The following is a 62254-nucleotide window of genomic DNA, read 5'->3' on the forward strand; positions in this document are numbered from 1 at the left end:
GATGGGCTTGACAGTGAGCTCTGGGTGACTCCATTATTAAAAATAAAACAAAACTATTTACATTACACATCCCTAGGCAAGTAGTTCCACAAGATGCTACAACTACCACCTCAAGCCAAGTTGCCAGACGCAACCAAAGGCCTGCCAGCCCAGCAATACGCTAAGGCTGGAGGGATGGAGGGACAAACTTAACTGACTAAAGCTAAACTAACTATTTAAAATACACATCTCTAGGCGAGTAGTTCCGCAAGATGCTAAAACTACCACCTCAAGCCAAGGCGCTATAGGGAACCAAGGCTAAGGGAAGGGAAGAGCCACTCGTGTCGGCCCGCCAGACGCAAGGCTGACCCTCTTCTCCATGACTTTTACAGGGGACCTGAAACAGAATTTGAAATTGTGGAAATTAGACAAACATATACTGTATTTCATAAGATACAAAAATCTGTGCAGTGAATGAGGATTGACTAATATGATCATTGCAGCAGGTTTTGAATGGTAAAGCCAGGAAGCTGATGTCCACATTTAGAGCATCAAACCAAACCAAAAAAACCCCACCCAAATGCCAATATATCTTCAAAATAATTTGGCTTGTCTTGTACTAAGTACCTTGAACCACTCATGGAACAGCATCTCCTCTAGATGAAGACTCTGCTCTGGGTCGCTCTTCAGGCAACCCCGAATAAAACAGCAGAATTCTGTGCAGAAAGATGGGAGAGATGTCTGATTAGTATTGCCTTCAACTTCACACCTGCTCTCCAAGTGTAAAACTGTGAAAGATTCCTGCATTATCCATAATGCCATCTTTTATAAAACTTTGTATGATTAAGAATTGCAATTGTCCTTTTGAAGTCCTAATGAAGTCCTCACCATCTGAGAAGCCTGGCTGGAACCATACATCAGCGTCCATCAAACTGATATTGCTGCTGTCAGAGAAAAGGCTGGTGATCATAGCAAACAGCAGCAGTTTATGACAAAAACTCATCTGAAAGCGCTTTAGGCCCCGATCAGACAGAATGGAGGTGCACTGCACTGCCTTTTTTTGGTTGACTTTGTTGCTAGGCAACCACCAAAACAGCTGTCCTGTCAGTCTAATCAAGGATTATAGCGCGAGCGCTCTAGAATCTTTGGTTTGCTGTTAAGGAAACTGTCATATTAGCAGAAACGTTAAAAAATATGACCTTGATCGAGGGTGAGAGGTGCCCAAACACGCAGAAGACAGGGAAACAGAGATCCGTGTGGGTACATGAGACCCTCAGAAAGAGAAGACACCGCAGGGAGTACCACCACTTGATCCAGGAGCTTCGACTTGATGATGGTCGGTTCAAGGCTTATTTTAGGATGAGTCGGTGCCAGTTTGACAACCTGCTGTCAATCGTCAGGCCTAGCATCACAAAAATGACCACCAACTACAGGAGTCCATCGGTACTGCCGAGCGGCTGAGCATTTGTTTACGGTAGGTAATGTTGTTGGTTGTAAAGATGTAACATTAGTTCATTTTAATTACTAGTCTAAATCCTGCTGGGTAAATCCTGTGATAGTACAGCATAATTTATTAGTTAATATTTAGTCATATATTTTGTATCAGTACTCAAAATCTGAAAAGTAACTAATTAAAAGTATCAGACAAATGTAGTAAAAGTAAAAAGCAGAGTATTTATCTCTGAAATTATGCATAGACACACCTAGACCTCAAAATAAACCGATACCTGGAAATTTTGAAAATGAAGTGTAGGCTCTTGCGCTACCCACTGTAACTCCCTTTTATATTACAGATTTGTAGCTACTGGAGATTCGTACAGAACAATTGCATTCAGCTACAGGGTTTGATTCTCTACCGTGGTGGGCATTGTAAAAGAGGTGTGTGAGGCAATCTGGTCATGTATGGTTGGAGAATACATGCCATTTTCTGGAACGGAGGAGTGGAAGGTCATTGCGGAGGACTTCCAGAAATTGTGGAATTTTCCAAATTGTGTTGGAGCAATTGACGGGAAACGCGTCACAATCCAAGCCCCAGCAAATAGTGGCTCCCAGTTCCACAACTACAAAGGCTCCTTCTCCATTGTGATCCTCGCTGCGGTGGATGCCAGAAATCGCTTCAGGATGATTGATGTGGGAGCATATGGCGAGAGCAGCGATGGAGGTACGCTTTCCTCATCAGTCTTTGGCCAAGCACTCCGTCATGACTCTTTCGACCTCCCACCAGATGCACCTCTTGCTGAAGTCGTGGTGAAGGCAATATGCATTTTGCACAACTTCATTCGCTGGCATTCTGCTGATGAAGAGGACCTAAGCAGCACAGCCTTGTGCACTGAGCCATCAGCTGGGATGCAGGGTATCACCCAGGTTGGCAACAATCACACCTCCAGAGATGCGCTGGCTGTGAGAGAGAAGTTTGCCACTTATTTCTCTTCCTCTGCTGGTGAAGTGTCCTGGCAGCAGGTAGCTGTGTCTTAATTCACCATCTGCCATCTGAAGACAATCATTTTGATGATTCTCACAATTTTTACTCTAACCACATCACCCTAGACTCCCCAAACTTAACACCTACCTCGACACCATAGGGAGTAGAAGAGATTCAACAGTACAATCCTGACTGTCTGTAGGCCTATTAAAATAACAATTGGAAGTCCACGAACTGTTGCTACTGCTGTTAATGTTAGTACATTTTAAATTAATGAAAGCAACTTACCTGACATCTCTATTGCCACACTAACTTGCCTCCAGGCCTGCTGCCTTTTGTTAACATTGTGGAAGTTGCGATTCATTGAGTCATACAGCTCTGGGTAACCCGCAATAGCCACCACAAGTTTAAAAGAAAAAAAATGTTCACTGCAAAAAGCGCATTCTGTCTGATTGGAGCCTTAGTGTGTCATGATGCAACGTTTAAGAGATAATACATGCCAGAGTAGGTGTTGTAGGAAGAGCTTTTCAGGAGGTCCACACACCTGAAATCGATTTGACCAGGGTCTCCATATTAACTAGGATATTCGGCATCTTGATGCCCCGATGGAACAGCACACGGCAACGGTGTCGATCACCTGCCACATGAAATGACTTGCTAACTCCTTACTGAAAAGGTCACCATGATACTGCCAAAAGCAGTGCATGTCCACACAGGGTAAGGGACGCTCTAACCATTATGTACAGCTCTGGATTGTCCTGCATGTCCAGCAACTCTATGATGTGGCGACAGCTGGGGCCTTGATTGGCCATGACTGTCAGGGACACTTCAAGAGGAATCTTTCTGTGATGGTCAGGCTTGAAGAAAGATTTTATGATGGTTAGATGAAAGCAGTTTCTCAAATAAGGATTTAGGCCAGTCTGTTGCTCTATTGAAACATTTGTACTCTGTCATTTACATCAATCTAAGACAGTGACTGAGACGAGATGACACAGAGAACACAGTCTACTTACAAGACTGATGTATGGCACATTCTCCGTCTTCGGTGCGAATTTCACAGCCACCTGAAGGCTGTCCTCGTGACGGGTCCCCTCAAAGACTGAGCCGAATCCTCCTTCCCCCATCTTATTTTTGATGGCATATATTTCCAGCAAATGTGGTCTATTAATACATAATTATAGTTATTGATTATTTAAACTGTAAAAAACTCTAGATCCTTGTGATATCTGCACAGTCTAGCTGTCTCAGCGGATGTGACTCAGACTGACTGGACTTTCCTGATCTTGAGGTTTAACATCCTCCACTTTCTTGTACCAGTTCTTCATTTAGGGGTACTTTTTACATTAAACTAAAGATTTATCATGTCACGGAATAAAGTCACCATTTTTTTTTTTATAATGTTTGATGGTGTTGTGTTTTTTTTAAATATTGTGAGTAAATAATTAAGATACTTTTTTGATGTACACAGCTCAAGTCATGAAAACATAATTTATAGTGCTGTGAATCGATTAAAATATTTTTACTAGATTAATCACATTTTCTGTGATTAATCGCGATTAAAAACACTTAGGCTAAGTGTTTTATAAATTTTTAATATATTTTATAATGTAATAATTTCACAGAACAAAGGGATAGTTTACCCAAAAATGAAAATTGCCCCATGATTTACTCCCTGAAGCCATCCTAGGTGTATATGACATTCTTATTTCAGACGAATACAATCGGGAAATCCTGGCTCTTCCAAGCCTGATAATGGGAGTGATTGGCTTTTTGACTTTAGAAGTCCATTAAAGCACATCTATTCATGATTAAAGTGCTCGACACGGCTCTGCGGGGGTTAATAAAGTTCTTTTGAAGTGAAGCGATGCGTTCATGTAAGAAAAATATACATATTTAAACCTTTATCGACTAAAAACGTTTTACATCAATTAATGTTTAGATCTCTTTTTAAGTAATGCCCTCTTTCTTTCTTCTTTTCCCCATTGTTTATTTCACTGTCTAACTGTTTTTTGTGCTATGATGTTGTTGAAGTGTTTTCTTTCACTATTCTTTATATTTTTGATATTCTTAATAATTAAAAAAACTGAATGTTCAAATAAAGCATTTAAAATACACACACACAACGGCAGTTAGATCAAAGGATCAGTTGGATACTGCTTCCCAGTTAGTTGAGCCAGAAGATTAAAAAATGTGTTATATAATATATTTGTTTAATATAATTATATCTATTTTTTCAGTACGAATGCATAAAGACAGATGTTTCATTTTGGTGCAGTAGCCCCCAAAATATCAGGCCACATTTAAACCTAATTATACATCTATGCTTGCTCTGCTAGGACCAGGCACTTGGCAGACTTTTAAAATCACAGAGGTCCCAAATGTAAGTTAGTTAGGAGGCTTCCCCGAGTAAATTAATTTATCTGATCTAGATATGTGCATTTCAAGCTGTTTGAATGCCAAAAATATGATTATTAAATAACTTTAAAAACCATGTCAGTGGGCAATAGATTATGGTTATGGCAATAGAGCGAATTCACGCTCAGCATCAGCTTCTGTGAACATAGTCCGCCTATTTTGATTTGATTGGTCATCTCAAATAGTTTGACATTGACGAGCGGTGACAGACATCGCATTGGCGGCATCTCAGATGAAGATCGTGTGCTGTACAATATTCTTGCTGGACTAAAGTAGAGTTATTCTATATTATTCGATTACTTCACAGCATTTATTATATACGCTTCGGGAAAATATAGAGGTCCGGACCTAGGTGACCTCATAGCTGGCTACGGCCATGGCTAGGACACCTGTGTGATAAAAAAAAAAGAAAAGCCTGTGTGATTTTGACTGCAAAAATCTGGTTAAAAAGTAACTGGAATTGCTAAGAGAAGTGGAGTAAATGGAGTTAGATTCAGTGTGGTTTTATTGTGTTCAACAGCTATTACAAAATTAAAATTATTGGAGGACAGAATTAATAATCCAAATTTAGTGTTTGAAACCAACATATAGGCCTACTTCACAACTAGCATGAAGACTTTTTTGGGTTTTGCTAAATACTTCTGAAGATTGTCAGAAACATTCAATTTGAAAATGTAATGTTTCTGACAGTCTTCAAGTATGTGATCATATTTCTGCTTTAAAATGTCCTATTCCATAATCTATCTCTCTCTCTTTTTTTGGCTCATTAATACAATTTTGCTCACTGGCCATTGGATGGTTATTCGCATGAATAAAGTGGAAAAGTGGTTGTGTTTCCTTTCAGAACCACATGAGGGCGACAGACACCGCTTTCATTTAAAATTCAGATGAATGTAGATACACCCCACTTATTCGGAAATTACAATAGCTCTACTTAACTGTATAGGTTAGTTATTTGGGTCAAACCATGCTGGAAATACATGGATATATTCTCATGTTAAAATAAAGGGCCTGTAAAGTTCGACTTAAAATACGGTAAGTGGTAAAGCAAAACATTTTTTACTTTTACATGTTGAAATTAAACCACATGTGGCTAAATTTCGAGAGTTTACGTTTTGACAACTAATTTTCTGGAGAAAGCAACACAGCAGAAGAAAGGCAGTGCAGTTTTGAGTAACTAGATAGCTTTGGATAACTGTTTTACTAGACGTTGCATCTTTCATATTGATAGATTATGGAACTACAAAGGAACCATATATATATATAGCCTATATATATATATATATATATATATATACATACACACACACACACAAACTTTGCTTAATGACATTTGCTTTGACATTTTCATATTTTGTAACAGATTTTACATCACAAAGTTACATTTAATATCCACAAATATGTGAATCTAACATAATTCTTATAGGCCTTCTCAGGCGACTTTATGTAGTGAGAGTGCAGAGCTGATAGTGGAGATGAATAATTAACTACAGCTCCCTGATCATGTGTCAATATCCTCCCTTCAGGCTCAGGTTCAAAGATTATATCAAAAAGTACAAACAAATCATGTAGAGTGCAGCAGTATAAGACTCTTTAATGTCAGTCTTTCTAATGAGTTATCAGGTACGGTACATGCACTACACTGAATATGTTCTCTCTTAACATAACATAGCATCTCGACTGACATAAACACTAAATCTAAATTACAATTAACACTCATCTAATCTAACACTCATCTACATTAATTTGATTACCATGAAAATGTTGCTAATTATGAAAATTGCTTCTTTTCCTGCAGTTTTAGATACAAATGTCTGCCAAATAGATAAATGTAAAAACGCCAGCAATATGGGAAAAAAAATATATTAAAAAGTTTTTTTTTCTTCTTTTTTGCACTTTTTATTTGACCCATACATCACAATTTCACCATCTTCTTGGAAGACAACAACATTTCTTTCCCTAATTATCATTCTTTTATTTTGGCCAAAAAGGGCGTTGGTCCAATAGCAAAGCAGTACAGCACAAAGAGACCACAAGAAATCGTTACAAACAATAACGACAGAGGAGGATTCACAATCATCTAATGAGCCAGCTGTCTGTGCGAGCAGGTCCCACATCCTCTGTCTTGCCCACAAAGAACAATAGTGGCATACACTGTAAATAGGTTTATAAGACTAACTGGAAGCAGCAGACATTACGGATGCCAGATGAAATTAATTAGTAAGATGTGGGACCACGACTCATCAAGATTGTAAGACTGTGCCAAGTATACAGTATAAATTAAGTACCAATATGACCAACATAACACGCTAGAGCCTAACTTGCTGGAAATGTCAATGCTACAACCTCCAATGAACTCATCTGATAGACACTTGATGTAAGAGCATGTACATGTGAACTATGCCGTAGGGACTGATTCGGCTACTAGATGATGAATTTCGTGGTTGCAGCTGAAGTACTGAGCTAATTAAAAGCTTAGGGAATGTTTGCATTGCTGATCACAGAAACACCAACATTTAGTGCATTACCAGTATAAAATGAGATGAAATTCTGTGGTATAACAGGAATGTGTTGGAGTTAAGCAGGCCGTTCTCATTATTCCTTTTTCTGCTAGTATCGTTGCATCTTAGGAATCTGTCAAGAATGTGTCTGGGTTATATTTCACTGAAAAATCAAAAGGAGCTAATTATTTGCATCATGAAGCCTACTTGTTCTTCCATTTTGACATCATTTTCACAGCAATTTAGCACAATTATCATTATAGAAATGCATTATATAAAATAAGTTTAACTGTGATGAAAGTAATATCACAAAGCCAAAAAAAAAAAAAAAAAAAAGTTTCATATTCCTAATGCAAAGTAGGATTTCTTATGACCTAGACATGTTATCGTGCGATTCATCCTTTTGCTATAAATCGGTGGATTTTACGATTCTTCGATATTTCAGTCTCTGGACCGATGTTTGTACCCACAGCTCAAGTTCTGTTGTCAGAGGATAGAGGAATATGCTTAAATGGAAAAACACATACAGAAATATATTGGCACAGTTCAACGCAATGGAAAATTTTTCGATCCCTGAATTTGGGAATGTTAAATGGAAATCTTGAGAGCATACATGTGGCTTTGCTAAACCAAAGCAGTGTGCTTAATATAGAATCCAATAAAGCCAGCTCACATCATGTTGGAAATTTGGGCATGTTTTAAGGTACCAACACAATAAAATTTCAGCCTACGAATAGTTAACCATTTCCAAATGATTTATCAATTTATGCAAATTGGCAAAGTGATTCAATTACTGGACCCAAAGGGATTCTTGTATTTCTTGGACTGTGAATTAGTGTAATCTGGAATAAACATGGGGTTGCAGCCCAGATTAGTTGACCTAATTACTACACATCCAAGCGCTCTGATCCAAACAAGATTAAGACAAATTAGTGGCGTTTAAGCGTCGGAACCAAAGAGGACACAAGACAGGAAATAAACAAGATCATCAAAACAAAAGCACAAAGGTGTAAATGAGTGACCGTGTCTCAGATTGAGGGTAAATTATCAGAGTGATGATGTGCTTTTCTGTTGATTGTTTTTGGCATGTGGCATGGCATTGAGACATATAAGGCAGGCACCGCCAGCGGAGCAGAGGGGAACAGGCAGGCCTCCCTTTGGGAATGTGGACATGGACCAGGGAAGAGAAGAGGATGATGGATGCTACCAGGTTTGGCTCTCATGCAATCTTCAGAAACTGATCCACTGTATCTGCCTCCACTGCCTCAGAAAACATCTCGTAGTTCTGAAAGAAAGAGAAACGCACACAGTATGAGTATCTATGTAGTTCTGAAACTAAATTAATCTGATTAAAGTAAGTCAAATTATTTATTTTAATTATTGAATTACATTCATTCTCAATAAGATTGAAAATGAGTGAATTATATTTAAAGGGATAGTTCACCCAATTCTGTCATCACTTACTCACTCTTACGTTGTTTCCAAACATGTATGACTTTCTTTCTTCTATAGAACATTAAAAGAAGAGATTTTAAAGAACTCTTTATAAAAACTAAATAGTTTCAGTTCCCATTGACTTCCATTGCACTGATTTTTATTTTATTTTTTAAAGGAAAAAAAGAAAGGAAGTCAATGGGAACCAAAACTATTTGGTTATCAACATTCTTCAAAATATCTTCTTTTGTGTTCAGAGGAAGAAAGTCATACAGGTTTGGAACGACATTCCATTCTGACAGAATGACATTTTTGGGTGGACAAATTAACTATTAAATAAACTACATTAGAAAGGCAACATTAAAGGAAGAGTTCATCTAAAAATTTGAATTCTGACATTATTCACAAAAAATGTGATGCTTCACTGTTGCATTCAAATTTGTGTTTACTGGCAGAATTTCAGTAAATAATGACTTGAATTTTGGTCAGTTAGTCACACAAACCTATCATATGACTTCAAAAGACTAGTTTTATGGTAATTCTGTTTCCATTCCCCATTTATTTTAATATGGGGAAAAATGGCCAAAATATTGTTCAAAGACACACCTCATTTCCACAGCAGAGAGTCATGAGGGTTTGACAAGAGGGTGAGGAAATTATGACAGAATTTTTATTTTCAGGGAACTATTCCTTTCAAGTCCTAAATTCAAACCATAAAACACCCCGTTGCCAGTCCTCCTTACCCCACAGTACTGGTCTTCATTGAATATCTGAGGTGGGATTGCTGTGGGGTTGCCTGATTTACTCCTCATCTCATCCCGAACTGCACCGCCCACCGAGATGTCAATCAACTCATACTTGATGCTCTTACTGTCCAGAATACGCATAACCTCCGCCTGCTGAGACTTGACCTGAGAAACAAGGAGAACTATCAAGGTCAAGCAGTAAATAACTGTACAGTCTCTTTCCTGGGCCTATTTGTTAAATAACTGAACCAAGGCTGTCGTCTGATTTGCATTTTTCAAGCCACCACTAGAATTATTCAAATTTAGCTCAAGGTTCAAGGAACGTTTTAAGAGAACAAATGACAAAATATATACAAGATTCACAGTCTAATATAATGCAAGTGTCTCTTCGATAAAATAATTACAAGCTCGTTAAACCGTAAAAAGGCCAACAGTGATAAAAATGTGAATGCATCTTGACACTTCCTGAAAAGTCACATGATCATGTGAGAACATTGGGGAAGTTAATTTACTGCACCAATTCAGGAAATGCATTAAAATGGTACAGTAGAAACTCTTCTCATCTGGTCTTTTTACCAGCCAAATCAAATCATACATTGCATGAATAGGTGTAGAGTGTACTTTGCTTTTAACAGCCAGTGGTTTCACTACAAAATGCTGAGTTGATTATTAATAATGAAACACTATGTAACGAGGCTGTTTTCAGGAAGTTGGGTCACATCTGCAGAAACCACACCTTAGGCAATTCACTGGTTAAAAATTAAACATGAACCTACATTAAAATGGAAAAATACTATTAGTGCTGATTAGGGGACTTTAATGCATATCTCATACATTAAACATGTTTCCAGCAATCCTTTCATTTGCTTGTGTTTTGTAAAGTGCTAACATGTCATTATTTTTGTTTTTATTAGTAGTAGTATCTGTATCTTGCATGTGTAATAAGCAAGTAATTTGTATGACATGGCAGGTCATGTGATCCCAACATGGTGGCACCCATGAGGGGCGACCCACTCCATGTAGACTAATTCATTTTAATAACATTTCTCAAAAGTGCTGCTCATTTAATAGATTGTAAAAGTATCAATTATGTTCTGCTTTTCACGTGATTTGAAGGCACGCGATTATGAAAATGCAGCAAAATCAGCCGTAAATCTTTGGCATTATTTCTTTATTCATAACAGATGTGCGCACTCAACGAAGCAGAAATGTAACTTGCAGAAGCTCAGTGCATCGTTTCAATCTGATTTGCCATAATGACGTGAACAATTTTAAAGCGAACGTGTTTTGTTTGTTTGTTTTTTATGAGCAACATCTAACGGGCGCTCGTGCAAAACAAGTTTCTACTTCATACACCATTAGTGCGAGACCAACTACATTCAACAGAGACAGACAACATGACTTCCGCTCTCAATGCAATGCACATCTTTCCTTCAATCGCTTCACATCCGGAATCTACAAATAACTACGTTTTGCAATCACTTAAAACGTTTGAGTGCAGCAATAATGTCTTAGTAAGGCATTTATAAGCGTTATTATGTCGCAATAGCCTTTAAATGTGGCTAGATGTATGTAAACGTAGCAGTTGGGTGTGTCTAGAAGCCTAATCCTCCATTTCAAATGTATTTAACTCTGCATTCTTCAGATACAGTGCTTACTTTCTGAATCCACATGGTCACAGGTTTATTCTCACCTCTCTTGATGCAGTGACGGTGGTGTAATACAGTTTGATGCCCATAGTGATGATGCTGAATCGTAATGTCCCTTTGTGTTTCTGGAGGCGATCAGTTCCCGTTCTCTTGCTCTACAGTCGCCGTTTCACCACTGACACCCGCTATTCACTCATTTAAAGAGACAGCGCCTTTTTCTACACACAAGGAAATGCTGTCTCATTTTGGCTTCCTCATGAACATAATGCTTAACCTTTCAATTGAACAAAATGTTCTTTATAGTGAATAATGTTTCTTTATATTATTAAAATGTTTTGTTGTTTTTTTACAATAAGATTTTTTTTTTTTTTTTTCTTTAGGGAATCAAAAATGTCATGGCTGTGAAAAAAATGTTGGAGCCTTTTTTTAGAGTGTATGAGAGATAATACTGTTCTCAAACCCTGTGTTTCCAACTTTGCTGTATTATGGACAATAAAGATTTGTATTTTGTAATTTACAATATTTTCTGTTATATCCCCCTCCCCCTTATTAAAATGAATTACATTCCAATTTCATAAACAACATATCTGTCATAATGGATGTGAAGTTAAAGTCTCCTCTTATTTATCACTTCATCTTATATGTTGTTAGTTTTGTCAATGGGTAGCAATTTTAGCCATCCGAAAAACAACTGATTATTGAAAACTACAAAATTCCTAAATATAATCTGTCAAAATACATTATAAATAATCAAGAAAAAAGGTGAACAATCAACTTCTGCAGTACGTAAGCAGCTTGCAGATATTTAGAATGGCCTTGTATGAAATTGAGTAAAAATAGATCAAATAATTCATAATAGTTCATTAATGTGTGATTATAGAGTTTCATTTTTTTAAAGTAATTCAATGCAAATCCCACTGTATGGTACAATGACCCAAATACCCCAAGTAACAATTCTTAAAGAGGAAGTTCCTCCCTCAGATAAAGTTTATCAGTGTGTTTGCAGTGGAGTTTGCGCCAATCCAGATGCAGCCCTGCAGAAATTTTCCAGGAAACTGTCAACGGTTTCCTGTTTTACAGTCCACATGGGACATTCAAGTTCTGCAAGTTCTGATCTTTCCACATTTCTGCTAAAAACTATTTTAAACTAACATAAAGATGACAGTTCAAATGAAAACACAAGAGGGCAGTACAGCATCACTTTGAATGTTTAATCAAACCACATGACCGTCTCCAAACAAGGTGGCCTTTCTTTCATAAAATGTTCTAGTCAGGCCCAAAGAGTTTGAAATATGAAATCCCTTACAGAACTTTTGATAGAAATAGGTTAAGAATGTGCAGTAGTATGTAGCATACTTCTATTTAAAATGTGCATTGTTTCATAATACATATATATTTTTTAAACAGCAACAGCAAAAGTGATACCATGCTTAAGAAAACAGGACATGTTCCGTTAAGTTTAAGTTTCCTTTAACCCTATACACAACTTAATACAATACAATACGTAATACAATTTACAAGTAAAACAATGGTGAAAAATCAATATAGAAAGAAAATCTCCTCATATTAACACAGTACATAGGGCCCATTTTTCTAGAGTGCACGGATTCCCAAATAATTCTGTATTTAATAGTAATTCAATCATTTAACAATACATTTTCATGTTCACATTTATTGAACTCGGATAGAAAATCAGGTACTCTAGCCCCCGGTTTCACAGGCAAGGTTTAAGCTAGTCCCAGACTAAAATGCATGTTTGAGCTGTTTTAACTGAAAGCAACTTGCACTGAGATATCTTAAAATATGTCATAGCCATTGTTTTGTCTAGAGATGCACACAGTAATGTTTTTTCTAAGGCACGTTTATAAAAGCTACTTAAATGTCCTAATTGAACTAAGGCCTAATCCTGGCTTAATCTAAGCCCTGTCTGTGAAACCAGACCTAGAACTTTTACTGGAATTGGTGACTTGTATCTTGTTACTCTGTGAGGTACCTGTACTTTTATGTATGGTTTTCAGGTACGCTTTACACCTCTGGTTTAGGCAGTATACACAGTGGAACATTATTTAGTGCTTTAATTAAGGATCCCAATCGGGACAGCCAAATCACTGGGTGTCCCTTTTACATAAACAGAGGAGGATAATTGGGAGAAGAGAACAAAAGTTAGAAATGCTGATCTGGTGAAAACATAAATGTGCTTCTGTTTTGCTTTCCCTTTAACATCCAAATTAAAGGGTTAGTTCACCCAAAAATGAAAATTCTGCCAGTAATTACTCATCCTCATGTTGTTCCAACCACAAGACTTTCGTTCATCTTCGGAACGCAAATTAAGATATTTTTGATGAAATCTGAGAGCTGTCTCACTCCTTCATAGGCTGCTAGGTAATTGAATCTGCCAGCCCAGAAAAGTTAGTAAAAACATTGTTAAAATAGTCCAAGTGACTACAGTGGCTCAACCTTAAGCTTATCAAGCGAGAAGAATATTTTTTGTGCGCAAAAATTACGACTTTATTCAACTATTCATTGAGTTCACATGAGTTCACGAGACGAATGCGCGAGAACTGAGAAGAAGACGCTCACGATCATTTGATGGGAAAGTGTGAAAAGTAAGCCATTCATTTTGCGGCATTGGTAAGGCACTTTTACGTTTTCTCGTTGGTTTCTCACGATTCGGACATCCAGGAAATGCACACTTTAGAACCATTTTAAACGCTACATCGAGACCCATCTGCGCCATCTTCTCAATTCTCGCGCATGCGTCGTGGCGCTCTCGTGAACTCATGTCAGAGGCCCACACAGAAGAAAATTAATAGTTGAATAAAGTCGTTATTTTTGTTGTTTTTTGCGCACAAAAAGTATTCTTGTCGCTTGACATATACATTGATTAAGGTTGAGCCACTGTAGTCACTTGGACTATTTTAACAATGTTTTTACTAACTTTTCTGGGCTGGCAGATGCAATTACCTAGCAGCCTATGAAGGAGCGAGCCAGCTCTCAGATTGCATCAAAAGTATCTTAATAAACGGGGTTGGAACAGCATGAGGGTGAGTAATTACTGACAGAATTTTCATTTTTGGGTGAACTAACCCTTTAAGTATACTGGTTTATGCTGTAATTAGGCTCTGGTTTGTTTGACTTAAATGCAATAAAATAAGGGGCCAGTATAAGTGCATTAATGCTATCAGTGCACTGGCCATTCAAAACAAACACAAGCAATCTCAATAATACAATACTACTGTTATCTACTATAGACGTGTGTGATAAGAATCACTGAGGTTCTTCTAAAATGTTCATTAAGGCACAGCATTGGGAATGCATTGGGAATACTGTCCATATTTATAGAACATGCACTGTAGAAAAATCTCAAAATTTAGACAAATTGTTATTTTTATACCACCCGATAACAAATATGATGATTGATATTATAACATTCTTTGCTGTTGTTAAAAAAAAGACCTTACTCAAAATCTCCAATTTAGAATACCTCAAGTAAAATAAGACATCAAGCAAATCAAACCAATATCAAGTCTACAATTATAACAAATATTTACATAATTCCTTCAAATACTGTATGCTGGCTTTGTTGGCGTTTACTTGCTGGCTGGTGTGTAACAGAAGTAAGGTACACTACAAAATCGTTATTAAAGGGTTAGTTCAAGTGACATACTGTAATCTGGCGATTGTCCGCACTGTTTGGCATCGGTCATGAAAGCATGATCCCTAACTTTAACACTTCTGATTAGTTGATAGGAATGTGGTTACAGAACCAACCAAAATATTGATCCAGGCACGTGCAGAATCACTGTTAGCTAATAGCTAGATGTTCTTTCTTACATAAACCTTGTCATCAGAAAATGCCCTTGTTTCCATCATAACAGTAATGCTCCTTGACAGCGCCCAAAGGATGGCCTATTCTAAACCTAACTATTCCTATTCTTTACTTAGTTTTTCCCCTGTAGTCAACCAATCTTTTTACTTTCACTAGCATAAGCAAGGCGATTAGAGCAGACATGATGAATGTTAAAATAAAGAGCAAAAAAAAGAACAATGCCTCGCCATCAGCATGGAGATTCACATAGAAGTCTCTGCGGTTGAGGTAGTCCAAAAATGAAGCGTGGATCTGGCAGACTGTACACAGAGCAAGCAGCACATGAAACAATTGATGACCCTGACCTAAGAAATCACAGTGACCTGGGAACCAGCGCTCGGGAACAGGCTGAGTGAAGAAAAAAGCACTGGAAAGAAAGAAAGCCACTTGGCCAAAGTGAAAGAGCAGAGCAGGGCTGCTTCTGGAATCGCCTCTCGTCCAGGAAGGAAACCAGGTGATAAAACGATGGAACACAGGACTGGTATCCCAACTGTAGGCTACGGCTGAAGGCACCACTTGGCCTACCTTACGAACCCAGGGAGGAAGGCTGTAATTGCGATACTTCCCGTAACAGCAGCCGAAGCAAGACAGGCAACACAAGAAGCTAGCAATAGGCATGAAAAATCCTTGGACACATGCATGCCAACTTTCTTCAATAGCATAGTAGTAGTGTGCCACTGCGCTTCCATACTGATACAGCGACACACCTACATAATCCAGGTAAAAGAAGGCGTAATGGCAGAGTTCCGATTTTCCTGCCAACAGGTGGGCCACGGCGCTAAAGGTCATGTAGACTGTTGACGACAAGAGTAGGATGAGAAGTGGCCAGGAATGACGATCGTTCATGAAATCTACGGTCTCCGATAACTGGACAGTTTTTATGAGGACCACTAGTGCTCCGACTAGGTGCGTCCAAACATTTATAGTCTCGTTGTGCCGCTGTAAGAGCGACAGGAAGTAGAAGCGCCAGTTCTGGTGGAGCGCCCTGTAGCCAGAGTAAATGTAGCGCTCACGGAAAAATTGGGGCACCTCCGTGTCACACAGGGTGTCGGTCTTGGAAGGCAGGGCCTCGGAGAGCATCTGGGGAACTCGACTCAACTGCTGCAGATTAATGAAGAGCCGGCCAATCTGCTCCATAACGATTGTTGCCATGGTAATCTCTGGAGTACCGGGGAATAGAAATTTACATTCCAGATACCGACAGCCACACAATAGCCCAGGCCAGAACTGACGACACACTGGCGTATCTGGGAAATCAATAAAAAAAAATATCTGTGAAGGGGAAAAAATATTGACACCATTACAGTGTTTAAAACAATTGATCTGCCAAAAATATTACACAGTACTAATAATATTGAAGTTAACTGTAACAGAAATACGAGATGGCACCAGTTGCATTCGAATGAAACAAGAGAGCACGAGTTTGCAAGAAAAATCTTTTTGATGAGAAAAACATGAAAGAATTGCTGGCTTCAAATACCTGGATGAGCAGTCTGTTATACAGTGTTGTTATTGACGACGGTCATTATTGGGTAATAACAGACCTTGGAAAGTATATTAAATGGATAGTAGACAAATAATATAATAATTTTCGCTCCTCGACCTCCTCCAGCTCCACCTGTCTAGATCTGCTATGGGATTTATATTATTCATCCAGCAGCAGCATATTTTACATGCTCACAGCAGCATGTCAGTGTATCTAATGGCAGTACAAGTCCATACTTGCTCTGCAGCTGCAGCCTGCAAAGTACATAGGCCTAGACTAGTCCACCAAGACCAAATACATTAACACTGTCATATCCATTAACGTGATACAAATATTTTGACAGTTGTCATGGTGCAATAAAAACACACAGGAAACCACATTTGTGACATTCGATTCCTCCCAGTTTATGTGGTCAAAGAGCTAAGGGGTTTGGTGAAAGGAAACATCTAATTTAAGTCACCTACATAATTGTTCACTTTAATTAGAGTTTAAAGCTCTTATTATGAGTTAATGACGGTTCAAATTCATCCAGAACTGAATATACTGCCGTTTGCTCACCATCAAGTTGTTCAAACCGAACAAAACAAGAGGAAGTTTGTTTAGGCTAATCTTTCTATAAAATAAAACCACAGTCTGTTAAGCTGTGAAAAGATAGCACATTTGATTCGGGTACTTTATTCCAAGTCTTTTGATGTCAGCATTGTAACAATTTGACTGACAACTAAATTTTTTATTTACCGAAACATTATTTCATCTACCACAACTTTAAAATTTCATTCACACACACACACACACACACACACACACACACACACACACACACACACACACACACACGTGTTTGTCCATATATGTATGGTTTCAGAATACTCGTTCTTATATCTGTATTGTGAAAAGCGCTATACAAATATACTTGACTTATATAGCACATGAGTAATATGAACTCAATTTGTTTTTCCTATATCTGTAAGTTCTCTGTGTGGAAAAGAGCTACAGTAAACATATTTTCTGTTCCACTTAAGGAAGAATAAACATAGACCCAACACTTTACAATAAGATTAAATGAATGAATATTAGTTATGCATTAGGTATCATGGACTAACAATGAAAAATTAATAAATGCTAGTTCATAATACCTCATGCGTGGACATTTTATGTGTAGTATTGTAGCAACCTTACCTGGATTCATTTAAAATAGAGTCTGTGATTTGCAGTAAATGGTATTGAACCTAAAAGAAAATTGCCTGTAACTTGTCATTGAACACATTTCCAGCTCTTCACTTGCTGCTGAAGAAAATCCTAAAGAGTAGATCCAAACTTTAAGTTTGCATCAACTAATATTTATGCATCTTATTGTAAAGTGTTACAAAGAAAATGACAACCGTTTAAAAAAAAAAAAACATTTGGAGGTAAATGACATATCTACCCATTAGATAAGACCAGGCATGCCATTTTCTAGACATTAGCAACAGGTAGTCAAGTCTCTTCATATTGATGGAAATCATTTAGTTCCATAGGCTATAATCGTTGGTTGCGGTAAAAAAAACTAAACTAAACGATTTGACACCCGTAAATAGTGTATTCCAGCATTTCATTCATGCGTGAAAAAGAGGCCGAACTTACTAAATTACAATCAAATGAAATCTTAAGACACAACTCGGTGAGTGTCGGTGAGTCACAAACAAGCACATGAGATGCGCCACAGAGCAGCTCCTAACACGAACAGAGAATAGAAAAGCACAGATGTCTGTATTTACCTTCTTTGGTGTCTTCCGCAAATCTGGCAGCGCAAATAATTCCCGAGTGGAAACTGACTGGATATTAAGTCACTAGCTGTTCTCTTCCTCATATGTTTCTCGCTAGCCACGCCTTTTGTGTCGGCGGTACTGCGAGCAATGGGACGTAACAAAAACGCTGTCAGTCAGAACATATTTCTTCACATTGCTGTGATAATCTATCCTGAAACGTTTGTTTTGATGACACATAATATAAAAAAACTAAAGCAATAAAAAACTTGAGTTAGAATTACTGATTAGATTGTTGTTTATTAGATGTCCCATTTTGTGCTCTTTGTTTTAATGTAGAATTTCACCTCTGTAAGCCTGTCTCTTCAGAAGATCACTTCAAATTATGGCTTAACACATGCAGCATATATATATAGCCTAATATACGCCATACAGGTGAAACTCGAAAAATTAGAATATTGTGCAAAAGTTAATTTATTTCAGTAATTCAACTTAAAAGGTGAAACTAATATATTATATAGACTCATTACATGCAAAGTGAGATATTTCAAGCCTTATTTGTTATAATTTTGATGATTATGTGTTACAGCGTATGAAAACCCCAAATTCTAAATCTCAGAAAATTTGAATATTACATGAAATCAATTAAAAAAAAGGATTTTAAAAACAGAAATGTCAGCCCTCTGAAAAGTATAATAATGCATATGTACTCAGTACTTGGTTTGGGGCCCTTTTGCATGAATTACTGCCTCAATGCGGCATGGCATGGATGCTATCAGCCTGTGGCACTATAGGTTTTATGGAAGACCAGGATGCTTCAATAGCGGCCTTCAGCTCTTCTGCATTGTTCTGTCTCATGTCTCTCATGTTTCTCTTGGCAATGCCCCATAGATTCTCTATGGGGTTAAGGTAAGGCGAGTTTGCTGGCCAATCAAGCACAGTAATCCCATGGTCATTGAACCAGGTTTTGGTTCTTTTGGTGTGGGCAGGTGCAAAGTCCTGCTGGAAAATGAAGTCAGCATCTCCATAAAGCTTGTCAGCTGAAGGAAGCATGAAGTGCTCTAAAATGTCCTGGTAGACGGCTGCGTTGACTCTGGACTTAATAAAGCACAGTGGACCAACACCAGCAGATGACATGGCTCCCCAAACCAACACAGACTGTGGAAATATCACACTGGACTTCAAGCATCTTGGATTGTGTGCCTCTCCATTCTTCCTCCAGACTCTGGGACCTTGGTTTCCAAAGAAAAAAGAAAATTTGCTCTCATCAGAAAAGAGGACTTTGGTCCACCGTGCTTTATTAAGTCCAGAGTCAACACAGCCGTCTACCAGGACATTTTAGCACACTTCATTCTTCCTTCAGCAGACACGCTTTATGGAAATGCTGACTTCATTTTCCAGCAGGACTTGGTATCTGCCCACACTGCCAAAAGAACCAAAACCTGGTTCAATGACCATGGGATTATTGGCCAGCAAACTCGCCTTACCTTAACCCCATAGAGAATCATAGTTTCACATTTTAAGTTGAATTACTGAAATACTTTTTGCACAATATATATATATATATTGTTTTGTTTTCTTTTCACCTTCAACATTTTACATAACAAGAGATTCAGCCTGTTGCAGCTCTTATTATTTGCTCTTTCCAAAGTTACTGGGGCCAGAGTCAAATCCTTTTTATATGGGATAGACTGAATGTGTTTAGATTCTCTTTTAATCTCAGGCACACCAAGACATGCACTGATCCAAGTTTCTGTAGACTGAATGCTGAACCTTTTTAAAGGGAACCTTCTTTCCTCTGCTCAGATCTTGGTCACTTCAATGCTAAATGATGCAACTCTAATTCCTTCAAAATATATACGAGGGTGGTTGAACCTCATGGGTTTGACTTACAAAAAGAGGAAGTGAAGTGCATAACCAAAGTGTTGCAGCAAGCTAGATTGACTGTGAAATCATCCAGAACCTTGCACATCATGTGCTCCTTGTCGATCTTTTGTCAGATGGCTTGCACTGTTTTGAAAAAGCTTTTTAGTAATACACTGTAAACAATATTTTCATGATTTATCACATTTTTTTTTCTTTTGTCAAATCAACTTAGATGATTTATGTTCAGATAACATCATATTTTGAGTTTCTGTTGATTAAACCAATCTCCATTGTATTAACTTAAAATTTTAAGGCAACCAGGTTACTTATACTTTTAAGTTAAACCAACAATATTTTTTACAGTGCAGTTGCAACAAAGATCTTCCACTCACCCTTAGATAAATGTTTACATTTCCTACTAATTAATATGAAGAGACAAGTAGAAACGTCTACTAAATCAAACACAGGATATCCTACTTCAGGGTTAACTATAGCGTGGCATATGCTGGAAAAGGACACATTTATGGATAAGGACCAGAGAGAGACCAATCTGAATACTTTTCCAATACAATACTTTTTCAATGACCAATACTTTTCAGAAAACAGAACCTGATGGGTTTAAGGAAAACATACTGCTTCACGCATCCCAGCATCCAACAGTTCCTTCGGGATTACTGAGTGCACATTTAACATAAATTCATATTCAGGATGCTTTGTGTTTGTTAATAGATGCCCGTAAAACATAAGACGTCAGTCATGGCCTAACATTTTTCATCAGTTAACCTATAAATGTTTTGTTTAGTTTGGATGAGGCCACAGATCTGAGCTGGGCACTGCTTGCTTCAACTCTAAGATCACCAGCCAATCATATCAAAGAGACTGACATTGAGAAGAATGCCTACAGTAATACAAAACATGAACCTATCTGTTGGACTGGAAGCCCTAAATGCAAAAGTGAGATGCCGGTGAGCTGATTCAGAAGTAAATAGTGTGGTTAAAATAAAATAAAAAGAGTTTTGAACCTATCTTACAGTTTTTTACAATCACTATGACAGTTTTTTCAATACATTTAACAAGTTTCCTAAACTCTTAACGCACCAACACACCTAAAACACACAATTAGCAAAACGGTTAATTTCATGCTCAAAATCACACATTGTAAACTAAACTCCAAAACTAATTTTCAAAATACAATAATACACTAACACAATACACTATGTCTAACAAAACACTGCAAACATGTTTCAAAATCAAATAATTATTCAAAACACTAACACATATTCTCTTCCAACAGGAACATTTAGTCAATCATAACACAATGACAAAAAAAACACTAACATCAGATGGAATTACAGAAACTACATTATTTTATATGTGTCAGGTCTGCCCTTATACTGTACAATAGACATTATATTGTATTGATCATAGATTGTGTTTTGCACTGCAGTTTTTTTTTCCTTCTACATTTAGTCTCTCTACATTTTTGTTTTGTTTGTAATGTAAATGCATGCATTTTGTTGTTGTTTTTTGCAGCAGAAATTCAATACAACAAAATAAATGACCCTTCTTAGAGTAGCTTTATAGAAAGTATGGTTTATGAAAAAAAGAAGACAGAGACAGAATTGCTGCAGTAACGGCTTTATTTGCAACAGGACATTTCTGCAAGATAACAGAAATATGCAATCTAGCTGCCATTTACAGTATTACTGTATGTGAAAATACAAAATATACAAACAGAAAAGGCCATCTTCTAATCTGCGCGGTCTTCTACATTTGTCCACGTTCTCATCCACATCACACATGATATCTTCCCTGGCAAGGCATCTTGGGAAGAATCTTTTACAGTAACATGCCTTATCCTGGTAGTGTTCAGCTGTGATGTCTTGGTATACAGCATCTTTTGCATACAGGAGGGACATTTGGTCCTGTGGACTATGGTCAAAAACCTTTCATCTCAAGGCTGAGAAAGCTCCTCAATGGGGTTGAGGAAAGGGAAGTAAGGGGCAAGGAAAATGGACATCATCCTCTGATAGGCGTCAAACCAGGCTGTGACTAGACGGGAATGGTGGAATGCCACATTGTCCCATATTTGCATAACTTCAATCAGCTGTTTCTCACTAGCAATGGAATAATGTGAAAATACAAAATATACGAACAGAAAAGGCACCAGAATAAAAAAAAAAAAAAAAGAGTCATCTTCTAATTATTTGCATAATTCAATCAGCTGTTTCTCAGTAAGAATAGAATAAAATACAGGGGATATATTTGTGTTTCAGTTCACAATATAAACAGCTGTTTACCTTGACTTTAGCCTGTAAGGTTAGGTTTAGAACATGGTGTTATCTGTTCTGACATACAGAGTTAAAGCATTGGTAAATTTGGCAGTAAAAATCCATTGTTTTGGTCTTGTTTGAGCTTGTGTGTAAAAGAAGTTCAAGCATTTTAAATTTGTGTTAACTGTATGCATTTTGTGTTAAAGCAACAAGAAATGTGTTAATAGTATAGCTTACACAGACGGATGTAGTGCTAACTGTGTTAAGAGTTTTGGAAAATTGTTAAATGTATTGAAAAATCTGTCATAGCAATCGTAAAAAACTGTATTCCAGACAGACCCAATAGTTCCGATGAAATACATTGCTTTTTATTAGAATTGGCCACAAAAAAATAAAAAAAATAAATTAAACATTCAAATACATTAGCTCTTATTCAAACCTTTTGACTTGATGTCTGCTGCCTACATGGGCAAGTATTCGCAAACACAAACATTTGCGGAAAAGCTGAGAATGAATTGTAATGAGTTGTAGTTTCACATTTCATAACACAATGCCACACAAAATACAGCTTGCGTAACTAAGAGACTGTGTGCTCACACTGTATTTTGATGATCAACTTTCGACATTCTGCTAAGGATAGAAAGCAAGTGGCAATTAAGCACACAAAAACAATATCTAGCATACATTTTTATCATGGCTTTTCTTAAAAAGAAAACTGGGGAAAAAAACGATGATGTGCATGTGGAACAAGTGGTTTGTTTGTTTGTTTTCTCACTAATTGCGTGATCTGGTTCTGCGCTCCTGGTTTTTGATTTGACAGTAGGCAAAGTGACACTGCAGGACTGTGCGTCAGATCTTCTGTCTGCCAGAATTTTGTCAGGGGTAAAATTTGATCGCAGTGGTTATTATTCGGCTAATGGCAAACATGTCAACCAGTGATCAAAGACTTCAGATTTTGGCCTAGGATCAGAGGAGTCTTTTAGGATTCACAAACAGATGACTCAGATGTCTCAGATGGCCAAATTGTGGCCAAAATTGTCCAGTGTGAACCCGGCTTAACTCTCATTAGAGTAACTGTAGACTGTTAGGTTGGGTTAGGGTTAGTAGAATAAGTTGACATGTAGTTTCAAAGTTACACACATATAGCCTACAGTATATATAGTAGGGAGGCTCCACTGATCAGCCACTGTAAGGATGAGCTCCTGATAATGATAAAAGATTAAGCCAAAAAGTGAGACAGAGTGAGATAACGACAACAAACAAGAAAAAAACAACAGAGGAACAACTTGGATTTGGGTAAAGACTGATTTTATTCTTATAGAAAATACATTTTAATAAAATAAAGAAGACTTGAACCAGTGGATTAGCATCTGGCTACTGGATCACCACTATAGCAGCTAACTGGAGTTTCCCCTCCAAAACGCTAAAGGCTTTTTTAAAGGAACTACAGCTGAAAAACATGAACATCACACAATTTTAGATCTTCAGTTACTAAATAGAGAGGTGAGCGTTATCTCGCAAAAAAAACTTGAACAAAAACTGTATATTTTGACTTTATTCTGGTAACATATCTCATTATTACAAGCTAAGTTAGCTGCAGTTTTGGCTCAGTGCCCAGTCTGATCACTATGGCAACCCTGGCACAGACAGAGTGCAGGGAGGTGCTTTACCCAGAGAAGTGCAGAAGTGTACAGGCCCGGAAAAAAAACACACAGAGAAAACTCCCAGAGACAACCCTGATTTTCTCTATGCTGACTACATTCAACTCAATGAGAGAAGAATCAAGAACAACCTCATCTAATACACCACTCTGATTACTGCATGGAAATCAGCCATCTGTGAGGAATACAAGCACATATTTAAAGAAGGAATCGGTCAAGATGGAAGACTAACTATACACAAAGATGAAATCCTGGACATAGACAACCCAATTCTCACCATAAACTACTATACTACGATTTTCTCCCTGCTGAAGGCCAGAGTAGAGGAGGAGAGAGACAAGCCTCATGCAAACGGCACAGACTTTGAGGAGGAAGCCCCAGCGATTCTTTCACCTTCACCATCGGACCATCGAGAGACAGTTTAGGTTTGCTGCACACGCAACACAAACATTTACATTCAAGAGCTCAAAGATAAGCTCAGGCAGCTGAAAAAAGACACCAACTCCTCATTCACTGAACTCAACAGAGCTCTCAGAGAACTGCAAGGAGAAAACCAAACTCTCCGCGTACAGATATGCAAGCTAGAGGAGGACATAGAGAGAAAAGAAAAGAACTTCTCCAGACAGCTGCAAGAAATGAGAGAGCAGTTACAGAAAAACACAGAAGACAACACACTTCACTACAGTACAGCTCCTACTACAGACTACGCAAACACAGACAGCGAGTCTGCCACAAACACACAGACACCTGCAGAAACACAAACCTCCCCCCCTCCAGAACCTGATCCAGATGTTCTCCTCCTCATGGACTCTAATGGAAAGTTCTTGGACCCACAGAAACTCTTCCCACATCAGAAAGTCTCTGCAAAATGATGCAGCACAACTGGCCACGCCCATCAGATTATTAGAGACTTCACAGGAAACCCCGCATGTGTCATAATCCACACTGGGACTGCTTATGCTGTCAGAAAAATGGCAGAAATCACCAGCAAAAAGTTCCCAGAATCCTGGATTATTATCTCCACACCTCTCCCACGACGTGACACACCACCGCACGTCATCCACAACATCAACACTGAATTTTACCGTAGATGTTCTACACTTCCAAACGTGCACCTGGTCCACCACCAACACATCGGCCTCCAACACCTGTACGATGGACTCCATCTGCACAGAGATGCAGTGTGCATTTTTGCAAGGACGCAGCGCTGGGCCGAACCCCATCGTCACCGAGACATCTGCTACCAACTCCAGAACACTACCGGCCCATTCACCCTTAAATGCCCAGACACACCCCTCCGACCCCGGTGAGGAGAGACGTCGGCTGGACAAGCATCTCACATCATCCACCACATCCATACCCACCTATGGCTCACTACACACCTGTAAACCTGCAGTCACCAACTTCACGTCCACCTGCTGGCAGGGATGGGCAGTATTTCAGATACATGTATTTACAGTTTTTTTCAATCGCTAACAAGCGCTTACCCATACTTCAGATACTTTTTCTAAACTCTTAACACAGACTCACACCTACAAAACACAATTGGCCAAATGGTTAATTGTCTTCTCAAAAACACATTTAGTTAAATATATACTAACTCTTCATTTCAAAACAGAACACATGTTTCTCTGCACACACTAACTTTACCAAAACACTGGAAATCTGACTCAAAATGAAAATTTTCTGTCAAAGAATAACACTTGTTTTCACTTCACAAGGTACATGCACTCAATCAAAGTACACCAGGTTTCAAAATACTGGCTATTGTTGACATTACTAAAACTGCATAGACTTTTATGTTTCAGTTTTACAGGTATTTGCATGCAAAACGTGCAATCCACCGTTTTACACTAAATTCTTGGTTGGGAACTGTCCACATGTACAGTACTGTTCACATTCATAAGCATTCCAGTAAAAAGCAAATCAGTTTTTATTCCTTTACTGTTTACTACAGGAATTACAGTAGAAACACGGTTTGATAGAACAGAAAAAGTTTTACAGTATTGCTTACAGTGAACAAAATATCCATGAAACACACAAGAGCATTCTGAACAAAAAAACAACAGGGGACAAAACCCCCCACAAAATTACTGTATCTAATCTCTGCGATCTTTAGGGTTAAGCCACATGTTTTCATCAAGATCACATCTGATATCATCCAAGGCGATGCACCTGGGATAAAACTGGTTGGTATGTCGGATCCACCCTTGGAGCCAGCATCCATGGCTTCAAGGAGGGACATCTGGTCATGTGGCTGATGGTCATAAACCTTCCACCTTCACATTACATTTTGTCCAGGTTGACGCCTTTTGGCCAGATTGAATCCTGCCTCATCTATATGTATATGAATTCATGATGGGCCTAGCTGGCCTCCAATTCCATAACTCTCAAAACAAAGTTTATGTAAATCATGTCATTACTGTATACTATACTGTAACCTATTACTGTGTAGGTTACCTACTTGCAAAGTGCAAAGCTTATAGAACTGGACATTGAATTGAATATACAGTACACCCTACCTGGACATATTGTCGTTGTAGCTCCTTGACTCTCACTGATATATTGTTTTTGAACTGATATCATTGCAGAAGCAGAGGTTTTTATAAACTTTCATATTGTGAAATATTAGTACAATTTGAAATAACTGATTTCTGTTTAAAAATATGTATGTCATGTAATAAATTGTGTAAAATGTAATTTATTCCTGTGATGAAAAGCTGAATTTTCAGCATCATTACTCCAGGAAGATGCATATGGACTCGAAAAGCTTGTTTCTTCATGACATTGTTCAAAAGCAACACATTTTGCTAGCAATCAAAATCACATTTTGCTAAAATCATGAAATTGACAAAAATGGTAAAAGTTTAATTTAAATGGTAAATAAATAAATGCAGTCCATACTGTATCTAAGGTTTGGAATATTGTTTTTGCTATTGTGGGATGTTGTGTGTTAACATTTGTAAATACTACAAAAACAATCCATCATTTTGTTGGGAGGTATAGCTTGTCTGTTAAGAAAATGTAAGCATTATGGAAATGTGTTCACTGACTGCATATTGTGTGAAAACGACAAGAAATGTGTGAATGGTATGGCCACAAAAGACCGATGCTGTGCTAATTGTGTTTAGAGTTTTGAAAATGTGAACACTGATTGGACAAACGCTTGTTAGCGACTGAAAAAAACTGTAAAATACGTATTTGAAATACAAAATACTATTTTGTATTTTGTATTTTAAAGCCTTTGGAAAAATTCAAATGTAATTTGTATTTAAATACATTTAAGGTGAGTATTTTTGTATTTTCAAAATACATAAAATACTTTTTGCCAGTCAACCTCTTTATCAGGGTATTGATTTTGTGCATCAACTAGTTCAGACATTCACTAGCTCAGCATTGGATCAGCGATTTTTTTGGGGGGGAATAAGGTGAGAATGTCATGATCTATTCTACTTGTTGATTAAAGTTAAAATAGTGCATTATTCACTTCAGTTAACATGAAAGAATAAAAGTGCACAGACAAGTGGGAAAATAGTAGCCTGGGAAAACCCAGACAAACTTCCGGCAAATTTAGATTTGCTCTGCAAGTAGTCTGGCAAAGAGCTCATTCAAGCCGATTTCTAATCCGTCCAAATCGAGGCACCAATCAGAAACGTTGAGGCGGGCTTTACACGATGACGATCGCTCTGATTGGTTTTAGGTCTATCCAATTGCGCCCAGAGGCATTTGAGCGACGTCCGTTGGTGAAGCGCACCAACTTTTAAATGCATTATTATATTCAAATTGCAAACACATGAGGACAGTCTCCATGAAAGACCCACTGGCAGATGAACGTGCTACTACATTTCTCTCCGAAACGGTAGGAAATTAAATTAGATTTAATAGAGGATTTTAACTGTGACAAGATGATTGACAGGGCAGTTTACGTGACGGGATGCACGCGACAGATCCGTCCGATAAAGATGACGAAGTAGTATGTCCCAAAGCTTGCCTACTTTTTTGCTACACATTCAAAAGTAAATACCTTTTCTTCACAAAAAGAGTACATACTTTTATGGCATAGTGTAACTTAGGCGAATTGGGATGCAGCATATTATGACTTTACACGATGGCGATCGCTCTGATTGGTTTTAGGTCTAGCCAATTGCGCCCAGAGGCATTTGAGCGACGTCCGTTGGTGACGCCCCTTTGGAAATTAGTTATTAATGAAGCTTTGCCAGACCATAACTCAGTTACTACTGAGAATGGTCTGGTTTTAACCAGGCTAGGAAAATAGCGTTAGCCAATCAGTCTTGACCGGTTGTTGATTTTTATCAACTAGCTTGTCAAATGTGTTTAAAGCATTACTGCATGTTAGGGCTGGGTGATATGACACTATCATAGTGATGATATAAAGTGTGAATTGATGGAACTTTTTCTAAATCGTTTACATAGGCTAGATTGGCCTATTTGTGGGGTAAGCAAATTTATCCGTGCAGCTTTTAGTGGGCAGGAATTATTGGAACGTTGGAGTGGAAAAACAAACACTGATGAATGATACTCCACAAAAATCTTCAGCTTTTAGTTTTATTGTACATAAAAAATAATAATAAAAAAGGGGGAAATAGTGTCAAATTCTAAATTAAATCTCTATTTAGATACACTTTCTAATTTGAATAAACTTATAGAAACAAATAAACTTCACATAAAATAAACATAAAATTACTTAAAAAGCATTGGACTACCTGCAAAAAAAAAAAAGAAAAAAAAAGAAAGAGTTTGAAATTCAGTTTATGCTGTGGAATCAAAACTGATATTGAGAATTGTGAAAACATGATATTGTTACTGTGAAGTAAAATTGAGGTCATATCGCCCATCCATATTCTTTGCTAGATATTAGAAAATGTTCCCACAGTTTTACATACAGTATGAATATTTTAATAGTGTTCCACAAGTAATAGACTACATTGTAACCAGAAATAAGTATATAAATGGCTGCTATTTTGCATAAGTTTATTTGTAATTGCCAGAAAGAATGAAAGAAAGAGACGAGGTTAGGAATGAAAAGTCAGTAGGCCTATGTAGTTTCTTCATTCACTGTGACCTATACCTGCACTGGATAGCCAATTCCACATGTATTTTGTGTATTTTCAAAATACAAAATATTGTATTTGTATTTAAATACATTTTTTCACACAGTATTTTGTATTTGTATTTAAGTACAATTTTCCACGCAGTATTTTGTATTTGTATTTTAAATACATTTCCATGTATTTATGCCCATCTCTGCCTGCTGGCCATCAAGCCCCCATTAGGAAGAAGAAACCGAAAAACCCCTCACACCCAGAGAAATCCCTACAACCGAGAGCACAGAGCTACGCTGAAGCTGCAGCCCGGCCTCCCGCTACACCCTCCACCTCCACTGTACAACCAGCTCCTGAACAGATAAGAACACACACAGTGCTCTATTGAAAAAAAAGGAAAAAAATAAGTAGACTAATGTAATTTGTTTGCCATGTACGTTTTCACATGTACACTAGCGTCACATTATTGTCTCTCTGTCTTACCAAATAGGTTTATCTTTAAAAATACTAATGCGTTCATTTCAAATAAGTTGCTGGAATATTCAGGGTCTTAATTCTTCAAAATTTGGTTCTAAAAGCACAGACCCAGAATTTCTTAAACATATCGAAGATGTTGATATTATAATCCTCACTGAAACCTGGTGTCGAAATGATGCGCTTACCTACTGTCTCTCAGGCTACTATGAAGTAATTGTGCCCTCAGTTAAAATAATTACAGTCCATCGTGGACGAGACTCGGGAGGAATTCTGGTGTGGTACAGGGAGGATCTGGCCAAACACATTTCTACTATTACAGTTGGAAATTTTCATTGCTGGTTAAAACTAAACCAAATTGGCATTTCAATACAGACACGTATCTTTGTGCCATCTACATTCCCCCAGCGGAATCCCCTTACCATGACGAGGAATATCTCAACAACATCCACACAGAAATCAGCCATTTCCAGGTCCAGGGAAACATGCTGCTGTGTGGAGACCTTAATGCAAGAACTGGATCTGAACCTGATGACAAAGATCCAAAGGGCAATGAATATGTCTCACATGTCCCGAGTCTCACAAGAAAACTTCCACCGTGAAACAACCTTGACCAAACAGTGAATAAAAACGGTAGAGAGTTGGTGCAGCTCTGCCGAGCCTCAGGCCTGTACATACTGAACTGCAGGATCAGAGAGGACTCTTTAGGGAGGTTCACGTGTTACTCAGGTCTTGGAGCTAGTGTAGTTGACTATGCCATCACTGACATGGACCCATCCTCCTTCAGTGCATTCACTGTCAAACAGCAAACTCCGCTTTCTGACCATAACTAAACTAACATGTATATCAAAACACATTACACACCAGAACAAAACAGACTGGAAACCTGCCAAAATCAGGTCCAGCAGAGATACAGATGGGCCAAATTTGTCCAAGCCCTCAATTCTGAAGAACTAAAAAATCTAATAAATACATTTAAGAGATTTGAAACAACTAAAGATAGTGTTAATTTGGCTACAAATGAAATCAATTACATATTTAAAAAAGCAGCACATAGAAGTGAATTGAAAAAAAAAGGCAAAATACACAAAAAATACTCCAAAAGATGAAAAATGGTTTGACTCAGAATGCAAAACATTAAGAAAACAACTTAGAAAATGATCAAATCTGAAACATAAAGAAAGAAACAACACTGACATAAGAACTGAATACTTTTCAAAACTAAAGATATACAAAGACACAATTACAGTTTTTTACGATTGCTATGACAGATTTTTCAATACTTTTAACAAATTTCCTAAACTCTTAACACACCAACACACCTACAACACACAATTGGCAAACGGTTAATTTCATGCTCAAAATCACACATTGTAAACTAAACTCCAAAAATAATTTTCAAAATACAATAATACACTAACACAATACATTATGTCTAACAAAACACTGCAAACATGTTTCAAAATCAAATAATTATTCAAAACACTAACACATGTTCTCTTCCAACAGGAACATTTAGTCAATCACAATGACAAAAAAAACTCTCTACATTTTTGTTTTGTTTGTAATGTAAATGCATGCATTTTGTTGTTGTTTTTTTGCAGCAGAAATTCAATACAACAAAATACAGTTTTTTTCAATCGCTAACAAGCGCTTACCCATACTTCAGATACTTTTTCTAAACTCTTAACACAGACTCACACCTACAAAACACAATTGGCCAAATGGTTAATTGTCTTCTCAAAAACACATTTAGTTAAATATATACTAACTCTTCATTTCAAAACAGAACACATGTTTCTCTGCACACACTAACTTTACCAAAACACTGGAAATCTGACTCAAAATGAAATTTTTCTGTCAAAGAATAACACTTGTTTTCACTTCACAAGGTACATGCACTCAATCAAAGTACACCAGGTTTCAAAATACTGGCTATTGTTGACATTACTAAAACTGCATAGACTTTTATGTTTCAGTTTTACAGGTATTTGCATGCAAAACGTGCAATCCACCGTTTTACACTAAATTCTTGGTTGGGAACTGTCCACATGTACAGTACTGTTCACATTCATAAGCATTCCAGTAAAAAGCAAATCAGTTTTTATTCCTTTACTGTTTACTACAGGAATTACAGTAGAAACACGGTTTGATAGAACAGAAAAAGTTTTACAGTATTGCTTACAGTGAACAAAATATCCATGAAACACACAAGAGCATTCTGAACAAAAAAACAACAGGGGACAAAACCCCCCACAAAATTACTGTATCTAATCTCTGCGATCTTTAGGGTTAAGCCACATGTTTTCATCAAGATCACATCTGATATCATCCAAGGCGATGCACCTGGGATAAAACTGGTTGGTATGTCGGATCCACCCTTGGAGCCAGCATCCATGGCTTCAAGGAGGGACATCTGGTCATGTGGCTGATGGTCATAAACCTTCCACCTTCACATTACATTTTGTCCAGGTCGACGCCTTTTGGCCAGATTGAATCCTGCCTCATCTATATGTATATGAATTCATGAGGGGCCTGGCTGGCCTCCAATTCCATAACTCTCAAAACAAAGTTTATGTAAATCATGTCATTACTGTATACTATACTGTACTGTAACCTATTACTGTGTAGGTTACCTACTTGCAAAGTGCAAAGCTTATAGAACTGGACATTGAATTGAATATACAGTACACCCTACCTGGACATATTGTCGTCGTAGCTCCTTGACTCTCACTGATATATTGTTTTTGAACTGATATCATTGCAGAAGCAGAGGTTTTTATAAACTTTCATATTGTGAAATATTAGTACAATTTGAAATAACTGATTTCTGTTTAAAAATATGTATGTCATGTAATAAATTGTGTAAAATGTAATTTATTCCTGTGATGAAAAGCTGAATTTTCAGCATCATTACTCCAGGAAGATGCATATGGACTCGAAAAGCTTGTTTCTTCATGACATTGTTCAAAAGCAACACATTTTGCTAGCAATCAAAATCACATTTTGCTAAAATCATGAAATGTACAAAAATGGTAAAAGTTTAATTTAAATGGTAAATAAATAAATGCAGTCCATACTGTATCTAAGGTTTGGAATATTGTTTTTGCTATTGTGGGATGTTGTGTGTTACAGTAACATTTGTAAATACTACAAAAACAATCCATCATTTTGTTGGGAGGTATAGCTTGTCTGTTAAGAAAATGTAAGCATTATGGAAATGTGTTCACTGACTGCATATTGTGTGAAAACGACAAGAAATGTGTGAATGGTATGGCCACAAAAGACCGATGCTGTGCTAATTGTGTTTAGAGTTTTGAAAATGTGAACACTGATTGGACAAACGCTTGTTAGCGACTGAAAAAAACTGTAGTACAATTTGAAATAACTGATTTCTGTTTAAAAATATGTATGTCATGTAATAAATTGTGTAAAATGTAATTTATTCCTGTGATGAAAAGCTGAATTTTCAGCATCATTACTCTTCATGACATTGTTCAAAAGCAACACATTTTGCTAGCAATCAAAATCACATTTAGCTAAAATCATGAAATTTACAAAAATGGTAAAAGTTACAGTAATGTAAATGGTAAATAAATAAATGCAGTCCATACTGTATCTAAGGTTTGGAATATTGTTTTACCTATTGTGGGATGTTGTGTGTTAACATTTGTAAATACTACAAAAACAATCCATCATTTTGTTGGGAGGTATAGCTTGTCTGTTAAGAAAATGTAAGCATTATGGAAATGTGTTCACTGACTGTATATTGTGTGAAAACGACAAGAAATGTGTGAATGGTATGGCCACAAAAGACCGATGCTGTGCTAATTGTGTTTAGAGTTTTGAAAATGTGACAACTGATTGGACAAACGCTTGTTAGCGACTGAAAAAAACTGTAAATGACCCTTCTTAGAGTAGCTTTATAGAATGTATGGTTTATGAAAAAAAGAAGACAGAGACAGAATTGCTGCAGTAACGGCTTTATTTGCAACAGGACATTTCTGCAAGATAACAAAAATATGCAATATAGCTGCCATTTACAGTATTACTGTATGTGAAAATACAAAATATACAAACAGAAAAAGCCATCTTCTAATCTGCCCGGTCTTCTGCATTTGTCCACATGTTCTCATCCACATCACACCTGATATCTTCCCTGGCAAGGCATCTTGGGAAGAATCTTTTACAGTAACATGCCTTATCCACCCCTGGCAGTGTTCAGCTGTGATGTCTTGGTATGCAGCATCTTTTGCATACAGGAGGGACATTTGGTCCTGTGGACTATGGTCAAAAACCTTTCATCTCCTCAAAAAACTCCTCAATGGGGTTGAGGAAAGGGAAGGAAAATGGACATCATCCTCTGATGGGCGTCAAACCAGGCTGTGACTAATCGGGAATGGTGGAATGCCACATTGTCCCATATTTGCATAACTTCAATCAGCTGTTTCTCACTAGCAATGGAATAATGTGAAAATACAAAATATACGAACAGAAAAAGCACCAGAAGAATAAAATAAAAAAATAAAAAAGAGTCGTCTTCTAATTATCTATTTGCATAATTCAATCAGCTGTTTCTCAGTAGCAATGGAATAAAATACAGGGGATATATTTGTGTTTCAATTCACAATATAAACAGCTGTTCAGTTTGACTTTGGCCTGTAAGGTTAGGTTTAGAACATGGTGTTATCTGTTCTGACATACAGTGTTAAAGCATTGGTAAATTTGGCAGTAAAAATCCATTGTTTTGGTCTTGTTTGAGCTTGTGTGTAAAAGAAGTTCAAGCATTTTAAATTTGTGTTAATTGTATGCATTTTGTGTTAAAGCAACGAGAAATGTTTTAATAGTATAGCTTACACAGACGGATGTAGTGCTAACTGTGTTAAGAGTTTTGGAAAATTGTTAAATGTATTGAAAAATCTATCGTAAAAAACTGTAAAGTGAAAAAGCAACACCATCTGACCAAATGTACAGAAGAATTAGAACATTCAATAAATCAGAATCAGTTCTGGGATATGTGGAATAATATATTCTTGCATCACAATAAGTGTATTGTGATTGTCAAAACATTTTAGTAACTAAACTGAATTTTATTAGGTTTAGTGACAACATGTTACAATGTTTACATGGTGCAATTTCTGGTAAGCTACATTTTTGTATTATTGCTTGACACAAATTTCACGATTTCAATTCAATTCAATTCTTGTGATTTGGATAAATATTAGGTAGGTTACACAAGATAGGCGTTAATTTTTCTCAAAAAAAAAAAAAAAATCACCCAATGCTGTAAACATACAGAGAGCACTATCAGCTGGTAGTAGCCTATTATTTAAGGTTAAAAATAAATGTATTACAATAACAACTTTATTTAATGATATAAGTAAAAATATAATAAATATTTAATATATATATTTAGCAAAATACTCTCTGTAGCTCTTTTTTTCTAGCCAACTAACGTGCTATAGCCTATATTATGGTCATTAAATGGCTTTCCTGAGGTAAATGTTATGTGACATAATTGTTCTCCAGCTGTTTTATTGACCGATATGTATGAGGAATATAGCCTACATTTCGGTAAGTTGTAGGCTACTGTATCTTTCAACATTGTTCATTCGTGTTTATTTACTATTAGCTAGTAGAGATGATCTGTCACGTCACATTTACAAGCGCCAAAATGGTATTTATTGTTTGAATTTCGTAATAAAATTGACAGAATCTGTGAGCTGAGATTTTTTTATATCAAAAGTAACCTGCTCTGTCTAGTCTGTCGGTCTCCGTGTCCTCTTTGCTTCGCGATTTTTATGTGTGTGAGAAAATGGATGTGTGGCGTGAGAGAGCGTGTGAAAAGTGTCTCATGGTGAATGCGTGACAGTTGGTAGCTCTGCGGTCTGTGTGTGTATTGTGTCTGACCTCAGTGTGTTTCCCCACTGTCCACCACACACAGTGACCCTCAGTAATATGTGTGTGCGTGTGTGTGTGTGTGTGTGTGTGTGTTAAAACACTGTGGTATCAAATGTTCACACATGTTCTAATTTATTACATTTTTAATTTAAATTTAAGTTAGGCTATGTTATAATATTGTATTATTCTGAAATTTTGATGTTTTAATATTATTCTATGTATTTCAAGCTTTGGCAATGTATTATTTACGGTCATGCCAATAAAGCAATTTTGAATTTGAATTTATATACAGTATATATATAATCAACATTTCTGTCTTGGATGTCTTGGTTCTGTCTTCTGTCTTTGAGGGGGGTTATTTCTCGAAGGCTAAGCTATGCAGGAGTTCACCCCCATGTCATCTGTAATGCTCTTCATGTAGGGGTAGAGACAAACCTGAGCTACCTCGCCCTGGAGAGTTGGGGTCCTTTTACAGCACCACAGGTGACAAGGCCTCATCCACACTCGTTAAGATCACTCGTCCTCTCTGCTCTTCAGTATTAGTGCTGGGATTTAGCTGCTACCAAACGCACCATCACCTATCTGTGTCCATGACCACGACACCTGGGGCCTGCCTATACCATGAAGCCGGTTTAGCTGGCTAGCCAGGTATGTTTCAGTTTAGTTTGAGCCAACCCTGAGTTTTAGGCACCATGAAAGTGGTTTGGCTTTTAGCAGTGTTCATTGCCATAGTAACTTGCGCTCCACGGCTAAGCAAAGGATAAAGTAACTCCACCTGTTTCTGCTCCAAATTAAAGGTCACTATAGCAAATGATTTTTAAAGACAAAATCGTCCGGCTTTTAGTAATGCTTATTTAGAATAATAATTTTGTATGATTTAGATATTAGGTATACCTTTAATCGATCACACATGTAAAAGTTGAGTTTATTATTTATTATTAGGCACAGTTTAAATTAATAAATAAATAAAGGTAATATAAATACGCTTTAGAATCAAAAGATAATGCTATAAAATTACTACATGTGAGCTTAAATGTTCAATTCTCTCTACCTTATCAACTGTATAAACTAACTTCACAACTTTTACTTGCACTTTTTTAGTTGTCCTCTTTCATAGACAGCTATTTTCTTCTTGCTGTGTAAATTTGTTTCAATTCTTAATTTTTTTTAATCTCTGCAGAAGAGAGAAGTGAATCACGCTGCTTCTGGTTGGATTGGTTTGGTTTTGTCAACTCAAAACTAATCCTGTAACCCTGAGTTTGTTCAACTACCATCATGGTACAGGCCCCTGGGATCCTGCAATATGTTTAGAGGCTACAAGGACTGCAAGGCTTATAACAGCTCAAAGGCTTGCTAGATAAACTCACATGCTTCTCCTCTGTGGTTGAGCTGATTATAGCGTTTGTATCTACTGTAGATTAGATATACAGAAATATGAGAAAGGGCTCCATTACCTTTTAATTTTTTTTTATACAATCACCAGGTCCCATTTCTCAATACTTAGGTCATCTTTTCAAAACTCTTCACACAGTGAGCGCAACATCAGTGAGCTAAACTGAGGATCATTTTCCATTGCTTCAGCACAAAATTCAGTCAAATGACTAAATTACATCTTTCAAATTACATGAATTCCTTTCTCACTCAAACATCTACCTACAAGCCAAATTGCAAATGTTTAATTGCAAAATTGCACAAAATTAAACGCTATCAAAACAATTAGATGTAGCTGAAATCCTACACAGGTGTTAGTCTTTCAATTTCATTACCAACTATACAAAAGGGGAAGCTTAGGAATAATTTTGTACTGTAATGTAAACATGGACCATATACTGCAGTGAATTCTAAACAGTAGAGAGTGTCATTCCTGTTTTGTAAAGACATCTTGCAAAAGTGTAATGTTTGGCCTGTTATTAGTTTTGTTTTTGTTTTTCTGTAAGTGTTTTATGGGTGACAAAGTGTGTTTGGGTGACAACTTTTGTTAGTGTTAGGGAAGAATGACTTGATTAGAGACGTGCATGTTTTGGTAGTTTTAGCGCGTTTTGGATGTGACATTTACTGCTGTGCCGAGCTGAAAGTTGGTATAAGGAGAAATGTATGAAGAGTTTTGAAAGTATTGAGAAATGTGTCCTAGCGATTGTAAAAAAAAAAAAGAGAGAGAGAGAGAGAGAGAGAGAGAGAGAGAGAGAGAGAGAGAGAGAGAGTTTGATCCGCTAGAGGTCGCCATTCTCTTATAAAACCTGATCATAAGTACAGCGAGGTGGTTTTCATCATGCTGATCCATTGATTTTTAAATGTTTACTTTTATTTATTTTTACCGAGAGGCGAGGGTAAACATTATTCATATTAATTTAAGGTCACCAGACCTGAAGACACGAGATTAAGCAATTGACAACATAATATGAAATTGCAATATACCAGTACAAAATCAGAATGATTATGAATTATTGGCAAGTATGTTTATACACGCAATTAATTTGTCTTGGTGATAGAAGCTTCCAGTGTATAGAAGCAACAACAAGCACAACAAGAGTACCCACGACGTGTGTGTGTGTGTGTGTGTGTGTGTGTGTGTGTGTGTGTGTGTGTGTGTGTGTGTGTGTGTGATATGTATACATAGCAACAAAAATGGTATAAAACAACAATCATTACTACAATCCAGTACTATTTAAATGAAACGTTTAAATAAATGTAATGATTGCCTTGTAATTGTTGCATTACTTTACAATTATTATACACCAACTATAATAAACTGCTAAACTAAAAACTAAAAGCCGGGTTAAAGTCATTTCATGTAAGAATGAGCCCTCATTACACTGATAATGTGCTGACGTTTTCTTATAAATATGTCCTTCCACTTCTCAAGAGACTTCATGTTTATCGTTGTTTCTCACTGAAGGAATGTAATTATAATCCTAAGATCACCCCACTCATTACAGACATCAGTGTGAAACAGCATTGCTCCACAGCCAGCAGGGAGACTAAATTAACCTCTGTTACATATGGTCCAGATGTCATACTTTTGGAGCTGAAGCTTATTATTTTAAGCCATATAAATATGGATGTTCCTCTTGAGATATCTGTGTGTCGCCCACCAAGGAGCAAATGCTATGTAGCAAATCACTCAAAGCAAAGGGCAGCAGCAGCTCCAAGGGACTCGTTCTGCCGGACAGGTCATCACATGAAACAGAATGGTCCTATTTGCAATTATTCTCAACTTTATTTTCAGCATGACAAAAATACTACAAACTCTATAAAAATATGACAGATTCTAAATATATATATATATATATATATATATATATATATATATATATATATATATATATATATATATATATGTTTTTTCAATTGTATAAAAACATACAACATATGCTAATTAACGTTGACTGCTCAGGTGAAAAAGTATCTCACAAAACTAGTCAAGTCCATGTCTGGGTTATTTCGCTCCAAACAAAAGAAAAAAGAAATTACAAGTAACTAACTCTAAACCAAACCCTAACCAAAACTCTATAGCAAGTACATGTAATTATTAATATTACTCAGTAGTTATTTGAGTAAATACAATGTAATACATCACCTTAAAATAGTGTAAACTTATTTTTTTCCCCATTATTAATATGTTAAATATATTAATAATAATAATTACAATACAATACAATATACTTTATTGTCCCCTTAGGGAAATTTGTCTTGGGCACAGTGTATGCTGCATTTTTTAAATCACATTATAATAATAATAATGTTTCATTGACCTAATGCAAAAAATAAAATCTCATACTAATTATAATAAAAATCATTAAATTATTATCCTATTTGTTACGAACTGCTCCGAGACACGAAGGTTAAGATCCAAATGCAGCTTTAATTAAGGGGCAATCCAGACACGTAATCCAATATACAGGCAATAGGTCAAAACACAGGGCGGCCATCCAAACAAACAAACAAACAAACAAACAAAAAAACAAACATGGGTCAGAGGCAAAAGAGTAATCCACGGAACAGGCAAAAAAAATCCAAAAAACCAAGAGACATGAAACCAGGGAAAACGCTCGGAAATGCAGAGCAACAACATACAAAACTTCACAGTGAGTGAATGAGTGAACATGGTATAAATAGGCTGAGACTAACAGGGTAATGAGACACAGGTGAATGCAATCAGTGATGAGTCCGGGCAGTGAGCTATGGGAAATGTAGTTTGTGAGGGAGTGAGAATAGTCTGGTGTGGAGTGCCCTCTGGTGGCTCTCAAGGACGTTACACTATTCATGGTAGTATTTGTTTTTCTGCCTTACTGTGATTTTTTTTTAAAATTGTTACACTTTAGTATTTTTATTTTGCATTATACAGTAATACAAATATTTTAAGCATCAAATTACAAATTCATTCATTCATTTTACTTTAGTTTTTTTTTTTTTTGCATTATAGTAACAAGGATCTTTTAAGAATCAAATTACAAATTCATTCATACAGTCATTTGTTCATTCATTCATTTTACTTTAGTATTTTTTATTTTGCATTGTGAAGTAATTAGAATCTTGAATAATGGGAATTACAAATTCATTCATTCATTCATCATTCATTCATTCATTCATTCATCATTCATTCATTCATTCATTCATTCATTCATTCGGTAAATGTGACCTGGACATGGTTTTATGACATTCAACCACTCTAGGACGTGAAAAGGTGGAATTTTTAAGCAAAGGCAAATATTTGGAGATCATTGCAATTGCATGCATACAAATGACCTTGGAAAGGAATAATCTCGAAGGGAAAAATAGTTGAAACATCTTGGAAGTAGACTTTATGAAGCTGATGTGCGTAGACACTATACCTGCATCTTCTAGCCTAATTGGGTTGGATGTGGGCAGAAATTGAAGTGGCATTTTGCAGGAGAACTCCCTTAGCTCGGCCATGATGAGCCTACAGTATCTGTGTCACCATGCCTTCGTTTATCATTGTCTGCTGGCTTTTGCTGAGTAGTTTGTTTTTGCCGTGCGCACCATATATCACCTGTCAGGTCTAATGGGGGCCAGTGAGGAGGACATATGGATGCAGAGCATTCCCATGAGCCTCTCTTCTCCTCTAGCCCGAGTACAGATGGATCCTCTTACAATGCAATCCATATACAGCACTGAGGGAAAACTTGAGGTTAATTGATCTATAGCTTACAAAAGGATCAGATACTGCAAATGCTAAAGTTTAAGTGGGCTATATTGAATTTAAATATTCACAGTTAAACACATCCAAAGAAATAGATGCTTCTAGTAAGTAATCAAACATTTTTCACACAGTAAATTGTGTTCAGGGCTGTTAGAATTGAGCTTCTCTCATATATCATCATATCTCTCTTTATTAAAGTGAATTCATAACAAGATAACACAATTAGTGCTACTCGCATTGGTGATTTTTTTACATTTTTATTATGTATGGAAGATTCATTCACAAAATGAAGTGCAAACAAACCAACTCTGAAAAAAAACCTTTTTTATTATTTTTTTATTATTGTTGGTTTAACTTAAAAAAAAAAGTAAGTTACCTGGTTGCCATAAAATTGTGTTCATTGAAATTAAAAAATGTAAGTTGATACAACAAAATAATCTGAACCACATTAATTATCTAAGCTGATTTGACAAAAGATAAAAAGTTGTGATAACAAATAATGAAAAATACAATTAAAGAAGCAATTCAAAATATTATACATTTTTATTTATAGTTCATAATTTGGCAACAGTATTAATGTTTCATTTATCTTCTAATTTATCTTGATAAATGTGGCCAATGTTTTATTTTATATTCTTTTTGTATTGATGTAATAAATAGCCTACAGGCTACATAGCCAACATAACGTGATGCTCAGATAGGCTACTAAGCCACACTTTGTCAAATTACTTATTTTACTGTATATTAGGTCCTCCCATAATGGTTAGTAGGCTACTTGAAGTGTTTTCACTTGATATTTGCCATAGATAAAGTGTGTGGTCTGCAGTGGCCGAAGGGATCCCGGAAACGCGCCGCGCGTGTCGCCAGCGCGCCGCAGCTTCCAGGAAGCGGAACGAATGAAGTTCATTTCTCACAGCTGGTGATGGCGGATGCTGTCGAAATAGAGACCATGAAGAATTATAACATAGCGTTTGAGAGGATAGACCCGAGCATAAGCCGCTATCCCTACTGTATTGTATGGACGCCAATCCCCGTGTTATCGTGAGTGATTCTCGCCTCCACTGTTGCTTTTGCTTCATGTTAATGTTTTGAAAGCGATTCAGTCCCGTATAAAAGAGGTTTGTGTTTATAATGGATGCATTACACACCAAACATTACACCAGCAAGCGTCATTGAGCAATTGCGCTGTGGACTGATCTGTTGATTTGGCAGCGGTCCGCTGCGTCGCGTAGCGTAGCGTTGACAGCAGTGTAAATCGTGTGTTGTTAAACATTAACTGATTTGGCATTTGAACTATAGTTTTCCTGACAAGAAAAACATGCTCGCTGTTTTTAAACGAGTAGATGAAATAAAAATTTTGCTCCAAACATGCAATTCTTCCCCGGAACACAAAATTCAAATTCGAACACCGGAGCACACGTTCTTGGAAGTATTTAAAAAAAAATGATCACACTCTTTGAATTTGAAACAATAAGAGTGAATGGGGACTGGCGCTATTGTGAGTGGATGGAGACTGGAGCTTCTCCAAAAATGACAAAAAGTAGTAGTCCATACAACTCATGCTTGAGATTGTTATTTGTTAAAATAGTATGTGTTTGTAATAAAAGTATGGAGTGTGAAGGTCAAAAAAAAAAAAAAAAAAATCATTTAGTGCTTCAGTGATTAGCCTACATATTTTTTGTATAGGCCAACCTGTAAGTTAGCATTGCACTGACTTTCTCAGCAAAAACCTAATAGGATTTTTTTTTGATTTTACAGAAATAAGTTCTGTGACCAACAAAAGGTGAAAGGCAAAAGTTTTTTTTATTTTTTTATCATAATAAGCTAATGATCAATCAATAATGAAACTTTTATGAATAAATACATTCTGCAGAAGTAAAAAGCTAAACAAACTACACCACGGTTGTAGACTTAAAAGTCACCACCATTAAGCTTCCATCAACTCTTTCAATCTTTATAAAAAAAAAAAAATTATAAATAAAAATCTCTCCAAAAAAATAATTTGCAGCACTCTATTTAACAAACCTGCTGTAATACACCTTTAAGCTGTCTTTTTGAATGTACCAGGGTTCCTGTGGAAAACCTGAAAATAAGAAGACATGTTTACATTGAGATTTCCAAGCCTGCAAAAGTAATGGAAATTTCAAAAATCCCTAAACCTCATGGAAATTTCAGTAAATATTTAATTGGCTAAAATCAACATTTTTAACTTATAATTTGTATATTTCTTTTATAATTAGATTTTTCTGTTCGCAATGCTTCATGCTCATGGGATTGTAGTTCTTTCCATCACTATAACCAATAAGTATGGAAGCTTGTTTCCGCCACAGTGTACACAATTCTGACCTTTTTTTTTTCTCACAACTGCGCTTTTATATCTCTTTATAACTCATGATTTCGAGTTGACTTTATTTCTCAGAATTGTGAGGCATAAACTCACAATTGCGAGTTATAAAGAGATAGAAACTCTTTTTTTGTGTAAAATCAAATGAGATTTTACACTTTTGGTCAGCTTCTGTCTTTTGTTTGTCAGATAACAAAGAGATTACAGTGTTTTTTCTTCTCCGTACAGAAAAGTAGTGTAGAAGTACCATGGTACAGTGATGTATCAGATGGTCATACCATGCCTTTTACATAATATGGCGCTGAATGATTACCATATTGAAGTATTGTGGTATTTACACCTGGGTATTTTAAAGAATACCATAGTAATACCTTGATAAGTGCAGTACCATGGTGTATTTTAATACTTTTTTATTTGTTTCAAATGGTTCATATTATTTTAAAGTGTTTGGACACCATTTTGTAATGCATATCTCAGTAATTCGATAACATGCATTATAATTTATGACCATTAGTTGCAAAGACGACACCTTTGCTGAATCTTTAATGCATTGGTCTGGATGGAACTTAAGTTCACTAACATCAACAGGAGGCACCCATTATGTTCTTATCTGGGATCAGAATCCAAACTCCTAATAATCATATTTGCTGAGATTACACTGATTACAGCTGATATTAGTCCTGTCCCCTGGTGTCTTCCACTGCAGATTATCTCAGTGTGAGAGTTCCTTGCCTCATGTTTTGTTTGTCTCCTGTATTTGGGTCAGCGGCTTGCTCTGTAGGACACTCTGTGATAAATATGCACATGGACAGGATCGTATCTGGGGTGCCGGCGTATACCCTACTCCACTTCAGAAACTCCACTGGGGCTGTTTTATCCTGGATATTCATACCGTTATTCACATAACACCCCGGAGAACCTTTTTTTAATTACTTTGATAGGAATTTTGGTCTAGTGTCAAATCCTCTTCCTTATCTGGTTGTCCTTTGGATTGCAGGTTCTGTTGCCCTGCTTGTTTGAATTCCAAAGCAACATGAATATGAATCAGCAGGGGAAGCTGGATTTTGGCCAGTTGTATGATATTGAAAAGGGCACTCTCCAGCATCAAGCCTTGCGCTCACTTAGCTGTCTTCCCAAAACACACACAAGTATATGTGTAATTCCACCCCTTGTGAACAATTTCAGTTTTTTTTTTATAGGCAATTTCCTTTTTTTATTTTTGCTCTTGCCATGCAAGTCTTGTAGCACCCCTAAGGGGTTTATTTTGCGTCATGCCAACGTTTAATGTCCCTGACATCAGGAACAGCTTACAAAATTACATGGGGTATTACTGATGCTTTTTATGTTTAAAAATAAAATGTGAAAATATATTGAGATTGTTAACCACAGACCGTAAGTCTTTTTGTACCACTTAATTAAAATTCTTAACCTTAGTCTTAAATTCTTCTTTATTAAATATGAGAAGAAAGAAAGAACAGAAAGAACAGCAGTCATCACAGACACTGCAAAAAAATGTGCAATGCAAGAATTTTGTTTAGATTTTTTTGTTCATTTTTCATAAGTTTATTTTATTAGACCCCATGAAATTCACCATTTGTTTGATTGACAGGCGATCTGACCAATCATAACTCCGAATCTTTTGTCCAACAAACAAACCTGACAGGAGAGTGGACTTAAACTTGAAAAATGGTGTGTATTGACGTCTTTCCGAGGTTGAAAAAAACATACCTTCTGATGTTCATTCATGTTTATTTCGTGCTATAGCTAGTGGGAAGAGATGATCGGTTCGTGCCGCTTGAACTGAGCTGCTACAGCGATCTGTCACGACACATTAAAGAGCCACAAAACTGTAGAAGCAATTAAGTAAATTACAAAAAATTTGAAGGCATCCGCGAAAACTACTAAAAACACTGTGATATGCATGTCAAGCCAGCAGATGGCGATGTCACTGTGTAAAGTAACACTATGCGCCTACATTGGGGTATCGGTTTCAAAAACGTGCACTTTGAAACCCGTTTTAAAAAGTTTGTGTTTTCAGGCCCCGAAAACGCCTTCGTTGTGTGAATGATCTAAAACCCATAAAAGGATCTCCGTTTTTACAGTTGAAAACGTTGTTGTGTAAGCAGCCCCTAATTAGTGTTGAGGTCTCTATATTTTTTTTTAACCTAAATTAAATAAAATATAAATATTTAAATAAAATATAAAAATTAAAAAGAAAAATAATATAGTTATGAAAAACCAAAAAATGATTAAAATGCAAATAAATATAAGCATTTACCATTTTTCTTCCTGTGGGGCAAAAAACGTTTTTCCAATAAAACAGAATGCAACGTGTTTTCATTGCTTTCATTTATCCCATTGTTTGTTTTTACCCTTTCAGATGGCTTTTTCCATTCATTGGCCATATGGGCATCTGCACTTCCACTGGAGTGATCCGTGATTTTGCAGGTCCATACTTTGTCTCAGTAAGTACGTTTACATGCACGGTTTGTCTGTCCAAGAATACATGAGAAAGTGCATGATTGGATATTTTAAATACAAGTTGCACATCACCTGTTTCAGAGAAAGCGCACAATGCCAGTTCTATTTTCCAATTAACAGGAATGAATGCAGGACAATGCCTAGATATAATAACATGATCTAAGGTCTGTCTGTCCGACTTTTTTGTTCAAGCCTCTCGAAAAATTACAAGAATTTTTACTAAATACAAAATACAAGAAATTACTAAAATAGTCCTAATAAAATGAAAAATTTCTTTTATCGGTTAACATTAGAAAGATAGAAATATCGTTTGTTGTTTGTCTGTTGTAAGCTTTTTAGATGCACATTCTTAAGGCCCAAGTATTAATTTTCCGCGTTCTACTTCGTTCTGTCTTGTCCGCACAGCTTTCATAGTATGCGGTTGGACGTGTTCAACACATGCGCAGTACAATTGCTTTTTATACTCTACCAGACGTCGGAGGGCAGCAGAGTCGTGTTATTTATAGGATATTCGCTCGGAAGAAAAGTAGCGGATCTGCGGATTTCATGCAAAGTTTAGAAAATATGATGGAGCCTTCTCAATATGCATAAAAAAATATGCTGCTTTGTTTACTGTTTTGTATCGCTCTTTGTATAAATATACTTTGGGTTTTAGAGGGATAGGCCTAGTTCACCCCAAAATTTAAATTTTGTCATCAACCCATGTTGTTGACTTCTGTTCATCTTCAGAACATAAATGAAGATATTTTTAATATTCTTTTGAAAGTCCTCCGGAACGCGATTGGGCTAGTTTTGGCCATGATTGGGCTATTTTTTATTTGTTGTGCAGACCTGGCAACCCTGAATAATTAACCCTTCCTCAATGACCACTGATTGTTGTGACAGTAGTCATCATGGTCAAATTGAATTTAAAGTATTTCCGAAAAGAGTATGCCGTTAAATTGAGAAGTTCCTGCAGGAAAACACCTGCATGTCTTTGAGCTTCAATGAACATGTTTGCCATCACCTTTTCACAAGTGGAGAGAGAGCGCATGCCTACGGTTGCCAGATTGCATAAATTTAGTATAAAATTGGGAAAATTTCCAAGTTGTGCAGGTTTAAATCTCTCACTAGATGGTTTGGATCTCTTTCAGTTTGGCAACAATGAGCTTGTTCGAAGCCCTTGGAGGCTTGTTACTGCTGTGTTATAAATGACCTGTGTAGACTGTGTAGACTTTGCTCCTGTCTGACCTCAACAATGTCAAATAACCTTTTGTTGACATATAAAGGCCTTATAAAGTTCGTTCCTGGTTTCAGCGAAGAAAGATAAAGGTCTCTATAATTTGCTGCAAAATTCCGTTCATAAGTGGATCGTTTTAGCTTCCACTAGAAATCACTGGAAAGTTCAATATTTGCCACCAGCTTCCTCAGTGCCCCTGTACAAGCACATCCTGTTATTTCCAACTGAAAAATCTATACCTGTGCAAAAAAAAAGGTGCAGAGCAGAGGAGGAATCCTGTCTGTAATAGGACATGTGGTGAAAGCTACACCTCAATCCTTCTGCTCCGTGGGCTTTCTGTCCTGATAATTGCAATGTTCTCGGCCGCTTCCAGAGTCCTGGATTCTTCTTGTTAAAAAAATACATGATAGTATCTTAGAGTTCACAGTCAGGGCAACTCTATCTCATAATACACTTAGTATTAAATGGAACCACAAAAGAGATCCAGCCGCTTGTTCATAAGAATCCTGAACTAATTTGGACTAGCTGTTCAAACAAAAGTTAAATTTATCATAGTACAAAAGCGGTTCTCTTCAGATTTGGACATTTATCCTTTAAGCAGATCTCTGTCAGAAAGGAGCAAAAGTGAAATATCTTGGGTAGAGCAAGGCCGGTAACATGAGAGGATGTGGTTATTTGACCTGCGGTGATACGGGCCAGCGCACATTGAAGTGCACTACAATCTGCTGCACTTAACTCCGCTTGTGGCTGACAGGGACTAAAACACGTCTAGCATGTGGAATGAGCGGGAGAAGTGGGTTGAGCTTAGTTCACAGTGAGTTCACAAGAGTTTTAGAAATTCCTAAACTGATTATTAAGTTTTAGAAGATTATGTATATGACGCTTGCACATTTTGCCACAGTTAGGTGTTTTAGGTTGTTGCTAAGACATTGCTTTGTTGTTGCTTGTGTCTTTTACCGCATTGCTATTTGGTTTTTAGGGTGTTGATCTATATCAAAAGAGCGCACACTGCAAAAAATCAATAATAGGATAGTTTTCTCAAAAATTAACATTAAGTCAAAATGTATTTATCTCCATGTCGTTTCAAACCTATATGACTTTTATTTTCTTCAGTGAAGCATAAAAGTAGATATCTTGTTCCATAGTTTTTTTGTCTATGCCAATGATCACCAAAACTGTTTGGTTACCAACAATTTTTTTTTTTTTGATTTAAAAAAAGAAACGTATACATGGATGAATCATTCACAATAAGATCTATATGCATTTAGAAAATGTGACCCTGGACCACAAAACCAGTCACACGGGTCACAATTGTGAAATTGAGATGTATACGTCATATGAAAGCTGAATAAATAAGCTTTCCATTGATGTATGGTTTGTTAGGATAGGACAATATTTGAACATCTGGAATCTGAGGGTGCCAAAAAATCGAAACATTGAGAAAATCGCCTTTAAAGTTGTCCATTTATGTTCACGATTGTGCTGCATTCACTCACAAAAATAAATGTTTTATATATTTATGGTAGGACATTTACAAAATATCTTCATGGAACATGATCTTTACTTAATATCCTAATGATTTTGGCATAAAAGAAAAATCTATAATTTTGACCCATACAATGTATTGTTGGCTATTGCCACAAATAGCCTTGTGACTGGTTTTGTGGTCCTGGGTCACAAATAGGGTGAATTTTAAATTCATGCTGATTTTAAGTAAGTTTGACTTTCCAGTTCCTTCTTTTCCGAGAGCTTCCTCTGCTCTGATTGGTCAGATGTCTCAGTCTGTTGTGATTGGTCTACCACTTACATCGAGTGTCGGAAACGAAACACCCATTACCATATCTGAATTTCAGTTCCGGAGGCTTCCTCAGCATTTGTATACACAGTGATACGTACTGTAACGATGGAGTCGGTTTTTACCGTATCAATTCGAGCGCAAGTATTCATCCTTAGGAAGCGCAAGTGGATTTGCTTTTTCAGCGCAGAAAAACACGTCTTCTCAACATGTCAACAACGCAAACCAAACTCTTCCAGCTACAACTACAGTGTTTGAGGGCGGGTCAAATGTTGTTCACGAGCAGCCAATGAAGGCCACAGGCGGGTAATAACTTGTTAGTTTGCAACAAGTAAAACTGGAATTACTGACGACTTGTTTCGGTAGTTCAGAGACAACTGCTGCATCCAAAATCGAATACTTCTTTACTATATAGTATGCGAAAAACAGTTCGCCAAAAGAGTAGTATGTCTGAATACGTATTTGAAAAATACCCGGATGACCTACTTCTTCCACCGAGGTTCTGAAGTGCTCAAACAATGGACACTTTACTATCCCATAAGGCCACAGGAGGGGATTTATGGAAGTGAAGCGACGCAACTGGTGCTGGTAGGTCACGTGCCAGGAACAACATGGCGGATTTAGTATGTCCAAATTTCTACCCATATTCATAGTATACAGAACATACTTTTTAAACTGTCGCAAAATAAATTCAAATGTAGTACCTATACTCAGTATGCAAATTTGGACGCAGCGAATATCTTTTTGTCGTCCACTTTGGTCTTTAAAACTTTGCAGACATTTTACATTCACAAACGGCTATATTACACACTACATGAAAGGTTAAATTCGAAAAAGCATAATAGGGGCACTTTAAATATACTTAATACAAGATAAATATGCTTGAGAAGGAACACTGCCTAATATATTAAGATTATTATTTTTTTTTCATAGAATTGTATCTATACTGTATGTATCTTCAATTTAATTTTGTCTTTCTGTACTGGATTTAAAGAATTTTTACTTGTTTTAAGTGTAAACGAGAGAAAAAATCATCCAGTGCAGTAAGACAAAATATTATTGTATTAAAATAAAATAAAAATAGATTAAAAAAATCGAAATTTCTAAGTCCAAAATGTCCAATGAACTTTGACAAAGCAATGTTTAAAACCCTAATATTTCATTGTTACTTTAGATGCTGTTGTATTGTGTAGTGCCGTTTAAAGTGTGTAATAGATTTGAATGGACTGAAATAGACTTTGTTACAGTTGCTATTGAAGGGGCTTTTGTTGCCATTGGTCTTGTGGTGCTGTCAGGCAATTAGTGCTGTCATCATGATGTCAGCTGCAGCTCTGCAGTCATTAGTCACATGGCCTGGCAGAGAATTGAGCTGCCATGAGCAAAGATGGCTGATTTCAATAAACATGCTTGAGTTGAGTGTCATGCTAACGGATAGCTCCAGGTAATATAAATCTCACTGGAATACTGGATCCCACTGGGAGAAGTGTGATATCTGATATCTGTCAGGAAAGAGGGATATGTATGGAACTTTGTTTCTGTCACAGAATAAAAAAATAAGGTAATTGGGACTTTTTATCTCACAATTCACTGTCACTGTTTATATATATATATATCTTTTTTTTTTATTATTATTATTTTTCTCAGAATTGCGTTTATTCATTGCAATTCAGACATTCTTTATCAGAATTGTTTGATATAAACTTAAATTTGCCAAATCTTGCCATTCTAAATTTCATATCTTGCAATACTGACTTTTATACTTTTATATACAATACTGAGTTAATTTCTCAAAATTCTGACTTTTTTCCTAAGAATTGTGAGACATGGACTCATCATACAAAAAAAGTATGAATTATGAGATATAAACTCACAATTTTGAGATTAAAAGTCGTTAACTTTTTTCAAAAAAAATTTTTTTTATCCATGGTGGGAACAAGCTTCCATACATAATGTTATGATTTTTTATTTTTTATAAAGCACGCACACCTAGGCTTTGGGTTTTTTTGTTGTTAGGTGTCACATTGTACACACATACAGAGTTTAACAGTCTATTTTGCTGCTCTTGCAGGAAGACAACATGGCGTTTGGAAGACCAACAAAGTGAGTCAATGTTGCTGTGTTGAGTTGGTCAGCATACTCAAAACATTACTTTTCTGTTTTTGTTGGGAATCAACCTACGAATGGCTTACTACTAGTTCCCTCTGTATATTAAGCTGGAAAGAAAGAAAGTATTTATGATCCAAGAAATTACACATCACTTTTAAGGTCCTCCAAAAGTGGTTATAAAAGAAATGACTTGGCTTTTTCAACAGCATTGTGGGGTTAGGCTTTTCCTGATACATGTGCTTCATTATACATACTGGCCATGTATTTGCTGCAGTATTTATCTGTTTTATTCCCAGGTACTGGATGTTAGATGTAAGTAAAGTGCATGCCAGTAGTGGATCTAACACCTGGGACACAGCAGTTCACAATGCATCAGAAGAGTATAAACAGAGAATGGTAATATGTGTTTCTTCCCTATTTCGCATTAAAAGTGTTGAAATCCATATTGTACAGTAATGACCTACAGTCAGAAAATCAAATACAGTAAATGTTCCTTTGCAATTTTATGTTAATATCCTATGTAACAGTTTATTAGTGGGGAAAACAATTCTTTGAGCATCCATTCAGAAAAACTGCTGTTTATATCCTGACATTTATCTCTGCTTTCCCTCCAGCACAACCTTTGTTGTGACAACTGTCACTCACATGTTGCCATGGCACTGAACTTGATGCAATATGACAACAGCACCTCATGGAATATGGTGAATCTCTGCCTACTGTCACTCATTCATGGCAAACACGTCAGGTGAGATTAATAGAGCTGTGAACATTCACACTGTTGCTTTCAAATATATGTTTGTGGATGTGTTTGTGCTTTGATCAGATTTCTACATTCGAAAATCTTTTGTTTGGTTTGTGCAACTTTACAAATAGGTTTTCAAATTGATGCTGTCCAGATTAGGATACTTAGGAGACTGCCAAATTACAAGCTACACATTATTATACCTGACTAGACTCAAGTTATGACAAGTTATCCTTTTTAAAAAGTAGTTAGCTACTCACCAGGCTACTAAATGTAAGTGCACTGCCTTTCGAAAGTTTGGGGTCATTATTTTTTTTAAATTAACTAATACTTTTATTCAGCAAGGACGCATTAAATTGATCAAAAGTGACAGTAAAGACTGTTACAAATGTCTTATAGTGTTACAGAAGATTTATTTCAAATAAATGCTGTTCTTTTAAACTTTCTATTCATCAAAGAATCCCCCCCCCCCCCCCCCCCCAAACATTAATGATAATAAGAAATGTTTCTTGAGCAGCAAATCAACATATTTCTCTGAAGGATCATGTAGCACAGAGGACAGGAGTAATGATGCTGAAAATTCAGCTTTGCCATTTCACAATATTACTTTTTGTGCTGTATTTTGATCGAATAAATGCAGCCTTGGTGAGCATAAAAGACTTTTAAAAAATCTTACCGACCCCAAACTTTGAACGCTTGTGCAGTAGATAATTACACTGAACGTAATTAGATGGGGAAATGTCTTTTCTAAAGTATAACTATCAGATAACTATATGCATAACTATATGCCTTCTTTTTTTTTTAGAGCAGTATTTATCTGCCTCAAAAACACTGATTATATCACTCATAATCACTGATGATAATGGCTTTTTTTTTTTTTTTACTTTTACTGCAATATGAGCAGCACTACACAGTGTAGACTGGATGTAAGCTCAAAACTTTGTGATAAATGTCCTCATTTGAACTAGTAATTCTTTTCAAAAAAGGAACCTACAGACCTAAAGTAGAGCACCACTGCAGTGTATTTTATCATTTCAACTCTAAGTTTAGATGTAGTATGTTTTAATAGAGATGATGAGGTGCACCTCATAGCAACCTTGAGTTGAATATGCAACAAACATGAACGGATATTTTGAATATGTTCATTCCATGGATTACAGGGATTCTTGTAGTTGTCAAGCAGATCTTGAGGTCTGATTATTATTACTGACTGTGTCAACAGATGTGAGGATATGAGGTCTTAAGGCCCTGATATACTCATGGCGAAGTTCTTTTTCGTTCTTCGCTTGGGGGTAAAAAGAAGTTTTAAATACGTGAGCAGCGATATACTATTAATGAACATCCCAATGTCGCCCACACTACTAAGTATGGTGCTTAGATGAATGATAATATGTGCTGCTCGCTTTCCACTCAATAACAACAACAACAACAACAACAAAAATTACAACAAAATGTATGTGGTTAGAAAACAGTAGTTAAGAAAGCATCTGATCATATTAATGTGGATATGTTTGCATCTGCTCTGCAATTCGGCACTCCAGTCATGTCATGTTTATGCATATACCATTATACCATGGTCTGTCTGAATATTTGATTCTGATTGGTTGGAAGGTTTGCAACAAAACTGTTTAATACACAGGTAGTTCCAGTCAGTTTAATCACTGTTCTGTATTAATGCATTGCTTTCATTGAAGCCCACACACACACACACACACACACACACACACACACACACACACACACACACACACATCACTCGCACACAGAAATTGCGCAGCTCACACATATATTCATGAAAGAGCACAGAAAATTATCACCGCTGCCCCGTAACTTTGATTAATAAAGTTCATTAGTGTATTTGTATCTGTTTTTGAAGTAATTAAACTCACAACATTATTGTTAGTAGAGAGAAACGCTACAGATACAGGTAATTCACACAAGCCTCTCTCTCTCTCTCTCTCTCTCTCTCTCTCTCTCTCTCTCGATAATTAATTCATATAAATGCTTTCAAATAAATGTAATCTTACTGCACTAGTTTATCTCTGTGTCTGATTTAAAGAGGCAGTATGCTACATCTAACAGGCCGTAACTGACAAAAATAACTGTCATTTTTACCCTACCCTTTTAAAAACTTTTGATCTGACTCAGCATGTACATGGACCCACACACAATCGTGGACAAACTCTAGATTTACTTATCAGTAAGGGTCTAAACATTTCATCGATTGTTATTAAGGATGTAGCACTGTCTGATCATTTCTGTATTTTCTTTGATATATTGATCTCTCCTGCCACTGAAGCGAGATCTGTGTCTGTCAAGAAGAGATGCTTAAATGAGAACACTAGTGTACTATTTATGAAGGCTATATCCTTAACACCAAGCATATCTGCAGACTCTGTTGATTTTCTCCTTGATTCTTTTAACTCAAAAGTTAAAAGTGTAATTGATGATATTGCTCCTGTTAAAGTCAGGAAGAAGAGTGGCAGACAAAAAGCACCTTGGAGAAACTCAACAGCAGTGCAAAATATGAAAAGACAATGCAGAAAAGCAGAGCGCATGTGGCGGAAGACAAAACTTGTAATCCATTATAACATCTACAAAGACAGCCTTCATGCTTTCAATATGGAACTAGGCAAAGCTAGACAGACTTTCTTCTCAAATATTATAAACAGCAATTTAAACAACACACGCACTCTTTTTGCTACTGTAGAGAGACTGACAAACCCCCCAAGCCAGATTCCCAGTGAAATGCTCTCAGACAACAAGTGCAGTGAGTTTGCTTCCTTCTTCTCTGAGAAAATCAATAATATCAGAAAGGTGATCAGCACATCCTTGAGTTACGCTGGGGTCAGACAGATCAATCCACCTGAGAAAGTAGTAACTTTGTCTGATTTCAAAGAAATTGATGGCAAAATTTTGGAAGAAACCGTACAGCACCTTAAAACATCAACCTGCGCTCTTGACACACTTCCCACATCTTTTTTCAAAAGTGTGTTAAACAGTCTAGAAGCAGATCTTCTAGAAGTGGTAAATGCCTTACTTCTCTCTGGGAGTTTTCCAAACTCCCTGAAAACTGCAGTTGTCAAGCCCCTCCTGAAAAAGAGCAATCTGGATAAGACCATATTAAGCAACTATAGACCGATTTCAAATCTTCCTTTCATAGGCAAGATCATTGAAAAAGTTGTCTTCAATCAGCTGAACAAATTCTTATGCACGAATGGATACTTTGACAATTTTCAATCTGGTTTCCGACCGCACCACAGCACAGAGACAGCACTCATAAAGATAATAAACGATATTCTCTTAAATACTGATTCAGGCAAATTATCAGTGCTGGTACTACTCGACCTCAGTGCTGCATTTGACACTGTCGATCATAACATACTTCTGGACAGGCTGGAAAACTGGGTGGGGCTTTCTGGGATAGTCCTAAAATGGTTCAGGTCATACTTAGATGGGAGAGGTTATTATGTGAGTATAGGAGATCATAAGTCTGAGTGGACATCCATGACATGCAGAGTCCCTCAAGACTCAATTCTTGCGCCACTCCTGTTCAACCTGTATGCTCCCAATGAGCCAAATAATGAGAAAGAACCAAATTGCTTACCACAGCTATGCAGACGACACATCTTACTTAGCCCTATCGCCTAACGATTACAGCCCCATTGACTTCCTGTGCCAATGCATTGATGAAGTTAACAGTTGGATGTGTCAAAATTTTCTTCAGTTAAACAAAGACAAAACTGAAGTCATTGCTTTTGGAAACAAAGATGAAGTTCTCAAGGTGAACGCATACCTTCACTCTAGGGGTCAAACAACTAAACATCAAGTCAGGAATCTTGGTGTGACACTAGAGTCAGACCTTAGTTTCAGTAGTCATGTCAAAGCAATAACTAAATCAGCATACTATCATCTGAAAAATATTGCAAGAATTAGATGCTTTGTTTCCAGACAAGACTTAGAAAAACTTGTGCATGCTTTCATCACCAGCAGAGTGGATTATTGTAATGGACTCCTCACTGGCCTTCCCAAAAAGACCATAAGACAGTTGCAGCTCATACAGAACGCTGCTGCCAGGATTCTGAGCAGAACCAGAAAATATGAACACATCACACCAGTCCTCAGGTTTTTACATTGGCTCCCAGTTAAATTTAGGATTGATTTTAAAGTATTATTACCGGTATATAAATCATTCAATGGCCTAGGACCTCAATACATTGCAGATATGCTCACTGAATATAAACCCAACAGATCACTCAGATCATTAGGATCATATCAGCTAGAAATACCAAGTGGTCACTCTAAGCATGGCGAGTCCGCTTTTAGCTATTATGCCAGCCGCAGCTGTAACCAGCTTCCAGAAGAGATCAGATGTGCTCCTACAGTAGTCACATTCAAATCCAGACTCAAAACACATCTGTTTAGCTGTGCATTTACTGAATGAGCACTGTGCCACTGTTCGTCCGACTGTTTGTACTGTATTTTATTTTATTTTTCTAAACTGTTTTAATTATTCTTATTTCTTTTTATTATTTTAATTTCTTCTATGTAAAGCACTTTGAATTGCCATTGTGTATGAAATGTGCTATATAAATAAACTTGCCTTGCCTTGCCTTGCCTTCCGGTCAAATATTGTGCTGCAAACATCAATAATGAATGACCATGGTATAAGCGGGTTTATTTACGGAAAGCTGTGTATTAAACCACTTAAATGTACTCCACTTCGCATTGGGTGGTTCTTTGACTCTACGTCGTGCATTAAAATGGTTTAATGCACAGATAGCCATTGATTATCCATTACTTATACAATAGATCGCCTTAAAGCAAGCAGCTTTACAGTATTAAACATGAACAAACAGACAGACAGACTTATTGTCACTTTCAATTAGAATTACAAATTCAATTTCTATAATAAAGCAGATCTCAATCGTCCTCATGTTTTTACTCATGTCGTGAACAGAAGAAATGAACTGGAGAATTGCAGAACCTCAGAGCACACCTACATAATCGCCTCAAGCCAATGGTAGTTTGAAGGTGTTTGAGCTGGAGCAAACATTTCCAGAAATTTCGAACTTCGTGCAGGCTTCGTGTTTGCCTGATTTTGTTTGAAATGACGCCACACCAGTTCATTCTTTGATTTCGGTTTAGGTATATCTAGGCCTTTAGCCTTTCAGATGTCACTTGATTCTAGATTCATGATTCAAGTGAGGTCATAAAAAATAAAGTGCATCATTAGTAGAATGCGCCACATGCTTCTGCTATATGCTATGCTAGAATGAAGAGTTTTTTAACTTTTCATTGTTTGTATCACTCCTCCAGTATATATGTGTTTGTGGCCATTTTATATCCTAAATTCAACTTTAAATCCTATCTGCTGCAGGATTGCATAATTATAGGACTGAGATTGGACCCAGTGCTCTGTTTTGGGTGTCAGCTAAAAAGATTTCTACATGGCACCTGAAGCTGTCCACTCAAGTCTAATAAGGGATTGTTTCAGACACAACATTTTTTTTTTTTTTTGCAGCCTACTGTTTGCTTTCTGAGAACACAATGCATGTGCATTGGCCCCAAGGGACTGAGAGGGAATCACGCAAGGATAGACTGTCATGGCGTCTCTCACTGGCACCCAGGTGTAATTGAAAGCGTTGCGTTGAGTGCATGTTTCTCCTGGCCAAAAGTGTTCAGTGTGCATCCATCACTGTTTATTATGAGAATTCTACTGTCAGTCACTAAAAGGAACTGCCGGTATGAACTCATGATGCAGCTATTTTGTCCTCCAACTTGGGGAAGCACATTGTTGTGGTTGCATCAGAATATAGAGTAATTGGAAGTCAGACAGAGCCAGAATTTCGACTATCAGCATGAAGTCTGGTCCACTTTGCAACATATTCTAATTTTTCAGCATATTCTAGTCTTATATTGTTAAATTAACAAATGGTGTATGTGCTGTTTAGGGGAATGTAATGTGATATCACAGTAATCATTTACCATTTATCATCACATTGTTTTATATGTGATTTAATAGTGTTTGCTTAAGGCAAGCATCACCCTTGTGAAAAAAGTGTGCTTAATTGTATTGAATGTGCACTTGTAGTCTTAAATCTTAAAAGTATATATATAAAAAGGACTGGCAGATAATATATTAATGAAATAACAGTTAAGCATACTTGAATTTTACCTTAAACTTCCATGACTGTTTCTTAACACACACTGGATTAGACTTTTAAAAAGTGCACTTTCTACTAAAATCTAGTATTTTTTTAATAATATTTTGTTGTACTTTAAAGTACACTTATTTTGATGTATTTACTAACATACTAAAAAACTTGTAAAGTGCTTTAATATAATTTTTTCTGTAGTGTGTTATTGAATATTACTTTTAAAGTTAAAATATTTTTAACTTTAAGTGCTAAATTGCAACTAAATATGTAATTATTGATTTTAAAAAAATGGCTTACATGTTTTAGAAGAAATAACATTAAACTATATTTTAGCTTACCATAAATGCTTGTCAGCACATTTTAAATAACTCAAAAACAAGGTGCTGAGTGATTAAGAACAACAAAGAACAATAACTATAAAGATAACGATATAGAGGAACGATATAGTTGGGGTCACTTTCAGAAAGATTTTTTTCCCAATGATAAAACACGACAGCCAATCAGAATCCATTCGAATTTAAGGGCTCGTGCATTTAAAATGGTAGACGTTGCAGAGGTCCAGAAAAATCTCTCACTGTTTGACAAGTTAAACCCCCTTTTCAAAGATACTTTAAAGAAAATGGATATATGGAAAACAATCGGTCATACTCTCTGAATTAATGTTGAAAAGTATTAACGAGATGCGATCAAGTAGCAAACAGGGTAGCCTAACATAAAATTACCTCAGGTATCCAGCAATTTCGACAACATTATCTTGCTTCCTTTGAAGTTGCAGTGAAAAAGACTAGCCGTTGTTTTTATTCCACTATATTGACTACGTCAGCTAAATTCACTGTTAGATTAGATCGATTACACTAGCTAGATTCACTTGAAAATGCTGAGGACATCTGCTGGTTAAAGCTTAGAATAAACAGACCGTTATCGTTCATTGGTGTGGACGCAAATATAGTTTTCGTTATAGTTATCTTTATAGTTATTGGTGTGCATGTTTATACGGTAATCTGCAGGCAGCGCAAAAAGACAGGCTTTTTTAGGTGTTTTTTATTTAGTGAGTCTTCAGCATTATCCACCTTTCAATCAAATAACACCAAAGCCTGTTATTTTCTTAAGAAAATATTTGTGAACTTCTTAAGAATTTATCAAGAATTGCACTTAGGAAGATTCTTACAAACTTCTTTTGAATTTATCTTAACTTTCTTGGCTGATTTCCGTGAATCCGGACCCAGAATATTACAGAGACTTTGGGGTGGGTAACCACCTACAACCAGTCAGAACACCTTCTTAACTGCATAGCAACCACCAACAGCACATCAATGCCTTGGCAACCTACGAATCATTCAGAAACCACCCGGAACACCTTCGCGTCATGGCGACACGTTTTGCACAGACAAACACCACTAGCATACGAAAACGTTTCTTTTGCGCTTGACATGATGTCTCGCTTCCTGTGTCCCTCTCACTGACATTTTTTGTTCTGTCTTTCTACAGTTGCATTGGCTTGCTGAAGACCTGGCTTCCGTTCTGCATCTTAACCAGCGTCATCCTGGCTGTTGCCCTGTCTCTAAACCTGCGATGACCGAGCAGGATCAGATAGAGGTGGGGCGGCTCAGGGTGAGTGGGCACAATATCCGGTGCCCATCGGGGACACATATCTTCAGCTTAATGGGGACTCCAATGAATGTCAACTTGAAGTCCGGCTCTTCAATGGGTTCAGGAGCTACACGTCAAACATCAAATGCTAGACCTCTTTGTCGTAGGGTAGAGACAGCACATACACCATGGCTTCAGTGTCTTGTGGTGATGTAAGAAACGCTATTCTCAAAAATCTGTCTTCCAAAGGCATGACTTTGGTGTCTCTCTTGAGGGTTATGGTGCTCATTCATTGTTTGGTTAGATTTTGATCTCCAAACTATAACTGCTGTTTAGGAAAAGTAACACTATTACTTATATTGTCTTGTATACATTGTCTTATATTTTAAATATAACTTGAATATTTCTAAGGATGCTATGTTCTTTCTGAGAACATAGTTTATTGCAAAATCAGTGCATTATATATTGAGATATAAGTTACTGGAAGATGGATTTCCCTTCTTACCATGCATATGAAAGCTTATTTTAATTAGCACTTTTAATATTGTTTTTATTTAAGAACACACTTTGTCATTTTATTGGCAAGGCTAACCATCAACAAATATCAAATATAGCTTTTGCTTTTAATATTTTAGATTGGCATGCTTTAAAATGTAATTGTTTTATATATATGTGTGTGTGTGTATATATATATATATATATATATATATATATATATATATATATATATATATATATATATATATATATATATACACACACACACACATACAAAAATTGATAATTAATGCATAAGCAAAGTCTTGTATTCATTATAGATTTAAAGCAGTCTTTGCATCAAACTATTGTTACCAGCTATTATTATATTGCATAATTAATATTTTATTCATTTACTAGTTATATAACATATTTATGAAATGGCATTCTCAACCTATTTGCTTAAAGTGGAATGTGACGTATTCCTAAGTGAAACAGGATATTCAGTGAGAAAATTTAGACTGGGACTAATTTTATCTTTTTGGAATTAATGTTCCATAGCAGAATAGAGCCAGACTTGAATGCAATTTAAGTGGCATTGGTGACTTTAGCTTAAAAGGGCCGTTGATTTAGTCGGGTTAATTTGAGGAATTATTACAAAGACAGACATTTATGCCCGGTTTCACAGACAGGACATAGATAAATCCAGGATTAGGCATTGTTCAATCAGGGCAGCTTTTTTAAATGTGCCTTAGAACAAAAAAAAACATTACTGATGTGCATCTTGAGACAAAATAATGGCCCTGACATATTTTAATATATCTCAGTGCAAGTTTATTTCAGTTAAAACAGCTCAAACGTGCATTATAATCTGGGACTAGGCTTAAGCCTTGTCTGTGAAACCAGGGGTTCTTTTTCTATACATGATCCTAATCTAATCCTGCACAGTAAGACTAGGAGCAAAGGAAAATAAATTAGGTCATAATTTTGATGTCATGTTGCCATTAATAAATCTTTGTTGTCCTGAGAATTCACATTGCAGCAGTTTTGGATGTTCTTTTTGAAAGCTTTACTCTTTCAATCATGAACTATGAAATGACACGTTTAATGCTTTAAAATTTTGTTTTTAAAAGAAATATCAAAGGGTATAATGGCATAGTATTATGCCTAGTCTAACAATCATTACACACACACACACACACACACACTTTCATAAATAAAACGCACACAAACACACACTTATACATACGTGTGTGTGTGTGTGTGTGTGTGTGTGTGTGTGTGTGTGTGTGTGTGTGTGTGTGTGTGTGTGTGTGTGTGTGTGTGTGTGATGATCCATGTATTATGAGGACATGCACATGTCCATGTCATTATTTCACCCCAAGATCAAAATAATTTTTGTTCAAAGTAAATGAAGCCTATTTTTATATTATCTTAAGAATGTGATGTTTTTTCATGGCAATTAAGCACATTTCCTACATGAGAAAAACTAATATTATATTGTATTTATACAGTTATATGTAGTACCACTTTAAATCTATATTGATTTGTATTTGTCATTAATGAATTATCCCAATAACATGCTTTATTTTCTTTATGTAAAATATATTAATATTTCCTTCTGATTTTGGATATAAATGACCTGTTTTTGTGAGATTCAGTCGTACATCTGAATGGATCTGATTGGTGTACAGTGCGTGCAGAATTATTAGGCACGTTGACTTTCTGATCATATTTTTTTTCCAGGCACATTTTACCAATTTCAAACCACATTAATCGTAATAACTACTATTCATTTTGTATTTAATCATTTATAAGTGATATATAATTGTTCATGAAGGCTGGAAATAAAAAAACGCCTTATATTCAGGTGTGCAGAATTATTAGGCAAGTTTTCTTTTACAGATAAAATAAGCCAAAAAAGAGATTTAATTCAGACTTAAAAGTCAAAAGTGATTAAATCCCCATGAGAAGGATACAATACTAATGCAATACTAGAGATTACAGTTAAGGCATGACCATTGGACAGTGAAATACTCATTGGGTCAGCAGGGTCAGACAAAAACAGGTGGAGAAGAAAAGACACATGTTAACTGCAAAAAATTTTAGAATTAAGGTGAAGAATTAAGTGTGAAACCCTCAGGAACCCTTTAGTCTCCAGCGCCACCATTTTCCAGAACTGCAACCTACCTGGAGTCTCCAGAAGTGCAAGGTGTCAGGATCTCAGAGACTTGGGTTAGGTAAAGAATCCTAAAAAATGACCCCCACTTAATAATGTACATAAAGTGTAATAAAATACATGAAGACTGATTTTTTTGTATAGGCTTTATAGACAGACAGATTGAGAGTGACTCTTGAAGGACCAGCACCACATCCTCCTCTACCACTATTTGAAGAATTCATCTTCCAGAATCTGACAGTAAGTTTTGGGAGTTAATTTTTAGTCCATCTCTGCAAAACGGACTCCCAACTCCCAAAACTTACTGTCAGATTCTGGAAGATGAATTCTTCAAATAGTGGTAGAAGAGGATGTGCAGTTAACATGTGTCTTTTCTTCTCCACCTGTTTTTGTCTGACCCTGCTGACCCAATGAGTATTTCACTGTCCAGTGGTCATGCCTTAACTGCAATCTCTAGTATTGCATTAGTATTGTATCCTTCTCATGGGGATTTAATCACTTATGACTTTTAAGTCT

At 36.6% G+C, this 62254-nt stretch overlaps 3 protein-coding genes across 9 annotated transcripts; 1 reads left to right on the plus strand and 2 right to left on the minus strand.

The window, feature by feature from the left end:
• Positions 1–6385: 6385 nt before the first annotated feature.
• On the minus strand, positions 6386–11349 carry sh3bgrl3 (SH3 domain binding glutamate-rich protein like 3). The gene is made up of 3 exons (XM_084422915.1): positions 11191–11349; positions 9495–9662; positions 6386–8602 (listed from the first exon to the last, which is right to left on the minus strand). Exons 1-3 carry the CDS (start codon positions 11233–11235, stop codon positions 8537–8539), a joined length of 279 nt encoding a protein of 92 aa, XP_084279041.1. The 5' UTR covers positions 11236–11349; the 3' UTR covers positions 6386–8536.
• A 994-nt stretch (positions 11350–12343) lies between these two features.
• Positions 12344–18356, minus strand: paqr7a (progestin and adipoQ receptor family member VII, a). 7 transcript variants are annotated; one of them, XM_084422911.1, is made up of 3 exons: positions 17927–18117; positions 17680–17729; positions 12344–16261 (listed from the first exon to the last, which is right to left on the minus strand). In XM_084422911.1, the coding sequence occupies exons 2-3, from the start codon at positions 17687–17689 to the stop codon at positions 15084–15086; spliced, it is 1188 nt and encodes a 395-aa protein (XP_084279037.1). In that variant the 5' UTR covers positions 17690–17729; positions 17927–18117; the 3' UTR covers positions 12344–15083. The 7 variants fall into 7 exon arrangements, with proteins under 7 accessions (XP_084279037.1, XP_084279036.1, XP_084279038.1 ...); XM_084422910.1 differs by having other exon boundaries at positions 17680–17799; XM_084422912.1 differs by lacking the exons at positions 17680–17729; positions 17927–18117 and adding an exon at positions 18258–18356.
• A 23121-nt stretch (positions 18357–41477) lies between these two features.
• tmem222b (transmembrane protein 222b) lies at positions 41478–59490 on the plus strand. The gene is made up of 6 exons (XM_084422810.1): positions 41478–41685; positions 45369–45453; positions 50552–50583; positions 50886–50985; positions 51204–51334; positions 58981–59490. The coding sequence occupies exons 1-6, from the start codon at positions 41567–41569 to the stop codon at positions 59066–59068; spliced, it is 555 nt and encodes a 184-aa protein (XP_084278936.1). The 5' UTR covers positions 41478–41566; the 3' UTR covers positions 59069–59490.
• The last annotated feature ends 2764 nt before the right edge of the window (positions 59491–62254 follow it).

Source organism: Rutilus rutilus (genome assembly GCF_951802725.1).
Source record: "Rutilus rutilus genome assembly, chromosome: 11".
In the NCBI taxonomy this organism is placed as follows: Eukaryota; Metazoa; Chordata; class Actinopteri; order Cypriniformes; family Leuciscidae; genus Rutilus; species Rutilus rutilus.

What these genes read in the sequence shown, in the direction of transcription:
- tmem222b (XM_084422810.1), top strand. Translation starts at nt 41,567, where the DNA reads ATGGCGGATGCTGTCGAAATAGAGACCATGAAGAATTATAACATAGCG. An exon ending in ACGCCAATCCCCGTGTTATC is followed by an intron (nt 41,686 to 45,368) that starts GTGAGTGATTCT and finishes TTACCCTTTCAG; the next exon opens with ATGGCTTTTTCCATTCATTG. An exon ending in ATTCATGGCAAACACGTCAG is followed by an intron (nt 51,335 to 58,980) that starts GTGAGATTAATA and finishes GTCTTTCTACAG; the next exon opens with TTGCATTGGCTTGCTGAAGA.
- paqr7a (XM_084422908.1), bottom strand. Translation starts at nt 18,005, where the DNA reads ATGATTTCCATCAATATGAAGAGACTTGACTACCTGTTGCTAATGTCT. An exon ending in TGCCTGGTCTTATCTAATGG is followed by an intron (nt 16,262 to 17,926) that starts GTAGATATGTCA and finishes TTGATTTCCCAG; the next exon opens with ATACGCCAGTGTGTCGTCAG.
- sh3bgrl3 (XM_084422915.1), bottom strand. Translation starts at nt 11,235, where the DNA reads ATGGGCATCAAACTGTATTACACCACCGTCACTGCATCAAGAGAG. An exon ending in CCGTCACTGCATCAAGAGAG is followed by an intron (nt 9,663 to 11,190) that starts GTGAGAATAAAC and finishes CTTGTTTCTCAG; the next exon opens with GTCAAGTCTCAGCAGGCGGA. An exon ending in ATGAAGACCAGTACTGTGGG is followed by an intron (nt 8,603 to 9,494) that starts GTAAGGAGGACT and finishes TCTTTCTTTCAG; the next exon opens with AACTACGAGATGTTTTCTGA.